At 40.5% G+C, this 72,089-nt stretch overlaps 1 protein-coding gene across 2 annotated transcripts; it reads right to left on the reverse strand.

The window, feature by feature from the left end:
* Positions 1-1,899: 1,899 nt before the first annotated feature.
* Positions 1,900-41,673, reverse strand: LOC136879408 (facilitated trehalose transporter Tret1). 2 transcript variants are annotated; one of them, XM_067153225.2, is made up of 3 exons: positions 41,543-41,673; positions 4,074-4,414; positions 1,900-3,895 (listed from the first exon to the last, which is right to left on the reverse strand). In XM_067153225.2, the coding sequence occupies exons 1-3, from the start codon at positions 41,613-41,615 to the stop codon at positions 3,830-3,832; spliced, it is 480 nt and encodes a 159-aa protein (XP_067009326.1). In that variant the 5' UTR covers positions 41,616-41,673; the 3' UTR covers positions 1,900-3,829. The 2 variants fall into 2 exon arrangements, with proteins under 2 accessions (XP_067009326.1, XP_067009325.2); XM_067153224.2 differs by having other exon boundaries at positions 1,900-4,414.
* Between the last annotated feature and the right edge of the window lie 30,416 nt (positions 41,674-72,089).

Below are 72,089 nucleotides of genomic sequence, written 5' to 3' on the forward strand. Positions count from 1 at the left end.
ACAGACCAACTGGTATGTGTCCCTTTGCTGACCTTTGTCGACAACACTGATGCACTGTGGAGACCTCTCGCCACACGTGTTCTGCAATTCTGCGGTATGACCACTATATACACTTGCTCAATCTCCATCAATTGCACAAATGGTTCATGTACACGCTGTTGCGGCATGCTGACAACATTGCAGACACAGACGGAGTTCTTTGTGCCACGGCAAACTGACTGCCACTGGTTCTGGCAATGACCAACTGCTGCACATCTTGCAACATTCCACGGCTGATAACATGGTTCCTGGTGTGCGTTTGATCATTGCATGCGGTGCCCTCTCATAGTGTATGTGCAAGTATGGCGGGCCTTATTCACTTGCGTCAAGGTATTCTCTTTTTCATTTTCCTGGAGTGTATTTAGCACCTGTTTTGGGGTGTCGAAGTTTGCTCATATGAGCACCACATAGACAGGAGTGAACGGTGGGAAGCAGGTAGAGGCGGGGCGGACGGCCAGTTCATCTGCCATGCTCTCGCTCTTTCTCTCTCACTCACACATTACTTCCCTAGCCTCGGTAATCACTGCCACTCAATGTGGTGAATGGGAGCAGGTTCTGCGTACAAATATAAGTCCTAAATTAAATAAATACATTAATGGTTAACACGCGGTCTTTCCCCTTGTTTTTGTTAAATGAATATGCGCAAACACTTACTGTATATTTCATAAGCCAGATCAGCCTGTGCTTTGTTTATTGCAGTTTCCTGCTAGTCTTCTTCGGCAAATAATGCCATTAGGCTTTGAACAATGTTTTAGCCATTAGATAGCAGGATGCAGACGTTCATTGTGACATCTGTTCATAGTTAAAAACAAACCATACCTAGTCATGAGTAAACAGTAAAGACACGTAATTATTCACATGTGCATTGTAAATTATATAATATTCATATAACAATGAATTACTCATTGCAGTTAAACACATCCAGTTCACATCACACAGTCATAAAAATGGAGTATTTCCACAAATACTGCAAAATATTGCAATGAGGAGCGCTCTGTCCCATTCACCTTGTGAACTGGCAGCGAATGCCAAGGTTGGGAAAGTAGTGTGTGTGTGTGTGTGTGTGTGTGTGGGGGGAGAGAACGTGGCAGATGAACTGACCAGCCGCTCTGCCTCTACTTGCTTATATGATTTCTATTATTTGTAGTCTACCTGCTTCACCCCGCTCACACCTGTCTCTGCGGTACTCGAAGGAGCAAACTCTGACACTCCAAAACATGTACTAATTGTATTATTTGGCATCTAATTTTGATATGACTGAATAAAATATTCCTACTGAAGTCGTCGTACCAAGTCTCAATCAGATCAGAGACTTACAGATGAAAGGCTTTCCTTAATAGTCTACAACTCAGTGACCCATACTGGTAGTATCCAGCTGTAATATTATTATAGTGTTTGTTACAATCAGCTGTCAATCACTCTTGAAAGAGAACATATCTCAAATTTTAGAAGGGTATGATAATTATACTACAATCAGAAGAGATGTTATTAGTAAGTAGCACAATAGGAGATGGGTAGAAGGCTGAGTGGTTCAGATAGCAGAGCATTGGCTTTCTGAGTTAGTTTGTTGACAGTGGTATTCTAACCAAGGAATAAATGACCAGGTGATACCTTGAGTTCAAGCTGCCAAATTTCTTGGATTCAGCATCGCTAACATGGCAGAATCATACCAGAATACTTTGTAATAGGTAACTCCTGCCATTGGTATTCTCATTTGATTAAAATACAAAGTTCCTCATGGGCTAATAATGTTATTTGCTTTACGTCCAAAGAGTACAGCAAATATTCTTCAGCTTACCCACCTTAACACAGGGGACACAGGTCTACCACTATTGTAATGTTCTAACGTTAGCTACTAGGTTGTACAAACTTAAAAATAGATACATTTATTTCAACACTCTACATAACTTAAATTCTGGTATACATCCAGACAGGACAATAGGAGCTACAAAACACACTCTAAATCAATAAAATCTATTAAGTATGGAATTAATTCTCTGTCCCTGCCAATTTCCTCAATAGCCTTTTTGATCTCATGAAAGTACTGCATAATTAATAAATAAATAAATAAATAAATAAATAAATAAATAAATAAATAAATAAATAAATAAATAAATAAATAAATCAATCAATCAATCAATCTTAATGGATTGAAAGGTGTATGGCCATGGATCAGTGACCAAATGGCAGAAGAACTTTGAGAAGGCCTAATGAACCATAGATAAAAATTATTTTCTGTTATTGGTTATATTGGTCTACAAGGTTTGAGTGATGGTAAATATAGTTGATACAGGTTTCATAGTTGATGTATATTTACTTATATCTTTGTATTTTTCGTTTGTACTTAAAGTCTGTAAGGAACAATGGACTTTTTAAACATGCATAAATTGGCATATTTTACAAGCCTGTAGATCCACACAACTCTGATTGCAAGTTCAAATGATCATAACATATTATCACGCTGTATGTAGTTAAAGTAGGAGGAATGCTAGGGAAATAGGAGTTTTCAAATCTCACACTTGTTCATAAGTAACTGTCAGGTATGAAAGAAATACTCACTAACTTATAACAAAGAGTCATCATTTTCAAAAATTCTAGTATAAATTATAAATTTATATTTACATGTTTCGCAAAATATGAACTAAAAATGTAAAACTATCATTCATCAGCTCGAGGGTTGCTCCAAGCCTTTCGGAAACCAGAATTCTATTGGGATGCAATGACCAATTATCTTTTCCACAAGATAGTTGACAGACAATGCTAGAACAGTATTTGTGAGCTGTGTGGATAGTCCATCATTAATCGATTCCTCAATTACCTCCAAACTGCTTTTCTCTGTTCAAGTTGAGACCTGCCCTCATTCCAAACTTTGCGTGGTGTTTATCAACTCCACCTAAGTGTATTTCAGACACAGGTTGCCATCTAGGGACTTAATGTCTGTTGTGCTACATCGGCCCTTTGATAGGTGAATTCAGTAAAGTCTGACTGTCTATGGTATTGTTGCATAATACTGTATACAACTTTCTTCTCGATACACATCCTTGTGAGCACAAACCTCTTGTTTCAAGATCATTCAGAATAACTTCCAAGGCTCGACCTTTAGTTTCAGGTAACACTAAAATGATTAGCATCATCCCAATAATACAAACTGCAGCAAAGAACCAATAAACTCCATAATTGCCCAGCCAATTTGTGAAAGTGGTGAAGTATTTTGAAACAGCAAACGTCAGACTCCATGTGAAGGGTGCTGTTATTGAGATTGCTGTACTTCTGAACCGCGGTGAGAATATCTCTGTTTCTATAAGAACAGGAAGAGAGGCTAGGCCTACATTCAGAGCTATGACATACACTGATAAACATGCGACAGGAAGAACACCGAACTGTTGAACACCTTTCGTTTCAAAATAGAAATACGTGCTAATTAACATTAAACAGACTGTCATGATGCTATCAGATGTGATAAGAAGTACCTTACGTCCAACTCGATCGCACAAAATTACAGAGACAAAAGTCCCACATACCAACATGATGCCCACGATTATGGAGCATGTATGTGGTGACCACGTGCTGCCAACCGATTCAAAGATCAGCACAGTGTGCGTCAAGATGCCGTAGAAACCACACAGTTGCTGATTAGAGTTCAAGACTAACATAATGACCAATGCACGTCTGGCTACAGGAGAAGAGAAGAATTCCTTGTAGGATGCTGGTGTTGCGGCTTCTGAATTTGTGTCCCTGAGAGAAATTTTTATGTTATATAATTCTTGGGACACATCACATTGTTTGCCTCTCAGCCTCTGCAGAGCTTGGGTTGCTTGTTCATCCTTGCCATGTCGAAGTAAGTACACTGGAGTCTCTGGAAGCCAAAATAAGGCAAGCAGGAGTATTATAAGTGGTGCCAGAGATAGCCAAGCTACAGTGTAGAATGAGCAGTAAGCACCTAAAATGTATGAGCCACATATCCCAATGTTTCTAAGTAACATTAACATAACACCTAAAGCACCCCTCACTTCATCTTCAACCGTTTCACTCACGTAAACCGGGCAGAAGATGAACGTTCCTGCTAGAGTTAAACCCATGATGGCCCGAGAGATGTACAGTATCGTTGTGCAGCTGGCGAGGAGCAGTAGGACCACGCTAATCAAACCAGGTAATACTGTGAGATAGCCACACATCTTCCGACCGAACCTCTCACAGATATAGCGGTACAAGGGAGTGGTAACCATGGCAATGAGACACAGTAGCGATACCAGCCATGATGCATCGCTGCTAGAGATTGGCCCACATGGAAGAGGGGTGTCAGCCGATTGCAGCAAGGGCAGTGCTGAGGATGACCAGCCCATAGTCAAACCGAATGATAAGGCCAGACTATCCACTGAAACAAAATGTACAAAATTATAATGTACCGAGTCCAGGTTTATACTTAGTAGGATGATCAATAACATTAGTATTTAAGTTAATGCTCTTACAATATTTCCAAATATTGGACTGTGTCAGCTAATAGGATTACTAATGAAGGAAGATAATTCAAGTTATACTGCTTTCAGGATAACACCAAACATGCTCAAGTTTTATGTTGTGTGATGTTCTCTGAGTGCGATGCTTTAATCAAGAAGTATAAATAACCACCTAATCGATACTTTATTATTGCTTCAGGCAAAATTGAATACAAATTAACACTGACAGGACATGTTTCGACCACTTAGTGGTCCTCTTCAGCTGTATAAAGAAAAAATTGAGTAGAAAAATGTTAGGACAATAAGCACAAATAAAAGTTCTTTGGAGACTCCTTTGTTAAAAAATGGAGGTCATCAGAACAGGACACCTTGCCTCTCACTCTTGTTTGGAAAAGATGTTTATTCTGCGCTGTCTAGAGGGTCTGTCTTTGAGCGCGACCTGGTGAAGTAACGATGTGACAGCTGAAGAGGACCACTAAGTGGTCGAAACATGTCCTGTAAGTGTTAATTTACATTCAATTTTGCCTGAGGCAATAATAAAGTATCGATTAGGTGGTTATTTATACTTACTTCTTGATTATACTCATCGATACGGTCATGAAATGGACAACTTGTAATGCGGTGCTTTATTCACTGTAATATTCTATTTTTGTTTACTTACAAGGAAAACTTTACAGTTTGCTGTGTTACTCTCTTTTACTCCTTGAACTAGAAAACAACTCTCTCTTAACTGACTTGCCAATTGCATGTTATTTTGAGTTTATGCCATGTGAACAAAGACAAACTAGTGGAAAACTTGACATTTCGTGATAACCTTGCTTTACTTTGTCAGAAATAAACCAGCAACTGTTCTAATACAGCAGGGAGGTTTACTATATATATTTTTGTTGCTTTATTGGTGAAAATGTGCCCTCATTCATCACCAGACAACTTACTATATCTGGAGGTGTAGTTCTTTTGCCCAGGGATGTAACGTTAGGGCCTGCAGAACCTGGAATGCAAGTGGACCCGGGCCTTTAAGGGGCCCTGCAGACTTCTCTCAAATAAATAAAAATAATATATATCTAGCCTTATATCACTATGCACTGAAATGATCTGGCTGGTTTTGTAGAATCAGTTGATTTTTTTAAATCTGTACTTTGAGGAATTGCTACTTGAATGCACTTAGCGGCATTCTATTGTACCGAGTGTAACACAGACAGCACAGCACAGTACCTCAACACTATGACACACTCCTTGCAAAAGACTATCGCGTACTTTCAAGGAGGTATAGCACGATAGTATTTGCACGACCCAGGCCAGTAAGAACAGGGAAATTCCCAAAAGAAGGTCGTAGCAACACGTGGAAGATTACTAGGGCCCACCGAGGTCAAGTGGACTAAGAACAAACAAATTACAACTAAGTAAAATAAGTTACTACTGACTAAAATAAAACAACGATTTGAAGGAAATACAGAATTTAATTGGAAAAGAAATGTTTAAGTCTTTCATTAAAATAATTCTTTTGAAAAAATTAAGGATAAAATGCGGCGAGATCTCGTTTTTTTAAAAAGATAAAAGGTAAAGAAAACCCTTAAACAGACCTTGGGATCCCAGGACTACAGTTAATAAATTACAGTAAATTAATGCAGCAAAAGGTAAAACTTGACTGCAGCACGAGAGGAGAAAACGGTTCCTTATGAGACAATCACTGGTTATAGAAGAGTAAACTCCAAGCAATATCTCCTCAGAATAAGTTCCATCAAGGACAAACAGAGAAATTGAATTAATTCACAAATTAAGAATTAGCAAGAACGAAACGTGAAAGGAAATAAACATTAAACTCTAAACACGGGTCCCGCGGTTGACTCAGCAGTCTTCACAATCGTCCAAATCCATCAACATCATCTCCAAGACAACCCCAAATAATACTCACGACAGACAACGAGAGTCAGCTGTTAGCTCGTAACAGAGAGCTCCCATCACAGTAATGTTTACAAGTGTCGTCATATAAACCGGGTCACATGACCCAAGCAAATGGCTGCCCAATAACAACCGAGGAAGTCAAATGAACCGTTTTCTTCTCACTAACTAACCTTTTTCCAGAATGAACTGATAACTTACACAAAAATCGAAAACAATAAGAATTAACCCACCCATAATATAATGCTTGATAAATACTATTTAGATGCCACAGTCAATGAGTAACATCAATTTTTAGCAGTTACATCTCATTTGAATTTTAAGATGAAAAGTACAACATAACTCGTTTTGAAATAATTAATAGGCGTAAACATAGCCAACATTTTACATTAAAGAAACCCCACAGGACTTAAGTCATATCGTTAATATGAAGTGATGATTAGTATTATAGCATCATGTCGAAACATATTCAAATGTAAATGCATTGATTATAGAAGGACCATGCACAAAATAATTTTGAAGGTTTCCGCATCGAAGGTCCAATACAGTTCCACTTTCAGTTAACAAACATTTCTTCGGTCTAATCCAGACCCCAGATCAAGATTTAGGGTTATCAGCAATACTTACAGACTCGCCGAACATATAATACGAAAATAAGGTAAACCCAGACATGTTGCCTCTCGCCGGTTGACGAGGGATTTATCCAGTATCGAACACCATGACTCCTGCTTCTTCTTTACTAGATTTCAGTATATTTTTCACCAGCAGCGATGAGATCAAATCTTTTTTACGTCAACAAGCTTCAACAACGACTACAATAGTCAAAACAAAAACCGGTCGGCGTCATAGATATCCACGGAGGTCGTAGATCACGAGAACAAGTTGAGTACGGAGAATGCCGCTAGATGGCAGACCGATGCAGATAGCGGGTCTCACTCCATGATACGGCTCCCGTGAATCACGCAGTTTCCAAGAGATAGCGGGCACATGCAAAATCTAAGGTGATGTTCCATTACAATTAACGGGGCATGACGTTGTTGGGAAGTTGATTTTGATAGATGAGTCAATTCCCAGGTACTCAGATACCCTTAAACTCTTCAAATACTGTCAGAAGACTTACACCAAATTATAGAAAAATAATTCCAGCAATGAAAATAGATACCAAAATATCATATTTCAGTTAAAAAATGATACTTTGTTGATGTGTAGTGCACCTGTGATCACACTATGCACACGTTTTGCTGAACATTTAACTTTTGTCACACATTTATTGGTCACCGATGTATACTGCCAATAAGAAGTTGGTGTAGGAGCAATTGGTCAACTCAGTTTCAAATGAGCTCTCTCTCTGCACAAAGTTAATAATAGTTATCAGTTGTGTGGTTTGATATTTTTCAAACTTTATTTGAACAGGTTTTTTGTTTCTTTGTAATTGAATAAATTATTATAACCGAGACTTTGGTATCATGGGCAAAGTATAGTTCTGTAGTTACTGAAAAAACAAAACCAATTAAAGTTAAGTTTGAACATCTAAGTGGTCCATGGTTAGCAGTCCAGCAGTGAAACCATGGAGGCAGTCAAATCAAACCTATTAAACATTATTTTTGAATAATCATAACAAATATTCCCTTTGTTTATATAACTGGACAATGCATTGCATTTTTTCTACCTGCTGTGATTACATTTATATTAGTTACCTGTAGGTTTTTACATTTTATTTGAGGGGGGTGGGCTGATTTTTTTATTTTGGAAAGCGGGCCCATATTGCATTTGTTACAACTCTGCCTTTGCCATATTTGTATAGTAGTTTGAAGTTTCCATAGTTGAGAGTTAGGATAAAAGCAGGGAGGTGAGAAGAGTAAAGGAGTGGCTGCTTACCACTGCTAGCTTGTGGAGTAAGTGGACCCACTGCACAGGATGGGGAAGCCCTTGCGGCCACGCCCATTCGGCACAACCGTGCACTACTGAATGAATACGGCTGAAACTGTGTTTTTCTTCCTATTCAAGCTCATGGCACCTGATTATAATATACTACACCGTATACAAAATTGGAACATATAAAACTATACTTTTGACCAAACTAAAGCCGCTCAATGACCACAAATTGGCAAGAACAACCATTGCAATCACAGTCCAACTGTGAGCATCACTGTCCTTAGAACTGCATAACTTTAGTGAAATGCTGTCTAACTTTTGTTCCCTGCATCTTTTCATTTTGCACTCAGAATAAGTGTCATAGTTGATCACCTGAAATATCATTAAGCTGAATAATACACTCATTTGTAATTAAACTTCTTGATTTCAGTTCGTAAAATAAAGTTTTCATAGTTGTCGCATTCTTTTTTCATCCTAGCTTTCCTTCTTTGTGAATTTTTAATGATCATTCTTTTACATCTCAATGAAGCACTCATTTTCCCAATTATCAATTTCAATTTCTCTTCGTCCTTTCGACATTTTGCATGTTTAAAATTTTCTCCATTTTCCTCATCCGGGAATTGAACACCCTGAATAAACAAACAAGAACATTATTAGTTAAAATGGAGACTGCCAAACTATAACAGGAGTACATTGTGTTCAAAGCTCTTCTTGTAATAAAATAGGAAATGTTCTCGCCTTTAGCACATCAACAGTATTAATGGCAACGGAAGCCCCCTTTAGTACGATATTACTTCGCTCAACAGTGTCAACAACCCTGGATTGTGGTTCCTTCCTTTCCTGCAAATCATTAGTATTTAGAATGTCATCCAAACGGAACAATAAAGCATTTCCGCCACTATCGTAATTTAAGTCCTCAAGTGATAATTACCTTAGAGTCTGATGGCTGTAAGTAGTTGGGGTAGGCAGGGAACACATTCGGGAAGGCATTCTCTCTCAGTCTCAGCCGAATAAATATGTATATCACTTGGTCAGGGTTAAAGTGCTTTGTACAAATAACACTATGAGGTGTCCAGTTCTTCCTCTTAACTGCCTTCGTCTACAGCGCCCGATGGTCTGGGTTCTTAGGGAACCTACATCAATCTATATTTTAAACAATGACGTTCTCTCCATGAAAAAATAAACATGCGAGTCTACGTTTGATTGGAAAACTTACCGATGAAAAGCAATGCCGTGTTTTCTGTTCCTTTCACTTCTACTGTTGCGCGCACACACACACACACACACACACACACACACACACACACACACACACACACACACACACACACACACACACACACACACACACATGATAAGCAATGGTTACATTAGGTAACTTGTCACAGAAAACTCACTGGATGAATACAAACTTATGACCAGCAACTAGCTCACACTGCTCCCCAGCCGGCCGTGGTGCCAAACGATATGGCTGCCGCTTTCAAAGAGTGGTCTTGTTTAGCCTGCCTAAGGATCACTCCATTACTCTTCTCATCTCCCTGGATAAAAGAGTTAAATAAATCTCAGTGAAACGGCCATATGCTTAGGGTCGCAAAACTGTGAGCTTGCATTCGGGAGATGATGGGTTTGAATACCATTGTGAGCAGCCCTGAGGGTTTACCGTACTCACACCAGGCATAATCTGGGGCTTTAACTTAATTAAGGCCATGACCAGTACCATCCCAGTCTTATCCCTTTCCCATCCTTGCATTGCTCAAAACCTTCAATGTGTCACTCCAACATTAAACCACTAGCAAAAAAAAAAAAAAGAAAAAAGAAAAACCCACCCCTAGAACTGCTTTAGATTTATCTGTCAAAGGCTGCAATAATTTCCCACAATGCTCAGAATTAAAAAATACAGTGTGTGATAGCACACCATAGTCATAACTTAACCCCATCAAACATCAATACAAACCTGAAAGACTGATCTACATAATTTTGATAGAAATAAAAAAATCAATGGCCTATAATTATTTTGAATTAATCATAAAAAGTATTTTAATAATTTTTTTTAAATGATTACCTTTTCAATAAAAAGACTAAGAAGAACCATTTTTGATCTAATGCAAAATTTCTGATTTTTTTTCATGAATTTTATGCATGCATTATTTCCCTAACTTATGAGACATCCTGTTGGCTAGTTTCACTGTCCTTACTTTCACTACCTTAATTTTCATACGATATCACACAGTAATAACCATCACTGTCTGTACTGTCACACAACTCATCAATAATCAAGTGCTCTTCTCTTGTTTCCACACCTTGTTGTTGAGTTTTGTGTTATTGAGTCTGTTTCTTCAGCAGCTTGTCAACATGGTTTATGTAAAATTGTAATAAAACAAACCACTTTTGTATTAACTTTACTACAAGAATCGATTGAGATTTTGTATTTCTGAGAGTATTTGTGATAACTTATTATGATTTTCATGAAGGCTGGTAGTGAATTTTATAAGTGGAGAGCACACTGACCGAAGTAGTTGGTTTATAATTTCACGATCACTTCTGTATATATTAGGTAAGAGACACTTGTAGGAAAGACAATATTCTGTTTGATCAATTGTTGTAATAAAAGTTGATGTTGGGTTTCAAAATTTTTGCATCAAAAAGAAAAAAGGTGATTGGCATCACTAATCGACTCGTTCATTACAACGGCATATAGGCAACTCATTTAAATAGAATCTGAAATTTTTCTAGAGTGAGTACATGATTGAAACGGAGTCGAATGAGTGTGGTGATATGATGGCGTGTATATGTAGGCTTACCTCTAAAATACCATGGTTGGCTTCATATACTAGGTTGTATGTTGAAATAAAAACAACCTTTTAATTGGGTTGATTTTTCCCAGATTTCTGCCCATGCATGGTGAATAGTTTCTTCAATTACTGGGTGATAGACACTATACGGAACTGTTATATGATAAATTTGTCTTTTTCTGGATGCCGCATTTTTGGTGAGGAGGTCAACTTGTACATTTCCGGCTATATTGGAATGCCCAGGAATCCAGACTTATGTTATATTTTGGCCCCTTTGCTACAAATCATATAATAATTGTTTGATATTGAGAATATACCATTGACTGGATATGGTAGTAGCTTGTATACTTTTAAGAACATCCTGTGAATCAGTAAAAATAATGGCCTTAGCAACTTTACGTTGCTTCAAGTACAACAATGCTTATCTGATGGCAAATGCCTCAGCCGTAAAGCTGGAAGCCATCTTTATTAGGATAGGTTTGTGAAGAATTTTATGAGAAGGAATATAATAAAGCTCCTACTCCTGTTTTACTTTTGAACCATTGGTATAGATAATAAGGTCTTGCTCCTGCAAGGACAAACATACATGAATAGAATTGAAAATTGACCTCGTGTTTTGTTGAATATTGGTAATAATAGGACGGAGATATGATATGATGTGATGTGATATGATTGCGACGTGATATGATATGATATGATATGATATGATATGATATGATATGATATGATATGATATGATATGATATGATATGATATGATATGATATGATATGATATGATATGATATGATATGAGACCGGAGGAAGAACGAGGGGTGGAACTTCAGTAAACATCTCACCCACTTGCCAAAGAAGAAGGAACCTCGGTTGAGCACGGAAATAAGTGTATGATTATGGAATATAGAGGGAATAAGAAATGCAATACCCCACATATCACAGAAGACAATAGACAACACAGATGTTATGATACTGACAAAGACATTTCACATGGAACCTATGGAGCTGCAAGTTTACTATGGTATACACACGCTAGCGATACCGACAGAAGGAAGACCAGCAGGGGGAGTCACAATCTTCATAAAAGGGAAACTGGGAGATACCAAGCGAATCGTCAAGGAGGGAAACGTGGTCACAATAATCACATCAGAAATTACGATAATAGGAATTTATATTCAGCCAAATACACCTATAGAAAACATAATGGATAAAATATATATATAACCATAGAACAAACGAAAGCAGAACGGAACGTAATACTTGCCGGATATTTTAACTGCAGGATAGACAAAGTAAATACCAAAACATGCATCCTTCTCGAGATACTAGAAGAAGAAGGCTTCAGAATAGTGAACAAAAAAGAGACACCAACCTACTTTACACAGAATGGTCATAGTGCCATCGACCTACATTTTTTTAGAGGAGTACAACTACAATTATGTAAACAAGAAGGCCTATGGAACTCATCTGCAGCACCAATAAGGAAACACATACCTATAATGACAAGCCTATGCATGGAAATCCAACAAAATAGGGAGGAAGCAAAAAGACCAAGTATATATATCAGGAAAATACAACGGGAAACAATAGAAGATAATGAGGAAAATATCGGGAAAGCGAGAATCCTAATAGAAGAAGAATGACTAGAAGAAGCCCTAGAAACAGCCACCAAAGTAATAACAAAAGCTATAATAGTAAATGAAAGAAGACTCGCACAAGCCTGGTTTGACGAAGAGTGTTACAAGGAAAGGAAATCAACTCTGAAGGCCCTGAATGCAGCAAAATTGTATAGACGCCCAGAAGACCTAACAATATATGCAGAAAAAAGAAAAAATATAAAGAACTAATAAAAAAGAAAAAAGAAGAATATACAGAGAAAGAAGCCGAGGAATTGGAATCAGACCCATACAAAGCGCTGAAGAAGAAGATGTCAATCGCAACAGGAGAAATTCCTACGCAGAACTGGGAACATAATTTCTTGAATAAGGAAGGGCTGAAGCAAGCGTATGGCATAGAAACAGAAGAACCCACACATGCTCTGGAGCCAATAACAACATATGAAATTAGAAAAGCAATACAAGGAGGAAGAAACAAGAAATCAGCAGGACAGGACAAAATTTACATGGAACACTGACTCACTTGGCGAAATAGAAGAATTACGGAAAGACCTAATGAACAAATGTATACAGACTGGGAAAATACCAGAGGGATGGAACACAGCGACTCTAAAGATACTGTTCAAAGGAAAAGGGAACAGAACATCACTAGACTCATTTAGAGGAGTAGCACTAGAAAACGCATCCTTTAAAGTTTTCACGAAGATGCTAAATAAAAGATTACTAGAAGCCTTCAATGGACACATTCCAGAAAATCAATTGGGTTTTATGAAAGGCAGGAGCACGATCCTGGCAGTGAAATACCTAATAGATCAGGTAGAAGAAGCCTTGAGACACAAAGGAGGGAAATATCACGCAGTCTTTGTTGAAGGCGTTCGACTCAATCAACAGGAGAAAACTAATTGAGAAAATGAAACGGACAGTCGGTGAGAGAGACCCCACTAGTGAGAATAATTGAAGCATGTCTACAGAGGAACATAATCCGAATTAACAACAACGTAGAAATTTCTGAAGACATAATACAGACAAACGGAGTTAAGCAAGAGAATCCCATGAGTCCCACACTTTTCAACATTTACACAGCAGATGTGAACCGCATAGTAGAGGAAGGATCAAAAGCAGAGCTGATACTATACACAGACGACATGGTGATTGGAGCGAAAGAAAAGGATGTGCAAAGGGCAGTCCACAGACTAGAGATCTGGGCAGAGGAAAACAGCCTACAGATAAATGAAGTAATTTTTGTGTTTGCTAGTTGCTTTACGTCAAACAGACAGATAGGTCTTATGGCGACGATGGGACAGGAAAGGCCTAGGAATGGGAAGGAAGCGGCTATGGCCTTAATTAAGGTAGAGTCCCAGCATTATCCTGGTGTGAAAATGGGAAACTACGGAAAACCATTTTCAGGGCTGCCGACAGTGGGGTTCGAACCAACTATCTCCCGGATGCGAGCTCACAGCTGCGTGCTCCTAACCGCACGGCCAACTCGCCCGGTAAATGAAGAAAAGACAGTACAAATGATCTTCAGAAAAGGTGGGAAATCAACACCCAGAGATAACATAACATTACACCAAAAGCCATTACAAAAGGTACGAAATTACAAATACTGTTTTTGGGAATAACACTATAGAAAACGGCGGCGTCCTTTGGTATGCATATTCAAGAAAGAACGGCAGCAGCAATCAGAGCCCCATACAGCATCCAAAACCTATCAAACCTATCAATTAGCACGGCGATGTGACTTTTCTCAAGACGACAGTAGCGCCAGTGATAACATATGGAATTGAGATCGTGTGGGAAAAGCTGAAGATCTGAGACTTGATGAGAAAATAAAAGCAATGTTCATGAAGAGGATTACCCGAGTTGGAAAGACAGCGCCATCCCGGATGGCATACGAAATGATGCGGGGGACGTATTTCATAGAAGACATACGATCACAATTGTACATTATACCTAGGAAGGCCATAAGCGGTCATTTTGACCGTTTCACTTCCTTAATACGGAAAACTATATTCTGCTCACTGCTTGCTCGCTTCCTGTGCTATATTTACAAGTGGTGCGATAGGAGCGCATGATGTAACAATATTATGCCTCTAGCAGTCGTCGCGAGTGGACGAGTTAGTGGCTGTCCCGTGTAGTTTAGTGCGTAATAATGGCTCGGCAGCAAAAACTGACATACGATCACAATTCTACCTACAATCAACGGAAGCAAGCAGGGCAATAGTAAACATTAGGGAAAGGAAGAAAAGTGAATTGACCTCAACGTCTACTCCCCCTGTGGGTGGGGGCGGTAGAATAACACCCACGGTATCCCCTACCTGTCGTAAAAGGCGACTACATAACAATCAAGATAAGACAAAGGATAATAAAGGAGCAAGCTGTCGCAACCATGTAAAACTACTTCTGCATCCTACCCTGTCAGCATGTCTGATGAAATTATTACTACAAGCTGACGTTTCTAACATTTAAAGTGCTGAGTGCCAATCTCCTACTGACCTATTTATGCTATCTACTCCACTATTTACATTCCAAGTTCGTACATCATATACTACCTCGTATTTCACTCAGACATTGCTTTTTTACTGCACATAAGAACTTATTCAGACCGCTGTCGCTTCTCCACTGTTTCGCTACCCATATAATAATTTTCTGCTCATCTTTTTGTCTACACATTTTCTGTTGCTTAGTATTTAGAAATTTTGCTCTTAGTTTCACTGTTCCTACACAATCACAAAGTAAATGTCAATCATCATTCTTAGCCTTGCATAGTATGCACTGAGAGTTCTCTTTGCTTCTGATCCATCCTTTATTTCTATGCAACCCCATCAACCACCATAATAACCCACCCTTTACTCTTCCATCTCCAAATCTTATATTTAAGTTGGAGATCTGGTAGACCTTATAGAATAAGCTGAGCGGGGGCCTTTCTCTACATTCTTCCAAACAATTCTGCATCTGAATGCCCTTAATTCTCATTGTCAGGGCCCTCTGCATTCTGCTATTGTTCCCCTCCCATCCCTCTCGCCAGATATATCCCATACCCAATTCCTCAACATAACTTTTGATTTTGCTAACCAACTCTCGTCATACATTCCTTCCAGTTCATATCTATATACTTCCTGCATCAGAAAACCGCCGCCTCCCCGTCTTAGTCTGGACCAATAATTTAATGCCCTTTTAACACAGTTTAACTCGATAAACTCTCCGCATAATATCAAATAATATATAAATTCAATAAGGCTGTTATGAGGCTATCACAATGTACAGCCAATGTGAGGGCATTAATTTTATGCGGAGAGTTTATTGAGTTAAACTGTGTTAAAAGGGTATTAAATTATTGGTCCAGACTAAGACGGGGAGGCGGCGGTTTTCTGATGCAGGAAGTATATAGATATGAACTGGAAGGAATGTATGACGAGAGTTGGTTAGCAAAATCAAAAGTTATGTTGAGGAATTGGGTATGGGATATATCTGGCGAGAGGGATGGGAGGGGAACAATAGCAGAATGCAGAGGGCCCTGACAATGAGAATTAAGGGCATTCAGATGCAGAATTGTTTGGAAGAATGTAGAGAAAGGCCCCCGCTCAGCTTATTCTATAAGGTCTACCAGATCTCCAACTTAAATATAAGATTTGGAGATGGAAGAGTAAAGGGTGGGTTATTATGGTGGTTGATGGGGTTGCATAGAAATAAAGGATGGATCAGAAGCAAAGAGAAATCTCAGTGCATACTATGCAAGGCTAAGAATGATGATTGATATTTACTTTGTGATTGTGTAGGAACAGTGAAACTAAGAGCAAAATTTCTAAATACTAAGCAACAGAAAATGTGTAGACAAAAAGATGAGCAGAAAATTATTATATGGGTAGCGAAACAGTGGAGAAGCGACAGCGGTCTGAATAAGTTCTTATGTGCAGTAAAAAAGCAATGTCTGAGAGAAATACGAGGTAGTATATGATGTAAGAACTTGGAATGTAAATAGTGGAGTAGATAGCATAAATAGGTCAGTAGGAGATTGGCACTCAGCACTTTAAATGTTAGGAACGTCAGCTTGTAGTAATAATTTCATTAGACATGCTGACAGGGTAGGATGCAGAAGTAGGTTTAGGCCTACATGGTTGCGACAGCTTGCTCCTTTATTATCCTTTGTATACATCTATCTTATCCGACCTCCCTTGCAGTGGCGGTTTCTGGTATAATGCAATGGAGCAATGAACCTCCAGTTTACATCAAATTTCATTCAACTACTTAATATTCATAACTCCCTTATCAATCTCGAAGCTCTTGCTTTCAATTCATGTGAACTGCGGACGTTCCGTGGCTGGATACTTGTCTGGAATGAACCCCTTTCGAAGGCGCTCTCTACATCCGTACCTGGGCGAAGGGAGTGGCGTGGTGCGGGGGGACATCGGCCGGCATGTAGACAAGACCAGGATATCGCAGAAACAGATATCCGTGGTTTACGCATGCGCAGTATGCCACTGTCTCTAGTCGTGTTGTCAGGGGTGTTGGGGCAAGGTAGACTGATCTTGTGTTGGGGCATGTGCCTGCCATCTGTTGCCCTTACAGGAATTCAACTACGTAGCAGAAAATAGTGCACATAATTAGCGCTAGTGTTGAAGAGCATCATTGCTGCCAGCAGTCACATTAAACTGCCAAATTCCAATTGATGTATTTTCCCAAATTTTGCCTTCTTTGGAATAATTACTTTTTGGAGAGAACATTAACTTAAAAATCACCGAGGCAAAGAGTAGCGGGAATGTAATACTAAAGAAAGCGCTAATTGCCTAGCCACAGGAGTTCTTAAAATTAAGTTATACCAACATTGCGAACATACATGACTAAAGTTTTCTCTATTTTTCAAGTGTGATGCTAGTGTTTACAACAGTTTGCAATAGTTGTCATAATTCGTAATATTATTGTACGCTGTGCAAGCGTGTGAGTGTTTTTCTGCACTGTTATGCCGTTCAGAAACTTAATTTTTAGGACATAAAGAAGTTACAATATTTTCTCCGTGTGTGTATTTTTCTGCACTGTAGTTGCGTCCATAAGTTTTGTTCCCGGGAAAGGTAAGGAGCTACATAATGAGTTTGAACAGTGATATGGTACTTAAGAAGACAACCTTTCCTTCTCTCTCTCTCTCTCTCTCTCTCTCTCTCTCTCTCTCTCTCTCTCTCTCTCTCACCGAGCTCGATAGCTGCAGTCGCTTAAGTGCGGCCAGTATCCAGTATTCGGGAGATAGTAGGTTCGAACCCCACTGTCGGCAGCCCTGAAAATGGTTTTCCGTAGTTTCCCATTTTCACACCAGGAAAATGCTGGGGCTGTACCTTAATTAAGGTCACGGCCGCTTCCTTCCCACTCCTAGCCCTTCCCTGTCCCATCGTCGCCATAAGACCTATCTGTGTCGGTGCGACGTAAAGCAACTAGCAATAAAAATCTCTCTCTCTCTCTCTCTCTCTCTCTCTCTCTCTCTCTCTTGAGCGTAAACGTAAGATTAAGATTAACGTTGCCGGACGCCCAATGCCTGATCTGGATATAACGAGGCATCCTAAAAGTAAAAGTAATGAAATCGTGCGTACATTCAGATTGGATTTATATCGTATAAAATAATCGAGTGGATCTGTGGGTGCGAAATTACTAACATGTTGATTTGTTTTCCTTTTTTTATTATTCATGAGTGATGAAAGCGAAGGGACTTGGACCAAAGTCGGAGTGGTAGATATAGGATATCTGTCCAAAAATAATAATAAACACAGAAGTTCTAAATCTCATATGCTTGCCCAGTTACAATTCGATCTCCTGGGAAGACACGATAACCGTCAGTAATTTGACTGTGCTTACAGGCAGTCTGTGGAAAGAGACAACGACCATGTACGGAAAATTCGTTATGTGCTGTGTAAAGTATGTGGCGCGTTTGAGATGGCATTGCGCGGGCATGACGAAACAAGTGATTCATCGAATCCTGGCATATTTCGAGGCCTCGTCAATTTTAATTCTGAAATTGACGTTGCATTAAGAGACCATCTGTCCAAAGCTACTGTTTTCAAAGGCACCTCGAAAGACATTCAGAATGATTTGCTTTCGTGCATGTATGAAATCTGTCGTGAAAAAAAATCACCACAGCGCACTCCATTTCAGTAATCGCAGATGAGACCACCGATATATCAACTACAGCACAATTTGTTATCGTTCTTCCCAACGGTAAGCCAGTTGAAAGATTCTGGGGTTTCCTCTACCCTCTAGTCATGATGCTAAGACAATAGCAGAGTGTTTAAAATTTTCTTTGAGCGAAGTTGTGGATAATAGAGATAAGTTGATTTCACACGGTTACGATGGAGCAAATGTAATGAGTGGTCACCATTCAGGGTGCAAGTTCTCATCAGGGAAGATTTTAGGCATGCACATTATGTGCACCGTTATGCCCATTCTCTGAACTTAGTCATGGCACAGGTGACAGGGGGGAGAGGAGATATTGAGGGGGGGTATTTCCTTTTGTTGAACCCCCAGTGACGAAAGTCACGCGCCGCCACTGCTCCCTTGGACAATTCTTGTTCTTTTTAGACCCCGACGGTATTACGTATGGAGGCCTAGGGAGTCTTTCATTTTCATGCCCTTCGTGGCCTTGTCTTTCTTTGGCCGATACCTTCATTTTTCCATGTGTCGGACCCCTTCCATTTTTATTCTCGGATTAGTGTTACATAGAGGGTGGTTGCCTAGCTGTACTTCCTCTTAAAATAATAATCACCACCACCACCACCACCTCGACTTCTACGCCTCACCAGCGGCGACGGACGATAGATGGACTAGAGAGTGCAACACGCAGCGCCACGTGATAACACGACCCTCCATACACGGGTTTCACTATGTCCATAGGATATGCCTAAATAAAAAGTTCCATGAGCCAGACGAAAATTGTAAGTGTACTCTGTGCGTACAGAAGTGTAGTAGATATCACATCATAAGATGCACGAAAAGAACCAGGACAATTACAGACTATATCAAAGACTGAAATGTGAAATTTAATTAATGCTCGAACTTAAGTGTACATTTCTCTATTAAATTAAATTAAATAGGGCGGAATACTGATGTAATTATTTGAGGTTTGTAGTATGTTATGACACAGGGCAATGAGTAGGTGGGAAGGGATCAACATTGTTTCGATAAGGGATTATCATTTCACATGCAGTTAATAAGGCTGGTAGTTTCACAATAGATTTATGTCGTCCTTGAAAATATTCAGACAGAAGCTTCAATTTAGGAAGTAATCTGTATTGAACTACAGAAATGTCCGGCTCCATGACTAAATGGTTAGCGTGTTGGCCTTTGGTCACAGGGGTCCCGGGTTCGATTCCCGGCAGGGTCGAGAATTTTAACCATTATTGGTTAATTTCCCTGGCACGGGGGCTGGGTGTATATGTTGTCTTCATCATGATTTCATTCTCATCACGACGCGCAGGTCGCCTACGGGAGTCAAATCAAAAGACCTGCACCTGGCGAGCTGAACCCGTCCTGGGATCTCCCGGCACTAAAAGCCATACGCCATTTCATTTCATTTTCAACTACAGAAATCTTTTGAACCTGGAATTTTTGTGAAGGAAATTTCTTATAAGGTGCAAGGGCAATTCTCCTGTTTCCACTAAGAGTGCATTAGTTGGAGTTGTTTTCAGAGCTTCAATACTAAGTTGTAAGGCAAATGCCCATATATTTATGAACCGTTGGAAGTGGAATGGAAAGTTTGGGGTACTATGGATATAAGGTAGATTATTAAAATCAATCAAAAGAATTTATGTTGACAATTGGGCTTCAGTGAGAATTTATGGTAGAATTTCTTGGTTCAGGGTACTTACAGGGGTTAGAAAGGTTGTAATCTTTCACCTCTGCTGTTCGTAGTTTACATGAATCATCTGCTGAAAGGTATAAAATGGCAGGGAGGGATTCAGTTAGGTGGAAATGTAGGAAGCAGTCTAGCCTATGCCGACGACTTGGTCTTAATGGCAAATTGTGCCGAAAGCCTGCAGTCTAATATCTTGAAACTTGAAAATAGGTGCATGAGTATGGTATGAAAATTAGCCTTTCGAAGACTAAATTGATGTCAGTAGGTAACAAATTCAACAGAATTGAATGTCAGATTGGTGATACAAAGCTAGAACAGGTAGATCATTTCAAGTATTTAGGTTGTGTGTTCTCGCAGGATGGTAATAGCCTATAGTAAGTGAGACTGAATCAAGGTGTAGTAAAGCTAATGCAGTGAGCTCGCAGTTGCGATCAACAGTATTCTGTAAGAAGGAAGTCAGCTCCCAGGCGAAACTATCTTTACATCGGTCTGTTTTCAGACCAACTTTGCTTTACGGGAGCGAAAGTTGGGTGGACTCAGGATATCTTATTCATAAGTTGGAAGTAACAGACATGCAAGTAGCGAGAATGATTGCTGGTACAAACAGGTGGGAACGATGGCAGGAGGGTGCTCGGAATGAGGAGATACAGGCTAATTTAGGAATGAACTCGACAGATGAAGCTGTACACATAAACAGGCTTCGGTGGTGGGGTCATATGAGGCGAATGGAGGAGGATATCTTACCTAGGAGAATAGTGGTCTCTGTTATGGAGGGTAAGAGAAGTAGAGGGAGACCAAGACGACGATGGTTAGACACAGTTTCTAACGATTTAAAGATAAGAGGTATGGAACCAAATGAGGCCACAGCACTAGTTGCAAATAGAGGATTGTGGCGACGTTTAGTAAATTCACAGAGGCTTGCAGACTGAATGCTGAAAGACATACAAGTCTATAATGATAATGTATGTATGTATGTATGTTCAAAAGTGGAGGGGGAATTGCCCCCTCCCTCATAATCACCGCCACTGGTACGCGATCCTAAATGGTAGGCTTACAGTTCTGATTACATCACATTCGCTCTAAATGTTCAGAAAGAGATGTTTCAGGCTGCTCTCTGAATTTTCATAAACTAATGACTTTAAACTTACAGCAAAGAAAGAAATTAAGGTTTGCAAATCTGAGGAATGCGCTGATATTTACAGTCCATTTCTAACCATGTTGACGCACTCGGATGATGAAATATGCAAGGGACCTTGCATGTCTGTTTTCACTGTCTGCGCGGTCTGACTTACATCTAGACGTTATCACTGTAGATAATTTGAGTGAAATGAATCAAAACCAGTATTGCCAACACTGTAAGCGTGAAATCCGCTAATTGACTGGGCCAGAGCCATCTACAGTTAAAGCCGGAAGGTACGCTTGGCAACGCTGCGTCTATCTGTCAAGCGGAGGCCGAAAGAAAAGGGGGCGTGTCCGATTTTGAAAGACTTCCCCCATATTCACTATATTTAAAGCAACAGGATGATTGATAAATGCACACTCTTCGTAAAATGGTACTAAGAAACCTACACATCAGCAAATGCATTCACTGAAGTTAGAAATACACATTTTATATGAATAAAAACAAAACACTTCAAGAACAGTACTCAGAAGCTCAATTATTGTGGAGCGATGACAGCTTCCTCCACTTAGTGTTTTTATCCTCACTGCTTTCAGCACTTATTTAACACGACATTGGAAAATGTAGACAATAAACAATATATCGCACCGTTATTGTGACGCACACAATGACGGGTATTCAAACCAGAACTATTAATAGCCATCCCTTCCTAAAACAGCTCAGGATAGAAGGAACAGAGATTCTTTATAATTTTCGCAACCCAGGTGGTCTTCGTATACCACTGTTCTGCAGACACACACAACACAATGATGGCACTACTAACCCACCTCTGAAGTTCTTCAAAATAGGGATCACCTGTTTCATTACTCTGCAGCAGACTTAAACAAGTGTCACAGCTTATCCTTCTGGATATTGTCCTTAGTGTATACCCAGAAATGTAAAGCATATTACCCCTGACATCTCAAAATGCCCACCAAAATATTCACATGATAAAAGTGAGTCTAACTTGTTTATTACGTCCCTATTGAGACCCATAACATCTGTCTCGATGGAATCAGACATTTCTAATTGGCTACAGCCAAACCTCACTTTTCCATGCCATCATCACCACCGCTACTCTAGAACACCCTTAATTCTAATTTTCATCTCGCTTTCTAGGACTTGAGGTGAGTAACATTTTAGTTACAACCAATAAGCTGTAAGTACTGACTATACTTTGAAACTTTCTTGGCAGTAAATAATTTGATTTCACAGTTCCAAACGAAACTTTTTGAGTAGCGCCTAACTCTTCTTCCTTTCAGTGATAATAATAATAATAATAATAATAATAATAATAATAATAATAATAATAATAATAATGTTATTTGCTTTACGTCCCACTAACTACTTTTATGGTTTTTGGAGACGCCGAGGTGCCAGAATTTAGTCCCTCGGGAGTTATTTTACGTGCCAGTAAATCTACCGACACGAGGCTGACGTATTTAAGCACCTTCGAATACTACCGGACTGAGCCAGGATCAAACCTGCCAAGTTGAGGTCAGAAGGCCAGCGCTGAGCCACTCAACTCAGCTCTTTTAGTGTAAAGTTCGAATTGTTCCCTTAAAAATATGATGCAAGACAAAGAATGTGCTTTCACTGCTTACCTCACGATACTCTTATGAGATTGTGAAGCATAGATTTATTTGTACACATTTAACACTAACACTAGAAGAAGTGGTTTCTGTATAATTTAATAAATATGCATTTAGTTGAGACCACTTTGATATTTTACCACCTGCTAAACATGTCATTTATTTTACCAACACCTGATAGCTTAACATATACAGTTCAGTGACATATCTTGGTGAATTTTGAGTAAATGGGTTACATTTAGCATATCGTCCATCTTGTGGTTTACCCTTCTCTACATTTCCAGGCTCCTACCTTCAGGATCTTTTCTTTTAACACTTTTCGATGACAAATATTTTTGGCAAATTTGGGAAAATAATTGGACATGCATCAGAGAGAAGATCATTCGGTTTAGGTGGTAGTGTAGTTACGTTGACTTTACTATCACAAATTTTATCCCGTGTTGAAAAACTTTCGTGTGTGGCATGTTTTATGCATACGACTGAATCCTTCCCAGGTTCCCAATTATCCCGTTTAAAATGACAAATCCATATTTGTTTTAAATCCTCGCCTGAAGGAAAACTAAACGAGGGAACAAAACCTTTTTTAATGTTATAGCTGTTACGATACATGGAAACACAACATTTTCTGGGCATCTGCAAATTCACGAAACATTTTATTAATAAGCCAAATTCAGTCCGCACCTTCACAAGTAATAACGTTATTGATTTAAGGTCCCACTAACTACTTCTACGGTTTTGGGGAGACGCCGAGATGCCGGAATTTTGTTCCGGAGGAGTTCTTTAACGTGCCAGTAAATCTACCGACACGAGGCTGACGTGTTGAGCACCTGCAAAGACCACCGGACTCAGCTGGGCTTAGAAAGCCAGTTCTACAGTCCAAGCTACTCAGCCCTGCTTAGCCCTCAAATTATTTCAATAATAGGCTCTACGTGTGCTTATTTTATCACTTATCTTGGTATATATACTCAAACCTATCTCCGTGAAAAATTAAACGAAACACGAGACGTTCACTAGACATCAACATACACGGATAGATCCCGCGCTTTCACCTTGGCCTCCATTGGACGTTGCCAAACTTACAAGACTCCGGCTTGTAACTGTAGTCGGCTATGAACTGGGCCATTTCCGCTAGAAATCCTCTAGAATTTTCACACTTATTTCAATTTAATTATAGATAAATAACGTCCATTTAAACTTAAAAAACAGAATGCATGCACAACACATTGATGAAAGTCATTATAATACTAAATATTAAAGTTATGGCGCCTGTGGTGCTGCAGGAGGAAGACTCAGCCCCGCAGACACACCAGAGAATAACTGAACTAATATACACACTCACAAAGGAAAACACATCTCATCCAGTAAAAATCTACACTTGCTAATTACATGAGATGATTTACAGGCTCGGCCAAACACAACTGAGAAACAAGAGTAGTGGTACTTCCATCAGGGACAAGGTGCATTCTAATTTGACCCACTTATTTGATTCGGTGGTATTTATGCCATAAATGTGTGACATTTCATTTACATTTTACAACGCCACTAGAAAATTCTCTGACACATCAAAATACCGGTAGCCGCTAAATGGATTTTTTTCGCCGCTAGAAGGATTTAGAATTCGCCATATTTAGCGGGAAATCCGCTAGGTTGGCAACACTGATCAAAACGTAGAAAATATCGCTCCTGCTTTATTAAGATGTGTCCGTGCTCATCGTTCCTCTTTTCTGAGACTGAATAAACATTATTCTCACAGATATTTTCTTATTATCCAACGGGTTAACTCGAAAATCATTTAAGGATGTAGCGTAGGATTTTCATGGCATATATTGACTGTCCTTTAACACATTATCAATATCGTTTTGAATGCCACAGTATACCGCAACATTTACTAGCAGTCTAAAATATACAAACAAGTTCTACATAGAAATCGGCAGTAATTTAAAACCTCTACGTTTTGTTTCTCATGACGATGTGAAAATGAAGACTTTCAGAATAAAATCATAATCCAGGAGGAAGCAACGAACAACACGAATAACTATAAGTCGGATTTTTGAAGGGTTAAAAGTGTTCATTTTGCAGTCTATGTCGTACTCTGTCGGCATGTAAAAGATCTCTGGTATCACATTTGGTACCTGCCCGATAAAATGAATTATAGGCTAAACTGTCGTAGGCCATCCCATCTAGTAGAGAAAAAGGAACATCGTAATTGACACATAGGCGGCCCAAGTGGTTTCATATAAAATTGCCTGCGTACCGTAGCTGATACCACCCGGAAGGCTGAGGCTCGAATCCCAGTGTATCCTGGGTTGAAATGTTCATCTCAAGAATAAAGGGAGGTAGCAATTATCACATTGAAAGTTTTTTCCCAGATATAGTTTTAGTCGAACACATTTTCAAAAAGTAAATATTACGATTTAAATTTATTATTATTATTATTATTATTATTGTTATTATTATTATTATTATTATTATTATTATTATTATTATTATTATTATTATTATTGCCCGCCTCCGTGGTGTAGTGGTTAGTGCCATGAAATTTGAAAAGTGATACGAGGGCTGGAACGGGGTCCACTCAGCCTCGAGAGGTCGACTGAGTAGAGTTGAGGGGCGGGGGGGGGGGCGGAGCGGGTAGATTCCCTCCTCAGCCATCTTCCAAGTGGTTTTCCGTGGTTTCCCACTTCTCCTCCAGTTAAATGCCGGGATGGCACCTAACTTAAGGCCACGGCCGCTTCCTTCCCTCTTCCTTGTCTATATCTTCCAAACTTCCCATCCTCCTACAAGGCCCCTGTTCAGCATAGCGGGTGAGGCCGTTTGGGCGAGGTACTGGTACTCCTTCCCAGTTGTTAATAATAATAATAATAATAATAACAATAATAATAATAATAATAATGGGAACCTCCTAGCTCAGGCGGCAGCGCGCCGGCACCATCACCGCGGGGTTTCGTGGTTCAAATCCCGGTCACTCCATGTGACATTTGTGCTGGACAAAGCGGAGGCGGGACAGGTTTTTCTCCGGGTACTCCGGTTTTCCCTGTCATCATTCATTCCAGCAACACTCTCCAATATCATTTCATATCATCTGTCAGTCATTAATCATAGCCCCAGAGGAGTGCGACAGGCTTCAGCAGTCGACACATTTCCTATCCTCGCCGCTAGATGGGGGCTTCATTCATTCCATCCCCGACCCCGTCGAATGACTGGAAACAGGCTGTAGATTTTCATTTTTCATTATTATTATTATTATTATTATTATTATTATTATTATTATTATTATTATTATTATTATTATTATTATTATTATTATTATTATTCTAGTGATCGCGGTATCGGTTACAGGTTATTTGAATGAACACCACTTGGGAGACTTTCGTGTCTAATTCAATGTTTTGGACTCGTCAAATCGCGCTGTAGTCAGTGTTCGATCAGCACTCCTAACGGTTCGACTTCAATTACAATCAGAGGTGTTTTACCAAGCTTGGGAATCTAATTACCAATCTTCAAACCGGCAACATCACGCAGGTTGTATCTCTGGGACATTAGACGAATTAAATTGCGCTGGCCAGATGAGTAATGCAAGGGGTCCCCCTTATCATGTACACTGTTCAACCTCGCTATAGACCATATCATAACGACCTTCGTGAGCACAACAGCCTCCAGCATGATTTCCAGTTCCTTCCGGATCAAGACCCAATAACTGTAATGGGTTTCACTGACGTCATTATTGTTGGAAGAAATGATAAATCGCCGTTAACTATTCGCCAGTAGCGACATAGTGCAGTTTAAAGAAAATGGTCTGGAAATTAACATCGAAAGGAACAATGAAAAAGTGTCAAACAAGGCTGTCTGATTGATAAAAGCTTTAGTTTCCCCTGGTGATGAAATAATCTATCTAAAAAAAGAAACCACTTTTCCTTTTGCGAAAATCAATTAATCTTAAAGATGTCTCCCGGTCATGGCCATCCATCAACGGCTGTTAATTTCAGATAACAACCAGCCATAAGACAAGGCCTGCACGGTTGCTAGGTAACATTGTCTGACCATCCATACCTTACATCACTGCCTGCACGGTTGCTAGGTAACATTGTCTGACCATCCGTACCTTACATCACTGCCTGCACGGTTGCTAGGTAACATTGTCTGATCATCCATCCATACCTTACACCACTGCCTGCACGGTTGCTAGGTAACATTGTCTGGCCACCCATCCATACCTTACACCACTGCCTGCATGGTTGCTAGGTAACATTGTCTGGCCATCCATCCATACCTTGCATCACTGCCTGCACGGTTGCTAGGTAACATTGTCTGATCATCCATCCATACCTTACACCAATGCCTGCACGGTTGCTAGGTAACATTGTCTGACCATCCATCCGTACCTTACATCACTGTCTACACGGTTGCTAGGTAACATTGTCTGATCATCCATACCTTAGATCACAGCCTGCACAGTTGCTAGGTAACATTGTCTGATCATCCATCCACACCTTACATCACTGCCTGCACGGTTGCTAGGTAACATTGTCAGATCATCCATCCATACCTTGCATCACTGCCTGCACAGTTGCTAGGTAATATTGTCTGATCATCCATCCATACCTTACATCACTGTCTGCACGGTTGCTAGGTAACATTGTCTGATCATCCATCCATACCTTACATCACTGCCTGCACAGTTGCTAGGTAACATTGTCTGACCATCCATCCATACCTTAGATCACAGCCTGCACAGTTGCTAGGTAACATTGTCTGATCATCCATCTACACCTTACATCACTGCCTGCACGGTTGCTAGGTAACATTGTCAGATCATCCATCCATACCTTGCATCACTGCCTGCACAGTTGCTAGGTAATATTGTCTGATCATCCATCCATACCTTACATCACTGTCTGCACGGTTGCTAGGTAACATTGTCTGATCATCCATCCATACCTTACATCACTGCCTGCACAGTTGCTAGGTAACATTGTCTGACCATCCATCCATACCTTACATCACGGCCTGCACGGTTGCTAGGTAACACTGTCTGACCATCCATCCATACCTTACATCACGGCCTGCACGGTTGCTAGGTAACATTGTCTGACCATCCATCCATACCTTAAATCACGGCCTGCACGGTTGCTGTGATTACACTTACACTTCGGTCACTCATTTTGTCACGTCACGTTACACACATTTCTGATCAACCCGGACCATAAGATTTATGTCAAACAGGAAAAACAGTTCGTTACCTGGCGTTAACTTTTCGGATGAAATCGTCTTTAATTCTGCCACTATACTAAAACGCTCTAAAAACCAATCTTGAACTGCTCATTTCAACACCCCTACTTCAAGCCGATGAGAAATTCGTCATCATGAATAACTCAATATGCCCGAATCAATGTACCTATTCCACTAAATAAAATTCGAAGTAAGTTTGTTAATGAAGCTGATACGATGGTCAGAGGTGCTCTTAAGGAATTGTTACAGCTACCTGCAGATATCCCAAATAACATTGTATTGCAGATAGGAACTTCAAGGGCTTGAGTCTATTTCGTTCAAAATGGGAGGTGCCGTTACAACATATCAACTCTTGTAAGATTGTATTAAGCGGGCGAGTTGGCCGTGCGGTTAGGTGCGTGCAGCTTTGAGCTCACATCCGGGAGGTAGTGGGTTCGAACCCTGTGTCTGCAGCGCTGAATATGGTTTTCCGTAATTTCCCATTTTCACACCAGGCAAATGGAGGGGCTGTACCTTAATTAAGGCCACGGCCGCTTCCTTCCCATTCCTAGGCCTTTCCTGCCCCATCGTCGCCATAAGACCTATCTGTGTCGGTGCGACATAAAGCAAATAGCAAAAAGATTGTATTACTGTCAAATAATAATTTTCCAAATTCAACAAGGGAGTTTTCTGAAGAACTTTCGTCAGTCTTACGACAGTAAGTGTACAGGAAAGTAAGGCAGTTCGTGACCGTCGGAGCCTGATAAAGTGATAAAGCACTCGCAAGGTGAGGAAAGCGCTGAGAAATGGGATATGAAGGAACATAAAAGGCTTGCTTCTCTACGACCGAGCTCGATAGCTGCAGTCGCTTAAGTGCGGCCAGTATACAGTATTCGGGAGATAGTGGGTTCGAGCCCCACTGTTGGGAGCACTGAAGAGAGTTTTCAGTGGTTCTCCATTTTAAAACCAGGCAAATGCTAGGGCTGTACCTTAATTAAGGCCACGGCTGCTTCCCTCCCACTACTAGGCCCCTTTCTGATACATCATCGCCTGATAACCTATCTGTGTCGGTGGGACGTAAAGCAACTTGTAAAAATAAAAATAAATGCTTCTCTACGAGCCATCTACACCAGCAAACTCGTGGTCTGGGACCATAAACGTCTATCATACGCAACAGACGAGAAAACACGAACGGGCGAATTCCTAGAAAATAGATGTCAGAGAATTAGAGTAGGCAAAGCTTTATCTGACCCTGTAATAATTAAGAGGGGAATACCTCAAGGCAGTATTATTGGACCTTTATGTCTTCTTATATATAAATGATATGAGTAAAGACGTGGAATCAGAGATAAGGCTTTTTGCAGATTATATTATTCTGGATAGAGTAATAAATAAGTTACAAGATTGTGAGCAACTGCAAAATGATCTCGACGATGTTGTGAGATGGACAGCAGGCAATGGTATGATGATGAACGGGGTTAAAAGTCAGGTTGTGAGTTTCACGAATAGGAAAAGTTCTCTCAGTTTTAATTACTGCATTGATGGGGTGAAAGTTCCTTTTGGGGATTACTGTAAGTATCTAGATGTTAATATAAGGAATGATCTTCATTGGGGTAATCATAGAAATGGGATTGTAATTAAAGGGTACAGATCTCTGCACATGGTTATGAGGGTATTTAGGGGTTGTAGTAAGGATGTAAAGGAGAGGGCATATAAGTCTCTGGTAAGACCCCACTAGAGTATGGTTCCAGTGTATGGGACCCTCACCAGGATTACTTGATTCAAGAACTGGAAAAAATCCAAATAAAAGCAGCTCGATTTGTTCTGGGTGATTTCCGACAAAAGAGTAGCGTTACAGAAATGTTGCAAAGTTTGGGCTGGGAAGACTTAGGAGAAAGAAGACGAGCTGCTCGACTAAGTGGTATGTTCCGAGCTGTCAGCGGAGAGATGGCGTGAAGTGACATCAGTAGACGAATAAGTTTGATTGGTGTCTTTAAAAGTAGGAAGGATCACAATATGAAGATAAAGTTGGAATTCAAGAGGACAATTTGGGGCAAATATTCGTTTACAGGAAGGGGAGTTAGGGATTAGAATAACTTACCAAGGGAGATGTTCAATAAATTTCCAATTTCTTTGAAATCATTTAAGAAAAGGCTAGGAAAATAACAGATATGTAATCTGCCACCTGGGCGACTGCCCTAAATGTAGATCAAGATTGATTGATTGATTGATTGATTGATTGATTGATTGATTGATTGATTGATTGATTGATTGATTGATTGATTGATTGATTGATCCTGACGCACATCGCAGCATAGCGCGTAATTTGAATTTGTTCGAGTCTGTCTCATGCAAGCCAATTTTCAAGAGAATATTTTCTGAAAAAAGACGCGTATTCTAATTGTATAAATAAAAAACCAAACTCCATGGCACAGCAGCCCTGATGACTCTTGGCCTACCAAGCGACCGCTGCTCAGCGCGAAGGCCTGAAGAAGATAGGTGATGCGAATCCTCTCGGCTGTTATTCTTGACTTTCTAGACCGGCGCCGCTATCTCACCGTCAGATAGTTCCTCAATTGTAATCACGCACATTGAGTGGACCTCGAACCAGCCCTCAGATCCAGACAAAAATCCCTGACCAGCCGGGAATCGAACGCATATCCTCAAGCTAAGAGGCAGGCTTGTTACCCCAAGAGCGTGGGGTGGCAAAATTGTATAAATTCAGTAAATGATAATGAGGATGTGCACTTTCTGATTTATTTATTTTTTGCTGGTGGTTTAACGTCGCAGTAACACATCGAAGGTTTTCGGCGGCGCGGCGGAAGAATGGGAAGGGGCTAGGACTGGGAAGGTAGTGGTCATTACCTCAATTAAGGTACAGTCCCTGAATTTGACTGGTGTGAAAAAGGGAAACTATGGAAAACCATATTCAGGGCTACCGATGCGACGGAGGAATTCGAGCCCACCATCTCCCGAATGCAAGCTTACAGCTATGCGAACATAATCGCACGGCCAACTCGCTCAGTTCTGACCAAAAGGTGATCGGCTAAAAATGGCTAAGTCCCCAAGCACAAGGACGACCGAAATGAAGGAGACATTACTTATAATAATATAACGATAACTCCAGTTAACTTGAGTTATTATCGACTAACTGGCTAAACCCGGCCACGCTTCGCTGTGGCTGAGTCTGATATGAAATGGATGGGTATGTAAATAAATGTATTCCAGTGAACCTAGATTGACTGAGAAAACACATCATTCAATTAAATACCCTGCTTAGCGTTGCTGTGGCTATGCTGTGGAATGAAAGGAAAGGAAGAAAACAGTTTTTCACAGAAAATCGTTTTTTATTGTAAAGCTAGTGGATTGACTACATTTTTTGTTTGTCCGTTTATTTCAAAAACATGAAGATCAGACTGTTTACCGACTTAGGGGCATGTGACGTATTATTGCCCATGTGAGAAGCAATCGCTTTCTAAATTCAAACCGCACACTTGCAAAGATTGCCCTTGCGCTTTATTGATAGTCATAGCGAACGCAAGGCGTATTGGAAACTGAAGTCGTTTGAACTCGAACACCATGTCGGTCGCAATGAGTGGTATTCGTGAAAATAGTACGTCTTCACCTTTATGAGGTCCAATCAGAATTGTTGCTTCTAGATGTTCATCAATGTTTTAACTACTAATCGTGTCCGGCTCCATGGCTAAATGGTTAGCGTGCTGGCTTTTGGTCACAGGGGTCCCGGGTTCGATTTCCGACAGGGTCGGGAATTTTAACCATCATTGGTTAATTTCGCTGGCTCGGGGACTTGGTGTATGTGTCGTCATCATCATCATCATCATCATCGCCGCCGCGACGCGCAGGTCGCCTACGGGTGTCAAATCAAAAGACCTGCACCTGGCGAGCCGAACATGTCCTCGGACACTCCCGACACTAAAAGCCATACGCCATTTCATTTCATTTACTACTAATCGTGTGCCACTGCATAACTTTGACTGATTGATGTTTCGGAGTAATATAATTGGTACTCCAATTTTCAAATTCAGAATGTGTGACGGTAATCCGGGAACATCGAGAGAATTAAGAAAGTTGGAGTGGATTTGTATGCCACAGTTTCACCTACGATTCTGTTTAGAATTTCGCTCGGTACATTTATTTTTAGGGGTACCTTTTCCTTCATCCATTATCACACTTAGGAAAATACTACGTCCTTTTTGAACTGGTTCAATGAAGAAAACACACCACTAACGAGCTCCTTACAGTCACGCTGAACGTGATAGTAAGTAAGTAAACTCGTGTCCTCATCCTGAGGTTGTGCAGCGCTTTTCAAGCACACCCCCGTTGGAGGTGAGCTGCATGTACTATTTTAACCACATACCAGCCCTCCTGCCATTCTTAAATTCCTGGCAGTACCGGGAATCGAACCCGGGCCCTGAGGACGGCAGCTAATACCACTAACCGTTACGCTACGGAGACGGAGGACGTGATAAAACCGGGCGAGCTGGCCGTGCGGTTAGGGGCGCGCAGCTGTGAGCTGCATCCGGGAGATAGTGGGTTCGAACCCCACTGTCGGCAGCCCTGAATATGGTTTTCCGTGGTTTACCATTTTCACACCAGGCAAATGCTGGGGCTGTACCTTAAATAAGGCCACGGCCGCTTCTTTCCCATTCCTAAGCCTTTCCTATCCCATCGTCGCCATAAGGCCTATCTGTGTCGGAGCGACGTAAAAAAAAAAAAAAACTTGATAAAGATATTCATTTAATATGAGACAGTACCTGATAATAACCACATGCAATGATTACGGTGCATAACAGCGGATTGTTGAGGGAAGGGGCACATTGCCGCGCAAGCTTATTGGGTTTGAACAAAAGCAGCGTTCATAAAAATATACTATATTAAGTTAAAGTACTGTATATCCATCATATTAACAGGCCAGTTCATTTTGTCTAAACATGTCAAGAATTTTTAATATATTAAAAGAGTTTATTAAAAATAGCTTTGGGTCCGACTCATTGGCTTAATGGTCAGCGTTGAGGCCTTCGGTTCTGATGGTCCCGGGTTCAATTCCCGGGCGTGTTGAGGAATTTAATCACGTCTGATTAACTCTTCTGGCCCGGGGACTGGGTGTTTGTGTTTGTTCCAACACTTTCCTCTTCATATTCAGACAACACACTGCACTACCAACTACCACAGAAACACGCAATAGTAATTACCTCCCTCCGTATAGGGTTGCGTCAGGAAGGATATCCTGCCGTAAAACATGGCCAAATCCACATGTGCGACACAGTTCGCACCCGCGACCCCATAGATGTGGGAAAAGTGGAATAATAATAATAATAATAATAATAATAATAATAATAATAATAATAATAATAATAATAATAATAATAACAAGAAGAAGAAGAAGAAAAGAAGGCTAAAACAGCTTTGGCAAATCTGTCCGCTCGTTCTACTGGACCGATTTGCTTCATTTCTGTTTTATTTTCTCCGGCATTAGCTGTCGGTGAATCATAAGACATTGATAGGTCTCTTAGGGTTCAGCCAACTTTGAGTAATCATAAAATAAAATAATTGAATTATCAGTCCAATAATTGCAGGCGAAGGCTTGCCTTAACCCGCAATAGTAGGTTGCTAAGCTACTAATACTTACTTTAATATTCTGATGCATGCGAGTTTCATCCTTAGTAATGTCATAGCTGCCTCTGTGGATCCGTGGTAGAGTGTCGGCCTCCGGATCCCAAGAAAGCGGGTTCGAACCCGGCAGAGGTAGTCGGATTTTTGAAGGGCGGAAAAAAGTCCATTCGACACTCCATGTCGTACGATGTCGGCATGTAAAAGATCTCTGGTGATACATTTGGTATTTACCCGACAAAATTAATTCAATCTCAGCCATAGACGCCCAAGAGAGATCCGGTTTACTCTGGATCCGCTAGATGGCAGACAGAGTAAACCGGAACGTCGAAATTGACGAGCAGACAGCCAGATGGCGTCAAATCGCAATGTCTGCACACGGTAGCTGAGGCCATACGATTATTATTATTATTATTAGTAATGTCATTGTATGCAGCCATGTTTGATTACTACCTGTCAAGCCAGAGAGTATACACTTCCTCTGATCACGGAAGAATGCTATTCTCCGCTAGATACTCTGTGAATCTCTCATCTTTCCCAACTTCCAAATATATTCAACAGATAGCAGAGCGTTCCTAATAACTTACATGCTACTAAGAGAAAAAAGTCTACGTACAAACAGACCCCATCATGACATACGCCCTAGACAATCTGGGTACACCTGTCGAAGGATAACCTCGCTATAGAAACAGCGAAGGCCATGTATTTTACAAAAAGTTCTCTGCTTGACAAGAAACGCTCCTTCGAGACTAACGTATGAGCTCACAGGACAACCGTACTATAATAGAAGAGCTGCGATTAAAAATACCATAGCCTTCTACGACACAATTCCAAGCTTTACATCAAGAACTGCAGGATTAAAAAAAAAAGCGAATAGGCCTATATGGATAGATTTTTACCAAACAGACGGCATGATGACATCAGATTGGATGAATTCTGACTACGAACTGCGGCATGCCATAACGCGCTGCTTCTTGAATGTTCATAAAACCTTTGAAAAGGGCAGGCAAAATAATATGACTTACCTTGATAAGTTTCTTTTTTTTAAGTAAGACGCAGTGACGTTAACATTTCCCACGTTTTTAAGGCATTTTACGATTTACCTTTTCCCCACGATCTCTTAACTTCGTCGAATTTCTCCGTTGTTCGTGGGAAATTTCCCTCAGTCTGGCAACATTGGCTGTCGGACGACGGGCCAGCCATGGCCACTTGTAGTTCAAAGCCTACTCTGCAACCTCCGACCCATGAAACTTTGTATCTTTCTTGGATAAATTTTCCTCCATAATCACTAGTTTGCATTCATACCCGTATGCACATAACTCAAAGTATGAAAATATATATATATATTTAAAATAAGAGTTTTGTCTGTACATTGCTCAAAATTTGAAAAGGATGGTATTTCTGTATCAGTCATGTCCATAGTAACAAAGAAATGCATTTTTTAATTTTTCGTAATTTCTGTCTGTCTGTCTGTCTGTCTGTCTGTCTGTCTGTCTGTCTGTCTGTCTGTCTGTCTGTCTGTATGTATGTATGTATGTATGTATGTATGTATGTATGTATGTATGTATGTATGTATGTATGTACACGCATCACGAGAAAACCGCTGAAGAGAATTTAATGAAAATCGGTATGTAAAGTCCGGGAATACGTCGCTACAATCTAGGCCATAAATATTTTTTTTCACGCTGAGAGAAATGGTAGTTTAGGGGAAGGCCTAAAATTTTATTCGCAAATATTTGTCATTAGTTCTCCCATCGTAAATAAAATCGGTATGCAAAATCGGGGAATAAGTCGCTACAATCTAGGCCATAAATAACTATATTCACGCTGAGCGAAACGGTAGTTTAGGGGAAGGCCCAAAACTTAATTCTCGAATATTTGTGTTATTAGTGGTCTTATTGACAATTATTATATACATAAAGTTACATAGTATTACATTTCCGATCATTTATGTCTTATACATTTTGACCGTACTGGCTATGATAACGGAGATATTCATGAATATGGATTTTTGTTGCTAAGATCATATCAGCGCCGTGACGAGAAAATGGGTAAACAGAATTTTAATGAAAATCGGTATGTAAAGTCGGAGAATAAGGAACTACAGTCTACGCTAAAATAATTTTATAAGGCGCCCTAATATCATAGAGTCGAAAGAAAATTGAATGTGAAGGCCTACAATACAGAAAACTCATAACATTGATCAACAATAATATTACATTGACCATTGTTTGTTGTGATTTGCTTTGTGTCTCTGTTGCCATTCATCTCCGATAGCTGGGATTACTGCTATATTCCGAGTTTTATTTGCTCTACGTCGCGCCGACACAGATAGAACTCATGGCGACGATGGGATACGAAAGGGCTAGGAATGGGAAGGAAGCAGCCCCTACGTTAATTACGTTACAGCCCCAGCATTTTCCTGGTGTGAAAACTGGAGACCACGGAAAACCATCTTCAGCGCTGTCGACAGTGGAGTTCGAACCCACTACCTCCCGGATCCAAGCTCACAGCTATGCGCCCCTAACTGCACAGCCAACTCACCCGGTCGCACCGAGTATAACAGCCTGCCTGAAAATTGGCGGGAAGTAGCTGGGGAGTTAGATAAATTTCTGATACTACTGATACGTAACAAACTGGTTCATCGTAGCATTCGAGCTATTCAGTTCCTACTCTGAGGCACTGATTGGAATGAGCAATGTGTATATTTAACGGAATAATGGCAGAGAAGTGTTCACGGCTGTCTGCGGTCTGGTCATTGCATCACTGGGACTTTGGACTGTTAGATCGGCACCGTAGTACTGTTCGTTAGAAGTGAGAAAATGTGCGGTTTATTAATTTAATCGAGTATTTTATATAACATTGCTTTTAATCACTACATTCTTTCTGACGACTTCAGGTAGGAAAACCACAGTCTTTCTGAGAATCCCGTAGCGAAGCACGGGTACATCAGCTAGTCGTAAATAAAATTTACATCTTAAAAAAAACAGGGATATATTTTTGAGCTGGGGGTCTACCAATATCCCGACACAATTGTAACCATGACAACCAGTCTTCGTCAATAGGTATACTAGGTCATCTATACGTTGCTATAAGTGATGGTGGTGGTGGTGGTGTTGTTTTAAGAGGAAGTACAACTGGGCAGCCATCCTCTATATAACACTAATCAGAGAGAAAAAATGGAAGGGATCCGACACTTCGGAAAATGAAGGTATCGGCCAAAGAAAGACGAGGGCTACGAAGGGCGTGAAAATGAAAGATTCCCTAGGCCTCGGGAACCTAATACCGTCGGCATCGGAAAAGGACAAGAGTTGACCAAGAGAGGTTGGATAGGATAGATGAAAGTGAGGAGCCTGGCACAAGTAAGTGGAAGCAATGCCAGGACTCAGCTAAGGGTCCTGTGGTCGCCAACACACGCTCCCAAGTTCAGAGCCCCTGGGGCGCCTTTTAACCGCCTACTACGACAGGCAAGGGATACCGTGGGTGTTATTCTACCGCCCCCACCCACAGGGGGATACGTTGCTATAAAAACGCAAGCTTCGTGAGAACGATTACTGTTTACTGCCTATCGTACTTGGTGATGATTTGAACATCGATCTGAAGTCAGCACCTGCTCAAGAGTTTCTCTCCGTGCGTGATACGTTCGCCCTCGAATTAAATAACGATCCAGCCACTTCCACTAACCAACACTCCATGTAAAACGAAAGACACCACGAAACCGTCACATTGTATCCTAGAAAGACGCAATAAAGCAATTAGCCAAACTCCTTCAAATCTCTTTACTCATCTTGCACTTCCATACATCCTCTCCAACTCCACCTAAACTCCTGATCAGAGACAGGGCGTTACCCTTTAGGTTGCCCGCCCCACCCGTTCAGGGTGCAGATTGAAAACTTGTTCATGGTCATCATCTTCCACTAAGTCGGCGGATGCAGGGTGGGTCTCGGCTCATAAGTGGCCACGGCTGGACCGTGGTCCGACAGCTCTGCATTCTGACCGACCAACCGAGCAGAGGAGGGGTGGGCACGACTCTACCGTGGCTCTATGCCTCTATATTCGGGAGACGGAGAGAGGCTGATCTCCACCGTCGGCTGTCCTGAGAATCGTTTTCCGTGGTTTTCCATTCTCTTGCACTAAGGCGAATGCCGGGACAGTTCCTAGTACTTACAGGCCACGGCCCCCACCCCCTCACCTTCTCCGAGCATCTCCTTCACCGTAACAAATCTCCTGGCCTGAGAGACGGCGTCACCGTATAAGAGGTCCGCCTCCCCCTTCAGGGGAGGAATTAAAACATTTTAGTAGTAGAGTAGTGGTAGCTGGTACTTCCACTATGAGGTGTAGTACGTGCACCGATGCTGTGTTCAGTCGCCACTTAACAAACTAACAGTAACTTACGTTGCACTCTTTTCCTACCATTGGCCATTATTGAGTATAATAAATGTCTCCAAACTTATGTATGTACATTCATGTTAAATACAGTTTTGTTTCATTCCTTCAGTATTGTACGTTTTCTTTCGCGATAAATATTTAATCGAACCTCTACACTCCTGTATTCTATTACAGACACTCCTACATTTTCTTCGCAACACGGTAAAGCGTAATGTGGATACGAACTCGCTCTCTCTCGACTTCTAAGGCAAAACCATATCCATCATCCTCTGCTTTCCGTGTATCGGAGAAAATGTATGTTATTTAGCTCCAACCAGTTCAATTACATGGGCTTTAAACGCATTTAGCGTCCCCGAAAACCGTAAAAGTAATTACTGGCACGTAAAATTTATTATTATTATTATTATTATTATTATTATTATTATTATTATTATTATTATTATTATTATTATTATTATTATTATTATTATTATTATTATTATTAGAGGCAAGATTTTTTCGCGTTAATTTATGTTCGATTTCGCGAAAAGGAATCCATTTTTCGCGTTCTTCGCAAAATAGGGCTGATCCCATCGCTTTTATTTCGCTTTAATCCTTTCCTAAAGTTATTCATAAAAAGTTTAATTCGCGAGATTTGTGAATTATTTACGCAAAAGATAGATAAATAAAGAGAAGCAATATTGATAATCATTCATTATTCCTTATGTAATCTTGATTAGAACTATAAAATAACCCTTTCACCCTATATGGCTATGTCATTAAGGGGTTTTATAGAATACTAACTGATGTACCCGTGCTTCACTACGGGATTCTCAGAAACAGTGACTTTGTGGTTTTTCCCAATTGAAGTCAACATAGGTCATTACAAAAACGTCCGTAGGAATGTAGCCATTAAAATCAATGTTATAGAAAATACTCGATGAAATGAAAAACTGCACATTTTCTCACTTTTAACGAACAATAGTAAGGTGCTGATCTAACAGTCCAAAGTTCTAGAGCAGGAATGGCCAGGCCGCAGACAGCAATTAACACTCCTCTGCAATTATTCCGTTAAATATGCACACTTCTCATTCCAATCAGTGCCTCAGAGTAGGGATTGAATAGCTCGAAGGCTACGATGAACCGTGTTACGTACCAGTAGTATCGGAAAATTTATGAAACAGAGGAATGGCATGCTAAAGAAGAAAGTTACCTAACTCCCCACCTACTTCCCGCCAATACTTAAGCAGACTGTTACACTCGGTACGACTGGGCGAGTTGGCCGCGTGGTTAGGGGCGCGCAGCTGTGAGCTTGCATCCGGGAGATAGTGAATTCGAAGCCCACTGTCGGCAGCCCTGAAGATGTTATTCAGTGGTTTCCCAATTTCACACCAGGCAAATGCTGGGGCTATACCTTAATTAAGGCCAAGGCCGCTTCCTTTACACTCATAGCTCTTTCCTATCCCATCGTCGCCATAAGACCTAACTGTGTCGATGCGACCTAAGGCAAATTAAAAAAAATACTTGGTACGCAGCAGTAATCCTATCTATCGGAGATGAGTGGCAACAGAAGACAAAAGCACATCACAACAAACAGTGGTCAATGTAATGTTACTGTTGATCAATTTTATGAGCATTCTATATTGTAGGCCTTCACATTTAATTTTCTTCCGACTCTGTGATATTAGGGCGTCTTATAAAATTATTTTAGCGTAGACTGTAGTTCCTTATTCTCCGACTTTACATACCGATTTTCATTAAATTCTGTTTACCCATTTTCTTGTGACTCGGCGCTGATAAGGATTTACTAACAAAAATCCAAATTCATAAATATCTCTGATCATAACCGGTATGGTAACAATGTATGAGACATAAATGATCGGAAATGTAATACTATATGACTTTAGTTATGTAGTATTTATCGATACGACCACTAATAACATAATGATTTGGGAATTAAATTTTAGGCCTACCCCTAAACTACCATTTCATTCAGCATTAATAAAATTATTTGTAGCCTATATTATAGCGACTTATTCCCCAACTTTGCATACCGATTTTCATTAATATAAGACCGCTAATAACATAAATATTTGAGAATTCCATTGTAGGCCTTCCCCTAAACTATCATTTTTCTCAGCGTGAATACAATTATTTATAGCCTAAATTGTAGCGACTTATTCCTCAACTTAGCATACCGATTTTTGTTAAGATACGACCATTAATAACACATATTTTAGAATTAAATTTTAGGCCTTCCCTTAAACTACCATTTCACTCAGCGTGAATAAAATTATTTATGGCCTAGATTGTAGCGACTTATTCCCCGAATTTGCATACCGATTTTCATTAAATTGTCTTCAGCCGTTTTCTCGTGATGCATGTACATACAGTACGTACATACATACATACATACATACATACATACATACATACATACATACATACATACAGACAGACAGACAGAAATTACGGAAAAGTAAAAAGTGCATTTCCTTGTTACTGTGGGCACAACTGATACGGAAATACCATCCTTTAAAAATTCTGAGCAATGTACAGACAAAACTCTTATTTTATATATATATAGATTAATACGAAGAGATATTCTGTCGAAATGAGAAATCCTTGTTGTCTTCTGTTTTCCTTCACACCTACGTGATATTGTAATACAATTTCAAGATCGTTATCTTCGACAAATTTCGCTGCATTTTCGCACTTATCGCAAAATAAGTGAATTTCGCTTTAAAATGGCCGTGTCACTTTAATTTGCTGTAATTTGCGAAAGCAAAATCACTAATTTCTTAACTAGAATCAAATGATTCGTGAAGATATTTCAAAATCGCTTCGAAATACTTTATGTCGCGTTTATCGTTAGTGTGAAAAAATCATGCCTCTAATTATTATTATTATTGTTATTATTATTATTATTATTATTATTATTATTATTATTATTATTATTATTATTATTATTATACATGTGTGGTAGAACACTCGATCTCTCTGTTACCATGATATGAGCAAGCACCCGCGGTGTTCTGTGGAACACTAGAGTGGAAATACGTATGTTTTCTCACCGAGCACTGTAGCTATGAACTGCGGCACTTTGGAGCTTCTCCTCGGGATGGACACCTCACTGCCGAGCTCCATGCTGCACCACAACACTTCCGTCTACGATATGACTAGATAAACACATTCACAAGGAAGGAGAACACGAGACCAACACGGCTGAAGTCCATACTACCAGCATGGAGGTCAGGGGCTTGGCCCCATGCACAACCGTTCGCGATTATCAAGGCCTGCTATGTGATTGTGACAATTTCGCTGGAAGATTTAACCTAATTTGTTTGATTTTAAGCCAGACAAAGGGAGGCTAAGAAAACAGTCTTTATTCCTATATTTGTAGCTAGGCTGATTCTGTTTCATATAATTCATATCCATATATGCCTATATGGTATGCGGTTTTATTTATTTATTCTGGCATCAATACGTGTTTGCCAGAGGACACAGAATAGCTCCCAAGTTATTTAAAAATTATTATTATTATTATTATTATTATTATTATTATTATTATTATTATTATTATTATTATTATTATTATTATTGTTACCGTGTTTTTGCGGTAGTTATGCGTGAAAGAAGGTGCGGGGTGGTGAACAGGTCTCAAGCTACGAAAGTAAAATTAATTTAAAAATTTAACAAGGTTATATTTTCTTTTCAAAAGTAAGAAATAACAAGTACGGCAGGTACAGAGTAGCAAGGCAACAAAAGGCGCAATTACAGTATTTACAGTATTTGGGCTTCGAGCCCCGAATTCACACTTATAGGGCAATTAGCTCAACTTTACTCCAAAATAAGTTTTACCAGAGGGGCAGAAAACCCCATTCATGTTCAAGAGCACTTGCTCCAAATTACACAGAAAAGCCTCCTCGAGGCATACAACACTTAATTTTCAAGAAAGAGCCACACGCTCTCAAACTTTAAGCCTCTCAAAGGCCACACCAAACTCCACCTTCAAGTTGTCCTCTCAGGACATAGACACAGGGGTAACATACCCAACCTACTGAGGTCTATTAAATGAAAAAGGGTAATTACAATGACCTCTAAAATAACAATTTGAGAGGAGGCGATCTGCACTCCTAATGTATTTGTTTCAAAACCTAATTTGGCTCTAGGCCACTGATGCAAGGGCTAATCCCATACTACGGAGGTGACTTTAGAAAAGAAACAAATTTACATAATGTTAAGGAAGAATAGGTTGAGAAAATAAGTTCACCTCAAAACAATATGAGTGGGAGCTCGAGAGGGTTAAGCACTCTCTATCCCAATATGTAGTTTAAAAGATAGAATAGATACAAGTTTCTTTACATTTTAAGGAAGGTTACATAATGGAAAAACTTCGGACCCGCCCCGAGAGTTAAACTGCTGAGCAAGCAAGAAAAGAGGTAATTAATCGGCCATTACCTGGTTGTTGACTGCCGCTGAAGAAAGAGGCGCTTCCCGCCCCCTGCTATGTACTTTACACACGAAAAGATGGAACAGAAGTGGCCCGGAGACCCTAAAATCAGCAGTTTATATACTCTCGCGGAAAGTTCGAGGCGTTAGGGGAATGAGAACACCCTCCCACAAACTCTTTATTGGGTAGGATACAGCAACATATTCAAGTTGGGGGAAGATACATCCGATTGGTCAGAAATTAATAAAAGAAATTCGGGATTGGCTAAATACAAAACAAGGGGAAAGAGAGGGGTATACAGCCAACTTAAACAATAACAGAAAGAAATTTAACAAGAAACAAACTTTTGAAATAAAAATTTCTCCAAAAAAATAGTTCTTTCACGTCGCACTAGGGTGCACCATTGTAGTTTTTCAGTAGTGTCCTCTAGAAGAGAAAGTTCACACTTCTTACTACCGGTAAAACAAAAATACATCAAAAGTGGCACAGTTCAAAAACTCCAAACTTTCCACGTAGTGACATCTTCCGAGAAACTTGAAAATTAATACCGTCGATAAAGTTCAGACTTCCTCCAGCAGAGGAGTTTCAATTGGCGCACATTTTAAATTAGGGGCATGGAGGTGTACCGCCCGGTACAGACCTCCCCCCCCCAAAAGTTCCTCCAGGGGTGACACATGCAATTGTTTGGAAACAAGGTCCAAGTTTTGATGTTGATATGGAGATTAATTGCCGAAGTATTTATCGAAATGGCTGAAATTTAGTTTGATTCAATTTCAAAATTTCTTTTAGTAACAGCGGAAGTACTGTCTTAATGTTTGTAGAAGGTTGAATTGAGAAGGAAAACTTTAGTTTTAAAGTTGAGGAAAATTTTTCAAAGTCCACCAAATATTGCAGTAGAATACCCAAGAAAAGGTAGTAAGGTTGATCTGGAATGTCCATATAGTTGATGTTGATTAAGTTGGATGGCCAGACCGGCCGTTGCAGCTTGCGTCCAAAGGCGGCCGCTCGGAATCCACAAGTACCCTGAGATACCGCTCGCCCGCACTATGAGGGGAGCAGAGGTGTTGAAGCACGCCGCGCCCGCGGTGAACATATACAGGCTGCGGGCAAGTAGCAGGTCGTGCGCCGCACATCAGCCTTGGCCGGGAGGAGAGCTCCGGCTCGCCGTGCACATGTGGTCCTCGCTGGGGAAGAGGGGGCCCATCCTCTAACCCAGTCGCAGCACGGCGCCGCGCGGCTGCGGGGGCACTGAAACATTAAAGCTAGGCGGCAGAATTGTTGGACCATCATCTTTTTTTGAGGGCACAGGCTTTGTGGAGAGGTTGAGGGGCCAGCGGCGTGCAGAAATTCATTTCAGATCCGAGCCACAGTGTGTAGTGGAGCAGGAGACGGGAGCGTGGTAATGGCCGTGGCAAGGACAGGATGGCAGTTTAATGGTTCGGGGCAGGTTTCACAAAAATGCTTACATATAAATCAAAATACTATAGAAGGGGCAGAAAGCCTTAAAAGTGAAAACTAAAATAAAAAAAAAATATAACCTTCATATTCCTTTCACGATTATATGAAGCAAGTTAACACAGAAATTATACAGGTTTCACCTGCGACAGATGAACCCTAAATATCCTCTCGGTGGCTGGATTGCTTAATAATAATGTGACCGGCGTAAGGAAATCTAGAATGATACACGGCCCATGAAATCTGGGGGCAAGCTTGCCCGCGGGAACAAAATTCTTGACCATCACCTGGTCACCTACCTTCAAATGGGTGGGTCTCCGTCCACGATCATATCTTTCCCTAAGCTTTTCATGAGAGACTTTAAGATTGGCTTTAGCCTTCTTCCAAAGATCTTTAATATTATCCGGATCTATTGTCTCGGGTAGAATGTCACTCAGAGACCAGAGGTTAGAGAGCGGCGTGTTGGGAACGAACTTGAACATCAAAGAAGCTGGAGTAAACTTGTGAGATTCATGAACCGCCGAATTCAAAGCAAAAGCTAACCAATGCAGGGACGTGTCCCACCTGTAATGATCTTCATGATGATAGGCAATAAGCGCGGACCTGAGATTACGATTAACCCGTTCAGCCAGAGATGGTTGAGGGTAATAAGCAGAAGTTGTCACATGAGAGATGGACAGGTCAAAGCAGAATTTACGAAATAAATTAGATGTAAAAGCCTTAGCATTATCAGATACAATATATTGGCACGGACCAAAAGAAGCAAAAATAGAATTTAGGCAAGTAATGGTGGACTGAGCGGTAGCCAGCTTAGTCGGAAATAACCAGGAAAATCTAGTAAAGCCATCTACGCATACAAAGATGAACTTGTTGGCATTTCCCTTTGACTGGGGGAAGGGTCCTACATAATCAATATACAGGCGTTCCATGGGGCGCGACGCTTGATGCGAAGACAAAAGGCCTACCTTGGTGGACATGGTGGGTTTACTGAGCAAACAAGATTTACAAGCTTTTACTAGTTCACGGATTTCACCGTTCATACCTTTCCAGATGAACATTTCACGAATCTTCTCACGAGTTTTAAAGATACCAAGATGCCCTCCTAATGGGGTCTCATGATAATACTTGAAGATCATAGGTACAAGAACAGCTGGAACGACAACTTTCATCATCTTATTATGCCTCGATGGGCAACATAAAACACCATTCCTCAGAACATAAGGGACCACATGTTCCCCAGAAGAAAGGGTTTCCATTATCGGAGCCAGCGTCGGATCTTCACGTTGGTATTTCTCGATATCCCTAAAGAGCATGGGAGCATCTGTTAAGATGGCATTAACATCAGATAGTATGGACTCGGAAGGTGATGAACTGTCGACCGGTTCATGGGTCTCGACGTCGTTGGAAAACATACGGCTGAGTCCATCAGCAACAACATTTTCGGTACCTCCGATATGCCTGACATCGAATTGGAAGGCAGAAATACGGATGGCCCAACGGGCTATACGGCCAGTACGACGCGGCCTACCTAAGACCCAGCTTAAGGCTTGATTATCTGTCTCCAGGTCGAATTTGACATGTTCAAGATAGAGACGGAACTTTTCTAAGGCAAATAAGACTGCCAAACCTTCGAGCTCATAGATAGAATACTTGGCTTCTTGAGCCGACAAGGTCCTAGATGCATAGGCGATGGGTCGCCTCCCTAGTTCAGTCTCTTGAAGAAGGACTGCAGCTACTGCTGATGACGACGCGTCGGTTTGGACAATGAATTTCTTTGAGAAATCAGGCATAGCAAGTACAGGGGCATTACAGAGAGCTAATTTAAGATCTTCAAAAGCGGCTTGTTGAGAAGGTCCCCACTCGAATTTGATGCCTTTCCTACGAAGAAGGTTTAAGGGCGCCGCTCTATTAGCGAAGTTAGGAATAAACTTCCTGAAGAAATTCACCATACCAATGAACCTGGCGATACCTTTAATGTCCTTGGGAGGTTTAAAATCACGGATGGCCTGTGTTCTAGAATGATCGACTGCTACACCATCAGGTGACACAATATGCCCTAGGAATGACATAGAGGGCTTAGCAAAGGCAACCTTGGACAACTTGACAGTTAGCCCAGCCTTACGAAGGCGATTGAGAACTTCTCGCAGATGATCTAGATGTTCTTCAAAGGTCTCCGAAAATACAACGACATCATCCAAGTAGTGATACAAGTACTCAAATTTGATGTCGGAGAAGACCCTATCTAGCAGCCTAGTGAGCACAGCTGCTCCCGTGGGGAGCCCGAAAGGCACGCGGTTGTATTCGTATAAGTTCCAGTCCGTGGCAAACGCAGTAAGATGTTTAGACTCTTCGGCTAGAGGAATTTGATTGTAGGCTTGATTCAAGTCCAAGATAGTAAAGAACTTGGCCTTACGAAACCATGAAAAACAAGAATGAAGGTCAGGAAGGGGCACGGATTGCAACACCACCTTCCGATTGAGAGCCCTATAATCAATGACAGGCCTGAAGCCCCCCTGGGGCTTCGGGACTAGAAAAATAGGCGACGAATACGCCGACTTAGAGGGCCTAATAATACCATCCTTCAACATCTGATCGATGATTTCTTTCAGAGCCTTCATTTTAGGTGGAGATAGCCTATAAGGTGGAAAACGGACAGGAATCGAATCCGTGACCTCAATTTTGTATTCAATAAGGTCAGTAACACCAAGAGTATCAGAGAACACCTCTGGAAACGACTGACACAACTTACGAATACTATCAGCCTGCTCCTCAGGTAGATGTCTAAGGTCTAACAACATCTCATCCTGGGTAGGCGAAATAGATGAACATGATACAGAATTACACTTTAACAAGGGAATTTTACAATTGGACGCAAATTTGAATGTGCACGACCTACTCTGGAGATCGAGCACAAGACCAGTGTAAGAAATGAAGTCAGCTCCCAATATAATGGGGCAAGACAAGTGCTTAGCCACAAACAGTTTGATTTTCCATGTAAATTTAAAAATAAAAATTTTGGCATTTACAGAACCTAGGATTTCCAATGGGGATGAATTAGCCGAAACATATTTAACCGGAGATGAGACATAGTCAGGTAGTTTACAAACAGGTTTCAATTTTGAATACCATTGGTCCGAAATAATTGAACAAACACTGCCTGAATCTAATAGAGCTGTTATAGGCTCGTTATTTAACTCAATCTTAAGAAAAGGAACAGGTGCAGGGGTATTCGCCGCAATCCTAAGACATTCTTTGGGGCATTCGAAAGATGAATTTGAAGATGAACATTCCCTGAATTTTCGACCTGTTTACCAGGGCTGAGCCTCGGGAAGAGGGATTAGTCGACTCAGCCGAAGCCTCTAGTCATTTTTTATTATTATTGGCATAGGTGGAGTTTGCACCAGAAGTTGAGCAGGAGGGGGTGCTATTTGAATTTGGGCAATTTTTGGCGATATGTGAGAAAGCCCCACATTTAAAACAGCCTTGTGATGAACCAGCCCCATTCCTTGTCCCACTCGACTTGATCAGTGGACACTTATTGCGCAGATGGTCGGGCGACCCGCAAGCATAACATTTACGGGGTGTGACTGGTCGGCGAGGTGGAGGCCGAGTATTACTAAAGGAAGGTGGGGGTTCTTTCGCGACACGCAAGGAATCGGCGTATCTAACCCCTTCCGCTGAAACGGCCAATGCTTCAAGTTCCGAGAAGGTTTGCGGGCACGCCGAGAAACACAAATATGACCTATAGGCTGGTGAAATTCCTTCTACAATAGCCTGTACAATCTGATCTTCAGGAAAATGAAGGGCAAACACCCTAGTATAAAACTTAATGTCTTGTATGAAATCAGCCAGATTTTCATCCAATCTCTGTACTCGATAATAGTACTTCTGAATCAGAGATGACCTCGCGCGGGCGGGAATAAAATTTGCAAGCAAGTGTGCATGAAAATCTTCAATAGATGACTGTTCGGCTATGGCTCTTACTATTTTGTCAGAGAGAATACCAATTGCATAAAGATAGATGATTTGCAAAATTTGACATGGAGAAAGAGAAAACACAAGGGCATGATCCTGAAATTCAACTAAAAATCTTAAAAATGAAATTACGTCACTGGTGGTATTAACGGAAAACTTAGAGATACCTCTGAGCAACATTGCCAATGGCTGAGGCAAGCTGCTAAACCCGGGTGACATAGTAGGTAAAGGTTTCAATGGCAAGGAAGTTAATTCCGAACGTATATTATTCAACGATGCACGGCGTTCAGACTCGTCCAATGGGGCAGAGGTTGTTTGAGCAGCGATGGTTTTCCTATTTACTACATTCACTGTAGTGGGTAGATCGCTTTTGGGAGGAACCTCCCCAGTTAGCAATTGAGTGACCTTGCTAGATAATTCAGAAATATTTTCAAGCAGCGTACTAGCTTCCTTCTTCTGAACGTCATTCAACTTTAGAGACAACAGATCGTTAACTCTATTTGAAAAATGAAACAGCCTGGCTTGCACACGCTTAATTTGATTAGGAGAAGGATCATTTTCATCAAAAAAACTAACTACAGATGCTAGCCCAGTAATATTCTCGACGATCGTGGAAAGAGAGTCGTCAATTTCTTTCTCTCCCAAGGTGGGGATGGAAATGGGCAAATCAAGGGACTCTCTAAGCTTGTTTGTGTCTACCGCAACCGTGCCTCCAGATTGCACATTTCTAATAGTCAATTCATAGATCAACTCCTCCTTGCGCAAATAGTTAAGATGGAGAACATCGCGAGGGCCGGGCATGATGACAGAACAATTTTGAAAAACTCAAAAAATTCCAGCAACTGAGAAAATGGTTAGAGTTCGGATCAAAACAATGTTTAGCCGTCAAAAGGGGCTAAAATTAGACCCATTCAACCACGCTCTGCTACCACTTGTTACCGTGTTTTTGCGGTAGTTATGCGTGAAAGAAGGTGCGGGGTGGTGAACAGGTCTCAAGCTACGAAAGTAAAATTAATTTAAAAATTTAACAAGGTTATATTTTCTTTTCAAAAGTAAGAAATAACAAGTACGGCAGGTACAGAGTAGCAAGGCAACAAAAGGCGCAATTACAGTATTTACAGTATTTGGGCTTCGAGCCCCGAATTCACACTTATAGGGCAATTAGCCCAACTTTACTCCAAAATAAGTTTTACCAGAGGGGCAGAAAACCCCATTCATGTTCAAGAGCACTTGCTCCAAATTACACAGAAAAGCCTCCTCGAGGCATACAACACTTAATTTTCAAGAAAGAGCCACACGCTCTCAAACTTTAAGCCTCTCAAAGGCCACACCAAACTCCACCTTCAAGTTGTCCTCTCAGGACATAGACACAGGGGTAACATACCCAACCTACTGAGGTCTATTAAATGAAAAAGGGTAATTACAATGACCTCTAAAATAACAATTTGAGAGGAGGCGATCTGCACTCCTAATGTATTTGTTTCAAAACCTAATTTGGCTCTAGGCCACTGATGCAAGGGCTAATCCCATACTACGGAGGTGACTTTAGAAAAGAAACAAATTTACATAATGTTAAGGAAGAATAGGTTGAGAAAATAAGTTCACCTCAAAACAATATGAGTGGGAGCTCGAGAGGGTTAAGCACTCTCTATCCCAATATGTAGTTTAAAAGATAGAATAGATACAAGTTTCTTTACATTTTAAGGAAGGTTACATAATGGAAAAACTTCGGACCCGCCCCGAGAGTTAAACTGCTGAGCAAGCAAGAAAAGAGGTAATTAATCGGCCATTACCTGGTTGTTGACTGCCGCCGAAGAAAGAGGCGCTTCCCGCCCCCTGCTATGTACTTTACACACGAAAAGATGGAACAGAAGTGGCCCGGAGACCCTAAAATTAGCAGTTTATATACTCTCGCGTAAAGTTCGAGGCGTTAGGGGAATGAGAACACCCTCCCACAAACTCTTTATTGGGTAGGATACAGCAACATATTCAAGTTGGGGGAAGATACATCCGATTGGTCAGAAATTAATAAAAGAAATTCGGGATTGGCTAAATACAAAACAAGGGGAAAGAGAGGGGTATACAGCCAACTTAAACAATAACAGAAAGAAATTTAACAAGAAACAAACTTTTGAAATAAAAATTTCTCCAAAAAAATAGTTCTTTCACGTCGCACTAGGGTGCACCATTGTAGTTTTTCAGTAGTGTCCTCTAGAAGAGAAAGTTCACACTTCTTACTACCGGTAAAACAAAAATACATCAAAAGTGGCACAGTTCAAAAACTCCAAACTTTCCACGTAGTGACATCTTCCGAGAAACTTGAAAATTAATACCGTCGATAAAGTTCAGACTTCCTCCAGCAGAGGAGTTTCAATTGGCGCACATTTTAAATTAGCGGCGTGGAGGTGTACCGCCCGGTACAATTATTATTATTATTAGCGTATGGCAAGGAAATTATATACATAATATACAATATATACACAATAACAAAAACATTGATTCACTTCAGACATTAGTGTTATATCTGAATGTCCAACTTTTCAATCCACTGTAGTGCTTCCGCTGTTGGAGATAGGAAGTCTTCCAAACTACCTGGATAAGCCCGCAGTTGACACTCGCTTACAATGTGGGGAATAGTCTGGCGAGGGGCTCCACAGTCACATTCTGGAGATGGTACAAAGTTCCACTTGTAGAGAGAATCCCTGCACCTTCCATGACCTGTCCTGATCCTGTTTAGTCTGGACCAAGTTGCACGTGGTAGTTGGGATCCATTTGCAATATTTTCCCCTCTGAAGATGTTATGCAGGGGCATGTTGGGAGAGTTATTCCAGCGGCCTTTCCAGTCCTCCAAAGCATTGAAGTTGGTGGACGTCTTCAGAGCAGCATCACAAAGGGGTGGATGTCGTGATTTCAGTCTTTTGAGACTAAGAGCTGGTATGTCATTTAGAACAGGTGGCAGAGGATTCTTGCAGATCTTGTTGTACTCTCGAACAAGAGCTCTGGATCTTCGTAAGTCAGGTGGCATTATTCCTGACAACAGAGGGAGCCAGTGAACTGGAGTTGATCTGATGGTGCCAGATATAAGACGCATGCTGGTATTCAATTGTGGGTCAATATACTTTGTATACGGACTATTAATCCACACTGGAGCACAGTAGTCAGCAGGATTTACCTCCTCATTGCCCTGCACGTGTCCCCCAGGTGGTGCTAAGCGAGCAACAGCAATAGGCAGGCAGTCTATCCTAGGATCTCCTGGCTATCAAATTATGTCAAGGACACCATGTGGAAACAGCTCTTCTCAGAGCTCTTTAACAAGAAACATTGGTCCCACTATTCGTATTAAAAAAATGAATTGTTGGTTTCGAAATAGTACATCATGCAACAAGCCTATAATGGCAATAATTAAGACACGAGCATGTTTATAAAACGAGCGAAGCGAGTTTTTAAAAATACCATTATAGGCGAGTTGCATACGACTGTTTATGCTCGACGATAATAATAACTCTATTTTTGAAATATTCATAAATTTCTGTGGAGATGACGCTTGACAGTTGAGTTTACTGAACAGAGCGCATGCGCTGGGTTATTGATTTTCCGTGAGAAACCTTGACAATGTCGTATGTTTTCAAAGCATTGATAGAAGGTTTTGATAACCTAGCGTTATTTCGAATACAAATTGCTTATTGTACAGTTGGTGAAGTGAATTTGCGGGAATATGGCGTGTGGTTGTGAAATATTGGAAGTAGAAGGTGCATTGATGTTAATATGTGTGTCCGACATATTTGATTTTGGAAACAAGTGCGAAGCAAGTGCGTTGAGCGCAGGCGCGATGCTATCCTTACCTAATTGGTCAACCAGTTGTATCATAATGAAAATCTAAACTCTGATTGGTGGAGAACCTGTATCATAATGAAACGTGAACTATAATGAGCCTCATTAAGATTCAGTTTTCTGGCATATAATATTTATATTTCGGCATCGTCGACATAAAGAAATATAAATGTACTGAAGAATATAAACATTTTTTATGCTGTCAAGAAGAAATTAAATACTATGTTTTCCATACAAATGGTTTCGCATCACTGCCATTGAGAATTTTATAATCGTTTGAAACAATTTTGTCTTGAATATTTCTGTCAAGTCTGTACGATTGCCGCCATTCGACAAAATTTCTGGAGATGGTCCTTCTAGCACCCAGAAGCAGTCCTCTTACTTGTATGTTCCTGACGCTGTAGGCTCTCTGTATTGTTTGCGCATATATATCCTGTTTCTCTTTATTTACGTCGTCTGGCTGGGAAACAGAGTATTCAAACCTTATCGTAGGGTCAATGATATCTGCTTTGTTTTGTCTCCGATTGATGGCAATTGTATCAATTCAAAGACTGCAGAAGATCTGGAGAAATTGCTGAATGGTATGGACAGAGTCTTGGGTAAGGATTACAAGATGAAAATAAACAAGTCCAAAACAAAAATAATGAAGTCCAGTCGAACAAGTAGTCAGGTGATGCAGGAAATAATAGATTAGGAAATGAAGTCTTACAGGAAGTAGATGAATAAATTATTGTTACTTGGATAGTAAAATAATTAGCGATGGCTGAAGTAAGGAGGACATACAATGCAGACTAGCACAATCTCTTAAGAAGAGAATTTGTTCATTTCGAACATCGTTGTAGGAATTAGAAAGATGTTTTTAAAAACTTCTGTGTGGAGCGTGACATTGTATGGAAGTGAAACATGGACGAGAACTAGCGCAGAAAAAAGGAGAATAGAGGATTTTGAAATGTGGTGTTACAGAAGAATGCTGAAGGTGAGATGGGTAGATCGAATCATGAATGAAGAGACACTGAATCGAATTGGTGAGAGGAGATCGATTTGGCTAAATTTGAGGAGAAGAAGAGATAGCATGATAGGATACATCTTAAGGGGAGGTTGTAAGCCCTATACTGGCAATGTTAAATTGGCGAACTTTGACTGCAGTTATTTCAGAAACTAATAAACCTATGAGGTTGAACTTATGAACAGTGCTGGATACATGCTTTGCCAATAAGGTGACTTTTTTGTTTTAATGCAGAGTGAAAAGTTTGTTTTCTATATATTTTTTAAAGTACACTGAATTTTCCCCATATTTTACCATAAAAATGTTGGATAACTTCCATGATTAAATTAGGAACAAAACAATAGAAAGTCAGTAACACCATAGCTAAGTATAGAATAACAATACAAAATTTCACACATCTGGGTAAAGAACTTCCTGAACAAAATGCAATAATATGTTACCATGGTAAGATTTTGAGAAAAATTGATTTAAAGTTGACAGTACCTTCCGTGCATGCCAAAGCCATATTCTGGACTTTCACTGTTGTTCTCATCATCTCTGGCTCTATTCCTAGACCTCTGCAGCCGCCTGGCCCTCTTTGCCAGCTTTTCTGCATCTAAATCAGCTTTATTAACCCGCATCCTTTCGAGATCTTGGAAAATCTTCAGTGCATTCATTCTTGGTTGAAATATCTAGCTGCTGCAGCACTTGAAGTCGCCCCACATTTCCCTCATTAAATGCCAATACTGCATCATTAACTCCTAGAATCAGTGTCTGATACCCCACAAATACTCGTTTCGGAACCCTAGCCCACATAACACTATTAAAACTTTCATTTTCCCATGTAAGCACTTTTTTCAGAAGGTCAGGATGTGCTAGACTTCTGAATATTGGCTTGGTTACATCAGCCACAGACATAGCCAATACCGAGCTCGATAGCTGCAGTCGCTTAAGGGTGGCCAGTATCCAGTATTCGGGAGATAGTAGGTTCGAACCCCACTGTCGGCAGCCCTGAAAATGGTTTTCTGTGGTTTCCCGTTTTCACACCAGGCAAATGCTGGGGCTGTACCTTAATTAAGGCCACGGACGATTCCTTCCCCCTCCTAGCCCTTCCCTGTCCCATCGTCGCCATAAGACCTATCTGTGTCGGTGCGACGTACAGCAACTAGAAAAAAAAAAAAGACATAGCCAATGAATGTTTATGTGAATAGCTTTCTCCTGTAACTTTGGACCTCTTATATTTACACCAGGAAGACAAACCCTTGGGACAAACACAGTGCCGGGGAACTTCATCTGTAGAAATTTTGTGTAAGAAAATTGCCCAGAGAGCTTTCCTCATTTCCTCCACACTACTGGTGTTTCTTCTTATAGCCATACCATAATAGTCTTGTAATGTATCTATTTCTGTGTCACTAAGCCTACCCTTTTCTGATAGTAATTTACCATCTTCCAATTTTTTCCCTTTGTATTCACTGCGCAGTCTCCGGTGACGGGACCCCTTTCGTTTCTGGATATGACCAATACATTCCAGTTTCTCAATAATTATTTCCCCATGAGGCTTCTTTTGGACAACACTTTCAAGAGCCTTGCTGTCCCCATACCCTGGATATTTAAAAGAAACTAATCTCGAAGACTAAAAATATTGCAATTCTCAGGCCTGAAGGAACAGATCCAGAAAGGAGGCGTGGCTCTCTTACGTCACGTGGCATTTGAATGGACTTTAAATGGTGTTTGGGGGTGTTTTTCAGCAAAAAGCACATGCACATTATAAAACGGACCTCCAGCTACCAAAATTACTAAAAATCTAAAAATGGGTTTTTTGCACCCAAAATAGCTTACAACCTCCCCTTAAGATACCCAAAACTTGTTCAGTTGGCTTTTGATGGAAGTGTAGGCAGTAAAAACGGTCATATTCATACCTTGGTCTATCTATACCGTTTTTACTGCCTACACATCCATCAAAAGCTAACTGAACAAGTTTTGGGTATCTTAAGGGGAGGTTGTAAGCTATTCCTTGGCTTACACTCCTAAACCGTCAGTGACAGAACTCCAAGGTTTGTTGAGCATGAAACACTTTACAAAACAGATCTGGGGCAGTATATACATGCAGCCCGCAATAAGCGTACCTCTGTTTTGCTGTAGTTTGCGGTAAGAATCCGCCTTAAATTCTCTGAGCGACAGGAAAAGGCACATAAGTCAAAACGTGCAACTTTTCAGAAGACACAGTTTTCTAATACATACAAGGAATGCACAAGGAAATGGAACTTAGATAACTTTTCCTTTTTAAATTTTGCTTTACGAGACACCAACACATAGGTCTTATGGCGACGATGGGATATGAAAGGGCTAGGTGTGGGAAGGAATCATCCGTGACCTTAATTGAGGTAGAGACCCAGAATTTGCCTGGTGTGAAAATGGGAATCCATGGAAAGCCATTTTCAGGGCTGCCGACAGTGGGATTCAAACCCACTACCTCCCGAATGCAAGTTGACAGCTTCGTGACCCAAACCATAAATAACATCAGTCTTCTTCAGGTACAGCAAATTTATTCAAACACACGAAAAGGAGGGAATGCTAGGTTTTACAAAGAAATGAGTGACTTTAGTGATTTTGTACAGTGACTCAATATTCCCTCATTACAGTTCAAGTTTAATGCTCTGTTATAAAATTGAAAATTATCTCACCAGTGCATACAAACATCGCTCCCAACTAATCATTATGTGCTGCTAGTAGGCCTTCTCTTCTTGTCAGTCGCATAACTCATTCTGAGAATCGTGAGCTCATGTTTACTTTACTGTGTCATTCTAATCATACAATTCTAACAAGTCACGGTCTTTATCCTGTTATTTACTAGAAGTAGGTTCAATGCGGTAAAACGATGAAACACGGTCGGCATTGAAGAGGGCAGAAATATGTGTACATAAGTTGACTTAGAAGATTTTTTTAGTAGCAACACAGGCTCAAGAAAATGAACAAAGTAACGTAAGCTGATTGAAGTGGTTTTTCTTCCTCTGCCATATATTTTTAAAGCTAGACTGACGTATGTGATTTTAGCACAGTGTGAGTGGAGCTTTTCGCCATCTTTGAAACGACAATTTGCACTGGGTAACGAAAAATACCACTTTCTCGTATGTACTGACTCGTTATGTTCTCTGCGGTCTGTTGACATCTATTTCCCACAACATCCACTCGTGCGGCAGATTCATGACCTTCTAGCCAGGTTGTGTAATACTGGCACCGGAATCACTTTCGCGTCGGTCCCAAGCTACGGTGGAATTGCGGAAAATGAATTTGCGAATGAAGCTTCAAAAGAAGCGGTACTTTTACTACCTACACCTATGAACGTACCTGCTACGGGTATTTGTTCTCAGCTACGTCCAACCATCTTGACGTCTTGGGAATCGGAGTGGCTAGCTATCAGAACTCCCAACAAGCTGAAAGCAATTAAGAAGAAAACTGCTGTATGGGGGTCCTTTTTTCGGCGTTCACGGAGAGAGGCCGTAGTTTTGTGTAGGCTGAGGATAGGTCACGGAAGATCTACGAACTCTTACCTCCTAAAGAGGTGTGGTGCTCACTTCACCGTGGCCCACATCCTCACAGAGTGCGCCGATCTCTGTGACCTGAGACAGAACCTCGGCCTGCAGGAGACACTCGAACTCACACTAGCCGATGATGAGAATACCGCTGATCTCGTCATCCCTTTATGTGTGAGAGTGGATTAATCAAGGGCTACTAAATTTCAAGTTTTCAGTGTTCTCTTCGACTTAATAGAACATTCTTTTGTATTGTTTAAACATTCATTTTCAAATTCCTCCGTTTAATAAACAGTTTCAAATTTATTTTCATTTTTGTCTCCACACCAATTAATTTGTTCAGAGAGGATGGTTACCTAGTTGTACTTAGAAATTGCCATACTTCTTCCAGTTATTATAATAAACTGATCAAATATTATATCATGGGCAATTATTAGTACATTCTTTTTATTTATTTTATTATTAGGGTTATATCATGAATGAAATCAAGGTGCTTTAGAATGAGCACATTAGGGTTGTAGTTAATTATAACATTTGATTTGCACTCAAAAATTATTGTTTTTCAATCTTAAATAAGAAGCGATAAATTGCAATCAGTTTCGACCTGATAGATGATTACATCCTTATTTACCTTTTACTTGAAACCAAAGTAGAGGTATATCACTGTTAATAATATTATTGAAATTAATTTCCAATTAAAGAAATGCGTTGATCAAATTAAAGCTGCTAACTTTTTATTTTAATGGTTTAATTCCATTAACATTTCTCAATTTATATAGTTCAAATAAAACAATACATTTTCAGACTGGCGTTTGAGTTCTGGCTCGTACGCTCTGCCCCAAAATGCATCCACGGTCGCTATATTCAGCAGCATTTGCTCGCCTTCCTGCCGGTAACGTACCAAGTGGTCACAACTTTTGGCATACCGCGTTCACTGTTGTATGTCAGCGAGTGTACGTGGCTCCCACGTGATGTTATACTGTATAGAGCAGCGGTGGCCAAACGCTGCACGGTTCACTGTGTGTACAATCGCGATCACAAGAATTCCGGGTGGAAAAGGAAACAGGAAACGTTTGGGCGAATATTATGGCCAAACCTGAGGATTAGTGGTGGGGACGGAGCGAGTAGAACTGTAGAGTAACTCGGTTCTTTAGATTTACGTGACGTCATAGCGGAGCACCGATTCAACTCGAATACTCCGTATAGCGCTGCGGGTGCTTCAGTAAACCTTCAAGCCAGGCTATACTCGCAACACCACTGTGCTGTTGTTTAGACTCCAGACTGAGACGTCTGTTCTATTTGTGTTTCCTTATACTACATATATCTTTGTTTAAAGTTGTTGCGCTATATTTTCTACCGATATTTGTAATAAGAAAGAAGCAATAATGCCATGAAAGTTCTCCCAAGCATGGCAGTATTTTTTACTAGCAGTCCAGGTAGAAAATCCGCTACTTGTAAAATTTGCAATCAAATCTATTGTGTAGGTGGAGGAACGTCAAATTTATGGAATCACATAAAACGGGCGCATCGTAAGGACATGGTACAAATACAGTTGCACATCGTGAAAGTAATTCCTTTCCTACGCATGGATGAGACAGTGCAGGAAAAAAAATAAGTTGCATAGGAGTTTGGTTACTTATGTCACTGAGGCCTGAAGACAATAGAGCCAGATCTGTAGCTTATATCCGTTCCAACAGAACAAAAAACAGCTAGGCCATCATAGCTCAATTGGTAGAGCTACCTACGCGAACTCGGGAGGTTGTGGGTTCGGATCACACTGGTGTCCGGTTGGCAATTGTTTTCTGTACTTAACATCTCTTCGACACATACTAAATGTACGTAACATGACCTAATAGGTTGAAAGTCGATTTCGATTACAATTCGGTCTTGAAAATCCAATATTCATTGACCCTTAAGTGAACTTGCTCTTGCTTACCTTAGCGTATCTGCTACGTCTGTGCCCGCATAGGAGGTGTTTTCATGTGCTGGGCAAATTATTTCAGACTGAAGGTTGTCGCTTTCTGCAAAACGAGCTGAAACTCTGATATTTCGGAATGGAAATTCCTCCTATATAACACCTGTTCCATGCAATACAGAACACTAACAGTACTTCCCTTACTCTCTGTGTACAACGTGTTGTGTCTTGATTTTAATGCTTGTCACAAGATGAAGAACTGAGTTCATTTGTATACTTTACTTATTTCCGTTACTGATGTTATCTTAACAGAGTTTTCATTTAACTCCTTAGAACATACCGGTAGTTATAAATGAAATGTTTGACATATGAGTTTAGGCACATTTCAAAGTGCTAGATTTCGTTTCGTCAATTATCACATTATGGATTACGGTACGTGTATCCATATGCATTAATATTCATTGTATTTATTTATTCATTTGTATGTTTATTTCTTTATTTATGTCTACTTGATATGCCTCATATTAAGCACATATTTGTAATTACACTGTTTGTTACGTTATGTGTTAAATTTATATTACATTATAAAAATTGTGCAAATAACCAATAATAGAAAGTACGGAGCATTGCACAACTGATACTAATTGATAATCTTCTTTATAAATGTAAACTGTAGCTTAGAAGGTCAATATAAAGTTAAAATTTACCGCTATTACCGAGTAATGACGTCACAGTACTTGCTCCGAACCGAACCGCTCCGTCCCCACCACTACTGAGGATAAGGGAGGGGTAAACCAAGGCAACGTTACATGTGTTCGCCTGGCAGGAGGTGTGGCTTGCTATGTTGCGCACTCAGAGGCCACTCCCAACTCCATTTTCTCGGGAACTGATGAAGATGTTTCTATGGTTAAACATTCTGGCTGTACTAGCTTTTCCTAATCAAGGAAAACAATTAATTAACTGTAATTTAATTACGATGAAGTGTGCACGATGTAATCCCACCCAAATATATGGCATTTAATTGTTTGATCAGCGCTGTCCAATAACTTCATAGGAACGGTTTTCTAAACGCCCTTGCGTCTCTGATAATAATTATTTATTGCCAGGTTATTTTTACTTTGGTTTGTGAGTATAATAATAATAATAATAATAATAATAATAATAATAATAATAATAATAATAATAATAATAATAATAATAATAATAATAATAATAATAATAATAATAATAATAATAATAATAATATAATATTATAATATTAATAATATAATATAAATAATATTATTATATTATTATTATTATTATTATTATTATTATTATTATTATTATCAGTAGTACTAGTAGTAGTAGTAGTAGTAGTAGTAGTAGTAGTAGTAGTAGTAGTAGTATTTAACAGGGCCTATATAGACGAAAATAAGGGTCATTCTTTCTTACAGTTCAACGCGATGCCATTTGAAAATGAATGCAACCGTACACCACATAGATATTCGTACTTAAAATTAGGTTCATTTTTCAGTAACTACAGAATTGTGCTTTGTAGCCAATACTGAAGTAACAGTTCTAATAATTTATTCGATTAAAACTCAGAAAAATATAGGAATAAAATTAAATCAAAAGCTGTTCAAATGAAGTTTGAAAAATATAAAACCGCACGGCTATATAAACGAAAGGTATCTAGGAAATGTCACTGTAATATTTGTCCCAAATGGATGATAATAATTGCTTTTACCCAAATAAAGTGTAACGTATGCTGTAAATTAAGAAACAGTACGAAATATTTTACTTGTAGAGAATAATATGGATACATACTTTACTACCTTACAATTATTTTTTCTGCTACTTCGCAGCGCTTTCGTTTGTGTTTTGTTTGTCTAACACTTTCGTGTGTGATGTCTTTGCTCACTGAAGTTGTTTGAATTAATTAGGCGTCGTTTCCTTCATGTTGCTCATTCGTTTTGTGCCCTACCTCATTCATTAAGCGATACATTTAATGGTCCAAGGATCATGTTATTTTGCTGTTTGAACTGCCCGCGCTAGTCATATGAACAAAGATAATGAGAATTCACAGACATAGCACTCCCATTCGTCGATGCTAGCCCTGGACCTCAATAAAGAAACAAAAGACGAGACGAGCAGCGGAATGCAACATAAGGGAGTCCTGTCTACAGCCCGAAAGTACGTATACATATTTCTCTAGGTATTTCTCTATTAATGACGGTATTTCTTAATTTACCGCAGATTTTACACTTTATTTGAATGAAAACAATTATTATCGTCCATTTGGGACAAATATTACAGTGACATTTCCTAGATACCTATCTTTAGGCCTACATAACCAAACCGCACAACTGATCACCTTGCTACCTTAGCGCGAAGCTCTAAACTGAGTTCACTGATTGTAACTACATCAAGTTATTGCAGGAATTATACATTGTTGTCGAATAAATGTGAGAAAAATAATAATAAGCAAATTCTGTGCATAGGCCTGATACGATCTCAGGTACACTACACATCAAAAAGTATAATTTTTAAAATAAAATATGGTATTTTGATATCAACTTCTATTGCTGTAATTTTTTTAAACAGTTTGGTGCAGGTCTTTTGTGAGGAGCATGTCGGGGTGTTGCGAGAGACGGCAAGCTGTGCTGTGTTACATTCAACACAACTCTGCTAGATGCAACCGAAATTCAATTCCTCTACGTACAAATGCAAAAACAAACTATTTCATCATGATCTGATCCTTTGACCATTTCTGTGCAGAGTGACATTAGGCTAGATATACTGTAGAGATGAACAAAAAATAACACAATAGTTATTTTGAAACTGTTCCGGACTCGGAACTGATCTTTAAATGAAGAGTACGCTGTAACATCCTGTTCCGAAAGAACGGTGTTCCGCGTCGCCTGCACTCCAGCGAAATTGGTCCATTAATATCCTGTTCCTAAAGAACAGTCTTCCGTGTCACCTGCACTCCAGCGAGATTGGTCTATTAATATCCTGTTCCGAAAGAACAGTGTTCCGTGTCACCTGCACTCCAGCGAAATTGGTCTATTAACATGCTGTTCCGAAAGAACAGTGTTCCGTGTCACCTGCACTCCAGCGAGATTGGTCTAGCAAGATAGTATTTTTCTGGAACAGGAACAACCGGAACTGTTCCAGAAAAAGAACAACTTCGCCCATCGCTAATATACTGGTACTGTCTATTATTGTTGTGTTTCTGCGAGGAGTCTGCGGGGCCCTTTGGAGGCGCGTGCCCGGCGGCATTACAAGCCATAACGTTAATGTAAGGAATGATCTTCATTGGGGTAATAATCAGTGGCGTATCCTGGAATCTCCACTGAGGCATGCAACTAGTAACCATGCAGTTAACACAATGTATTAAGTAAATTTCAATTCTACTCACCCTAATTACATGTAAGTGAACTCGAGCCAAACAGTTTTCCTGTAAGTTCCTGGATTGAACGTGCGTACACATTTCTTGTTTTCTATTTTTAAATTTACGAGAGTCCGCCTCTGTGGTGTAGTGGTTAGTGTGATTATCTGCCACCTCCGGAGGTCTGGGTTCGATTCCCGGCTCTACCACGAAATTTGAAAAGTGGTACGAGGGCTGGAACGGGGTTCACTCAGCCTCGGGAGGTCAACTGAGTAGAGGTGGGTTCGATTCCCACCTCAGCCATTCTGGAAGTGGTTTTCCGTGGTTTCCCACTTCTCCATGCAAATGCCGGGATGGTACCTAACTTCAGGCCACGGCCGCTTCCTTCCCTCTTCCTTGTCTATCCCTTCCAATATTCCCATCCCCCGCAAGGCCCCTGTTCAGCATAGCAGGTAAGGCCGCCTGGGCGAGGTACTGGTCATCCTCCCCAGTTTTGTCCCCGACGCAGAGTCTGAAGCTCCAGGACACTGCCCTTGAGGCGATACAGGTGGGATCCCTCGCTGAGTCCGAAAAGCCGAGGGAAAAGACAACCCTGGAGGGTAAGCAGATTAAGAAGAAGGAGAAGAAGAAGAACTTTTTTGCTACGGGCTTTACGTCGCACCGACACAGATAGGTCTTATGGCGACGATGGGATAGGAAAGGGCTAGGAGTTGGAAGGAAGCGGCCGTGGCCTTAATTAAGGTAGAGCCCCAGCATTTGCCTGGTGTGAAAATGGGAAACCACGGAAAACCATCTTCAGGGCTGCCGATAGTGGGATTCGAACCTACTATCTCCCGGATGCAAGCTCACAGCCGCGCGCCTCTACACGCACGGCCAACTCGCCCGGTAAAGAAGAAATATACGAGGGAAGGTAGAGGTCTCCCGGCTTGAACTATTTGAATCTTTTCCTCAAACGAACGGCCAGTAAACTGATTTACAATTATATCCGTTTTAGACTCATCCATCGTTAATACCACAATAAGCGCAAAATATAATAAAAGACCGAAAACGACGAATAGCACAGGAACAGCACACACAGATCAGATCAGATCAGATCACTAATCAGCAAAACACACAATTAATTAACTCACTAGTTAGCCACAACTGAAGCACTGGAGGAAAGTCACCTCAGTGGCATTGGTCAGTTTCGTCACGTTGGGTTCTCGCTGGGGGATAATCTGTGGGTCCCGTTCGCTGTAAACATGTCGACTTTCTCCAAGTTGCTAACAGATGGCAGAGGGTAGCACAGGTATGGGGTGACAAATTCTGACCAAGTTTCAATTGCAGCGACATCGTTCGGAGGGTTTCAGAACTACGTCTGCCACCGAATGCAATTTTAAGATTGAATGCCTTGCATCCTTAACTTCGCCATGCTGTCTCTTTCTTCCTAGAGAGGAGTAGACAGCGAGACTACACCAGCACCACACGTAGTCAAGCAACGGAACTAGTACAGTTGCGCGGACCTTTTGAACTTCTGAGAGATGAAATCGGTAATATTTGACTTAAAACAACCTAAAATCGTACATCAGACAGTTCTTTGTGTTATCATAACGCATGCAGTGAATGCCTTGCATTCAAGGAGAATACGCCCCTGGTAATAATATTAAGGAGGTTGTTAAGAAAGCTTACAGGTCTCTTCACATAAAAAGCTAGTAAACTTGTGTCCTCTTCCTGAGCTGGTGCAGCTCTTTTCAGACACCCCCCAATGGAGTTGAGCTGTATGTGCATATGGCTATGAGGGTATTTAGGGGCTGTAATTGCCGGGCGAGTTGGCCGTGCGCGTAGAGGCGCGTGGCTGCGAGCTCGCATCCGGGAGATCGTGGGTTCGAGCCCCACTGTCGGCAGCCCTGAAAATGGTTTTCCGTGGTTTCCCATTTTCATACCAGGCAAATGCTGGGGCTGTACATTAATTAAGGCCACGGCCGCTTCCTTCCAACTCCTAGGAATTTCCCATCCCATCGTCGCCATAAGACCTATCTGTGTCGGTGCGACGTAAAGCAAGTAGCAAAAAAGGGGGTTGTAGTAAGGATGTAAAGGAGAGAGCGTGTAAGTCTCTGGTAAGACCGCAGTTAGAGTATGGTTCCTGTGTATTGGGCCCTCACCGGGACTACTTGATACGAGAAATGGAAAAAATTGAAAGGAAAGCAGCCCGATTTGTTCTGGGTGATTTCCGACAAAGAAGTAGAGTTACGAAAATGTTGCAAACTTTGGGCCTGGGAAGAATTGGGAGTAAGGAGACAAGATGCTCGACTATGTGGCATGTTCTGAGCTGTCAGTGGAGAGAAGGCGTGGAATGGCATTACTAGAAGAATAAGCTTGAGTGGAGCTTTTAAAAGAAGGAAAGGTCGTAATATAAAGATAAAGTTGGAATTCAAGAGGACATATTCTTTATCTAGTTTTTTTTTTAAGTTTCCAAAGAACTTGGAAATATATCGAACTTTTTCCCTGATAAATTATTCCAGTCCATAACTCCTCTTCCTATAAATTTTGGTACCAGCCCCGCGGTGTAGGAACAGTGAGCCTGCCTCTTGCCCGGAGGCCCTGAGTTCGATTCCTGGCAAGGTTAGGACATTTTTACTGGATCTGAGAGCTTGTCCGACGTGTACTGAGCCGCACCCCCTCCCTTACTGACAACCAACCTCACCATAAAACACACACGTCGAAAGATTCGAGGCGTGGACCGCGACTAGGAAAGGCCAAACACAGCCCTGAACTAGAAACGGTCCTCATTTCAAAAAGTAGAACAGGAATGAGACCAAAGCTACTAGCAACAAAATCCCAACTAAATTTAAATGAGGTTTTATTGATATAATAAAATAAAAAAGAAACAAGAAATGAAGCCAGCAATTAAAAAAATAAAGGATACGTACATGTGCAAAACTCATCCAGTTGAAGTCATAACACTAACGCGTGAGCACAGCTTTTTCAAACACCAAGGTTAAATTATTTATAAGACGTGCTCACCGTCTCAATTGCAATCTCGCTACATAATGTGGTAATGTGAATACAATCCACACGGATCAACTCGGTCATTCTTTCCGCGAGATTAATATAATTTATTATATACGCGTCTATTTAACTTCCACATCGTCACAACAATTACCACACAGATCAAAGCTCCCACGCGGCATGGAGAAGAAAAAGGGGTCCAGTGAAGGTAAAAATAAGATGCGAGAGATCACAACATAGCACAGAGTAACATCTCTGGACCAAAGGAATAAAATTTAAGCCCAAAGAGAATCACAGGCAAGTACATAGCCTGAATATAAGAAAAGAACATGGCGGCCACGTGGGCAAGCAAAAGGCCGTGATAGAAACCAAGGCAAAATAAGTATCACCGTGCCGGCAACAAACACGGGGCACAGAAACAAGATTAAAATATAAAATGAGCTGACCGATACGTCATCCTTTCTCCCCTTTCACTCACCAGCACACACCAAAACATTCAGACATTGCCGGTATCGGCAAACCATCTGAGCAGTTGCTCCAGTTAATAAATTGAACACACTCTCATATAGTATGACTCTCATGGTCACACACAAAGGTCTCACATATGTCAGAGATAGCGTGCACAGCGCAGGCAATTAGCAGTAGGATAATAGTGACTCAGTGGTCACACATAAAGCCATCAGATCACGCACTTCGTACGACACGAATGGATCTCAACGTCGACACGCAGCGCATACATTCATTGATGGCGAAAATCTTCACAATATAGTGCACGTAAATAAAATCAATCAGAGACCCACAATCAAAATAAAGACAACTAGCACGCAACTCATTCATCCAGCAGAACAGAAGGATGCGTATCAATCAGGTATGGATGAAAGCGAAGAATGTCATAACAGCACCGTAGAAATAATATTAATACAAGGATTACCATACCTGTAATATCAATAATCAAAGTTGTGCCATTTCACTGTACCCAACAAAAATGGAGTTCAAGTCTTCAGAACGTCGATAATAAAGTGTCAGAGTACTACTATGAGCCGAAGGAGTAATGTTTTCGTCAAGAACTCGGCGAGAAAGGAGCATAGAAGGCGGTGGTAAAGAAAGACGTGAGAAGATTGTTAAGAGTTATTAATAAAAACTTAACATTCGATTCGCATAGAAGGAGAACGTCACGATCATACTTAAGAGGAAGAAAAACATCATTTTATCAGAATACTAGCCATAAAATAGAGTGAAACCTTTGTTCACAACTGTTTTACGAAGTATTAGCACTCAAGAATATTTCGCGCCGCGAAATTAAATTGTACTTTAAAAATATAAAGACTTCCACATTGCTACGTCACGATATCCACCCAAGACGACGTATTAGCCGATACCATCAATTCCGAGAGGCTATAGAGCTGTAATATCGACAAGGAGAGAGAGAGAGGAGAAGAATTTATATACACATATATTTCCATAATTCAATTGGAATATTCATTTTCACATATTCCAAATTTTAGAATACTTCCAAGATCAATTTTCTAAGAGCAATATTCCTTTATCATGTTCAGATTGTAGAAAAGCATATCCATAAGATGGCGACATTAACCAAACTGACGTCTTGTTTTGTTCCGATTGCTCGAGAGACCAGCAATATGCACTAAGAAAATGAAGGCGAGGCTACCTAGATGATGGCGGCACGGGATGACGTTTCCAGCCCATAAGGACCGATAACCAGCCGTGACAGTCCCAGATGTTCCCAAACAGATGAGGGAAAAGCCGGGAGCTGTGCCCACATGTCCATGCACCCGGACATGCGATGACAGCGGGGGAATCAGAGCAAAGATAAGTTTCTTTAAGTCAATGCTATAACTGAAAATTTATCTATTTTTCAAAGTGCTATTCTAATTAATGTCAGTGAAATGATTATATACGAGAAGACGAATACCATAGTTAGGTTAAAGGTTGACAGGTATTCATCGGACCTAAATGTCAGATCCATGTATAGGATATAGTCAACCAGTGATAATAAAGCATCCGTTCGTAATGCTGTCAATGTAATATTAAAGGAGGTTAAATTTTTATCTCTTGGCGAATTTCATACGACGTTGCAATAAATACTAGGCTTATGTGAGAACTTATGACATCAAATAATAGTAAAAATGAGATCGTATGTAGGATATGTTTACTAAATAGAAGGATATGGTAATATTTTACGGAATTATCCCATTTATGCCCAGCGGGTCGTTTGCGACCCACCCGAAAGAAAAAATTCTGCCGAGCGTATTTTTTGTTGTTTCGCGTTGATAGTGCATTTAATGTGTGTAGTAAGATTGACCGCACTGCCGTATCTTGGTTGGAGCAGTTTTCCCGCCAAAACGCAGATGCTGCGCGGCAGCTAGTTGAGTCATGGTGGAACCTGCATCGTACTCTCGCCGTTATTGGTAAGTAGAGTGGTTAAAAGTTTTAAATTGTAGTGTTCAGTGTGTTGATGTTGTTTGGGGATATCTGACGCATCTTTAGATGCCTTTACTATTTCAGTATGTCAATTCGTTCTAACAATACACCACGAATAACATAGTGTGGGTCGCAAACGACCCGCTGGGCACAAACCACAGAGCAATAGTACTTTAGCGCATTTTTGCATTTAGATGGTTACAACACAAGGGATTGGCGGAAAATGTTCTAAATTAGTGTTTTTGAAACAATATCCACTATTCGGAGCACATTTAAGTCGTCCATTCATTAACTAATTAGCAAATTACAGTTTTTAAATACTTATTTCGTCTTTTTCAGGCGAAAAATTTAACTACTGCTGAAATTCTGTCAGAGCTTGAGGTATTGACTGCCAGCGATATTCCTGGAACATTAGTGGATGTTTTTATCATTCCACCGGATGATAAGCCTATTCGGGCGACGAAGATGATTGCTGCAATCCAAACAAAATGAGTGGGTCACAACTAGGGACTGAAGCACAAGACTATTTATCAAGGTGCAAAGCTAACGAAAAATGCTCTAAAGATGTTGACTTAGCGGAAAGCGTTGTTTTGAAATTCTGCGATGTTTTATCTAAGGTTTACCCCAGTGTATGCTTCTCTTTTTACTGCGATACATTTTTTTTACTTGCTCAAAGTTGTTGTCGGAGTTAAAAAGGAGGAATGCGATGCACTGGCACTGTTTGGGCTAACCGGATGGACGGCTGCCATTGCCAGACAAAAAGAAGACGAGGAATAAAAAGGAAAGGGGATACTTTGAAAGTGCAGTTGACAAAGAAGATCAAATAGTGGCTGTGATATGGAAAGACAACAACGTTGTGAACATCCTGTCAAACGAGCATGGCGTAGAACCTGTTGAAGAAGCTGGGCGGTACTCATTCGCACAGAAAAAAACCTGTGAAGATACCTCAGCCACATTTTGTTTCTAAGTACAACAAGAACATGGGAGGAGTAGAACAAACGGACAATGTATCTACTTTCCGCATCAGCATAAGAGGCAAAATATGGTATATGCCAATTCTGCTCTGGCTTCTAGACGTTGTGATGAGCAATGCTTGGATTTTGTCGAAATCTCACGGCATGAAGCTTGACGCCTTGGCTTTCCGACGATTCACTGTGACCAGCTTGTTAGAGAAGTATGGAACCCCTCCTCGCAATGTTAACACGAGTGCACCAGTGACTGAAGCCCTGCAGGAAAGCCACGGTAGTCATCTTCTGGTGGACAATCAGCCCCGGCGACTTCGCGTCTGCGAAAGTAAAACTGTCCGTGCATGCCAAAGATGTGCTGTTGCCTTACACCATTATTGCTTTGGAGAATTCCACAAGAAGTAAAGTGCACTGTGTAAATGAGAACGTGTTTTTAGCTTCGTAACTTAAAATTTTGACTAATTCAGTTTTTTATGCAAGAAAAAATGTTTTATAATAATGATACCAAAGCCTGTTGTGCCATTTCAGTACTGAGTATTGAAAGGAATGTGTAAGACTGACTAGGAAACTCGACTGATAGTCTATTTTATATTATTAATGTTAATGTTATATTTTGATACTCTTTACATTTGTAGGAGAGATTCCTTTTTATGGCATTTAGTAAAGAGCAACTTCTTATTAACATTTTCTATGTGCTTTATAATACTTGCCTGTGTAGTAGATATGTCATTTTCATTTTTCACTAATAATGAGTCATAAAATACACCAGTTGTTCTTATTTTATCATTAAAAATATTCCATGATGAACCCAAACATGTAAATAGCCAAAGCCCATGTTGAAGATATGCCCCTGGGGTCCATGCCCAGTGGGTCGTTTACGACCCATGCTGTAATTTTGAAACAACAACAACAAATATTTTAAAAACAATTTTCGGGGCGTTTTTGGACATAAATAAACTGATTCCAGTAGTCAAAACCATAAAATTCGAAAAAAAATTCTTGGGCATAAATGGGTTATTAAAAGATTGAGACAATGACAGAGCAGTCAGGAACACGGTCAATGATGACAGTTAGATATACGTCGAGTTGGAATGAGTTAATGCAGTTACTGTGAAGTGCTATATTGATATGAAATGTGAAGTGGTGGTTTTAAATGTTAATAGTGATATGAGGTTATAATGATTAATGTTGGTGATGATTGTTGTTCTTCGTGAGTAAGGTCATAGTTTAATGAAGATAGTATTTCAAGTTACGTATTTTTGAGATGGTGAATGAATATAATTTGTCTTCAATCGACCGTTTATCCTTGTATAAGTCATAGGTCCTCCTCTGTGAACCATGTGACCTTGCCGCGGTGGGGAGGCTTGCGTGTCCCAATGATGCAGATAGCCGAGCCGCAGGTGCAACCATATCGGATGGGTATCTGTTGAGAGACCAGACTAACGAATGGTTCATCGAAAGGGGGGTAGCAGTCTTTCGGTAGTTGCAAGGGCGGCAGTCTAGAGGATTGACTGATACGGCCTTGTAATAATACTCAACATGGCTTAGCTGTGTTGATACTGCTACACGACTGAAAGCAACGGGAAACTACAGCCGTAACTACCTCCCGAGGACATGCAGCTCTCTCTGTATGAATGATGTACTACTGATGTTGGCTTCCTCCCGGGTAAAATATTCCGGAGGTAAACTAGTCCCCCATTCGGATCTCCGGGTGGGGACTACACGAGAGGGGGCGATCATCAGGAAGATGGATACTGACATTCTGCGAGTCGGAGCGTGGAATGTTAGAAGTTTGAATCGTTGTGGTAGGTTAGAGAATCTGAAAAGGGAGATGGATAGGCTAAAGTTAGATGCAGTTGGTATAAGTGAAGTACGTTGGCAGGAAGATCAGGATTTTTGGTCAGGCGACTATCGAATAATCAACACGAAATCAAACAGGGGAAATGCAGGAGTTGGTTTAATAATGAATAAGAAAATAGGGCAGCGGGTAACCTACTACGACCAGCATAGTGAAAGAATTATTGTCGTCAAGATAGACACCAAACCAACGCCCACCACAATAGTGCAGGTCTATATGCCTACTAGTTCAGCGGATGATGAAGAAATTGAAAGAATGTATGAGGAGATAGAAGATTTAATACAATATGTAAAAGGTGATGAGAATCTAATTGTGATGGGAGACTGGAATGCAGTGGTAGGCCAAGGAAGAGAAGGTAGTACAGTAGGAGAATTTGGATTGGGACAAAGGAACGAAAGAGGAAGTCGGCTGGTTGAATTCTGCACTGATCATAATTTAGTCCTTGCCAATACTTGGTTCAAACACCACAAACGACGGTTGTATACGTGGACGAGACCTGGAGACACTGGAAGGTATCAAATAGACTTCATTATGATTAGGCAGAGATTCAGAAACCAGATGTTGGATTGCAAAACTTTCGCAGGAGCAGACGTGGACTCTGACCACAACTTGTTGGTCATGAAATGCCATTTAAAGTTGAAGAAATTGAAGAAAGGAAAGAATATAAAAAGATGGGATCTAGACAAGTTGAAAGAAAAGAGTGTGAGGGATTGTTTCAAGGAACATGTTGCACAAGGACTAAGTGAAAAGGCTGAAGGAAACACTATAGAGGAAGAGTGGAGAGTCATGAAAAATGAAGTCAGTAGGGCTGCTGAAGAAATGTTAGGAAGGAAGAAAAGATCAACTAAGAATCAGTGGATAACTCAGGAGATACTAGACCTGATTGATGAACGACGAAAATACAGGAATGCTAGAAATGAAGAGGAAAGAAAAGAATACAGGCGACTAAAGAATCAAGTGGATAGAAAGTGCAAGGCAGCTAAGGAAGAATGGCTGAAGGAGAGTTCAAGGATGTCGAAGGCTGTATGGTCCTTGGAAAGGTAGATGCTGCATACAGGAAAATCAAGGAAACCTTTGGAGAAAGGAAATCTAGGTGCATGAATATTAAGAGCTCAGATGGAAAGCCACTTCTAGGGAAAGAAGACAAAGCAGAAAGATGGCAGGAGCATATCCAACAGTTGTATCAAGGTAAAGATGTAGATAATTTGGTTCTGGAACATGAAGAGACTGTTGATGCTGATGAAATGGGAGACCCAATTTTGAGGTCAGAGTTTGACAGAGCTGTGAGTGACCTAAATAGGAATAAGGCACCTGGAATTGATGATATTCCCTCTGAATTACTGACTGCCTTAGGAGAAACCAGCATGGCAAGGTTATTTCATTTAATGTGCAAGATGTATGAGACAGGAGAAGTCCCATCCGATTTTCGGCAGAATGTTGTTATACCTATTCCCAAGAAAGCCGGTGCTGACAGGTGTGAAAACTACCGCACCATTATTTTAGTATCTCATGCCTGCAAAATTTTAACGCGTATTATTTACAGAAGAATGGAAAAACAAGTTGAAGCTGAGTTGGGAGAAGATCAATTTAGCTTCAGAAGAAATGTAGGAACACGTGAAGCAATCCTGACTTTACGTCTGATCTTAGAGGATCGAATCAAGAAGGACAAGCCCACGTACATGGCATTCGTAGATCTCGAAAAGGCATTCGATAATGTTGATTGGACCAAGCTTTTTATGATTCTGAAGATGGTAGGGATCAGATACCGAGAACGAAGAATTATCTACAATCTGTATAAAAATCAGTCAGTAGTGATAAGAATCGAGGGCTTTGAAAAAGAAGCAGCAA

This window comes from Anabrus simplex, chromosome 8 (genome assembly GCF_040414725.1).
Source record: "Anabrus simplex isolate iqAnaSimp1 chromosome 8, ASM4041472v1, whole genome shotgun sequence".
Lineage (NCBI taxonomy): Eukaryota > Metazoa > Arthropoda > Insecta > Orthoptera > Tettigoniidae > Anabrus > Anabrus simplex.

Bases quoted from the DNA above. Each gene is read 5' to 3' on its own strand.
- LOC136879408 (XM_067153224.2), bottom strand. From the start codon at position 41,615: ATGGAGCTCGGCAGTGAGGTGTCCATCCCGAGGAGAAGCTCCAAAGTG. The intron at 4,415-41,542 runs GTGAGAAAACAT...ATTTTGTTTCAG, and splicing joins GTTCATAGCTACAGTGCTCG to TGGATAGTCTGGCCTTATCA.